This window comes from Cynocephalus volans, chromosome 8, assembly GCF_027409185.1.
Source record: "Cynocephalus volans isolate mCynVol1 chromosome 8, mCynVol1.pri, whole genome shotgun sequence".
Taxonomy (NCBI): domain Eukaryota; kingdom Metazoa; phylum Chordata; class Mammalia; order Dermoptera; family Cynocephalidae; genus Cynocephalus; species Cynocephalus volans.
The window spans coordinates 117,823,919-117,896,007 of NC_084467.1; the positions used below are offsets into that span (position 1 = coordinate 117,823,919).

The window sequence follows — 72,089 nt, forward strand, 5'->3', positions numbered from 1 at the left end:
GCAGTAAGAGAAGGAGCAGCCAAGGAAGGGCCCCCATATCAGCAGCCCGTGCCCCAGGAGGGTGATGTGGTCAGCCCCCAAGGCTGTGAAAGAGACAGCTGTTAGGAGGCCCCTTGAGGCAGTGACTAATTGCTGGTCCTGGGGAGAGGGAAATAATTGCCACCCTAACTAGCAGCCCTATAACTTCCTCCATCCTCGTTAAGCCCCTCCCTGTCCATCATGGAAGAAGTTCTTCTCTTTTAGAGACTGACTGTCAAGATGGTTTACCCACTGACTCACGTACCCGTCCACCACACTCAGCTCAAATCTCACTTTTTAAGTTAAGCCTTTCAAGACTTCCTACCCTCTCTCTTCCCAGACCCCATACGTACCACTTGCCCTGAACTCTTAGAACACTCCCTAGCCTGTCATTTGGCTCTCAGCGTACTCTGCTGTAGCTATGTCTTGGTAGTTCCTATGTCACTGTGGTCATTTATTTGATCTTATAAACATCTTTACCTCTCCAGACAGATTTCACCTTTTGTTTCCTCTATGTGTCCACTGTTGCTGGTCCCCATGCTAGATACGTGTTGGTACTCAACTGATATTTTAGAATGGATGAATGAATGAAGTTATCTTTATAACTTAAAAATAGTTATGTTCCCACTTGAGAGATTATTCACAGGAAGAAAATTTGGATCCTCTTTTAAAAAGCAGTTCAGTTTAGACCAGAGAGTTGACCTAGGTTGTTAATACTATGGAAAGACTTTAAATTGTTTCATGAGAATATGATGCTGATCAAAGCTATAGGAAATCAGATTCAGGAAGAGACTGCAGAGGATCAGGGTAAGAAAAAACTTTCTGATAGTTACAACCATTGAGGATGCAATGGGTTGCCTTGGGAAGTAGTTTCTGTTGCTGGTATTCAAGCTAGAACCACACAGTCACCTGCTTGGATTTTCAACAACAACATCTTTAGTGTCAGATACATCCTCAGACTGGATAATACTCAGGTTCCCTCTAGTACTCGATTCTATGAGTCTGCGCTGTGATGAGGAAAAGCAAGAGGGGCCATCCAAGGCGCGACAGAGGCAGGTATACTCAGTTCTGGTCCTGTGCCAACATTTTATATCTTTAGGTTAGCAAATTCGGTACTCAATCAGATGTTTACTGAGCAGCTTCTATGGCCCATACACTGTCCTAAGTGCTGGGGAGTTAGCAGTGACCAAGAATTTTAGATCGTGACTTCATGGAGCTCATTGGCTAACAACCAGCATTGGACAAGTAACTACAAGTTTGATGAATCTTTTCAAAAGAAAAGTTGGGGAAACCTATAACAAGGGCATTTAGCAAAGTTGGGGCCAGGAGGGTTGGGGAAAAGCTCCCAGGGAGAAATGATTTTTAAGCTGAGACTTCGAGGATGAACAGGATCTGCTAAGTGAGGAAGATCCTAATGAAGTGAATAGTTTTAAAAGTTCAATTTATGATTATCAGGCCTCAGGGATTGGATTTTTTTTTTTTAATTGTAGATCAGGTTTCAGTCCTAGTATGAAAATGTTTAATGTAGTCTTCCCATTTACTTAAAAATTAAGCTTAGATCGAGCAATCCCATACTGAGTACACAAATTGTCCTAGACTCATGATGGCTCGATTTATGATTTTTTGACTTTATGATGGTACAAAGGCAATACTCATTTAGTAGAAACTGTACTTAGAGTACCCCTACAGCCATTCTGTTTTCCACTTCCAGTACAGTACTCAGTAAATTACATGAGATATTCAACACTGTATTATAAAATAGGCTTTGTGTTAGATGATTTTGCCCAACTGTAGGCTAATGAAAGTGTTCTGAGCACATTTAAGGAAGGCTAAACTAAACTATGATGTTCAGTGGGTTAGGTGTATTAAATGCATTTCAACTTACAATATTTTCAACTAACAATGAGTTTATTGGGACATAACCCTATTGTAAGTCAAGGAGCATCTGTACATCCAAAGTAAATGAAATCAGTACCTGCACTCTCATGTTCATTGTAGCATTATCCATTATAGCCAAATTATGAAATCAACCTAAGTGTCCATTAATGAATGGATAAAGAAAATGTGGTATGTGTATATACAATATAACACTACTCAGCCTTTAAAAAGAACAACATGAGTAAACCTGGAGGACATTATGTTAAGTGGAATGAACCAGGCACAGAAAGACAAATGCTGCATGATCTCACTTATATGTATAATCTAAAAAAATTGAACTCATACAAATAGAGAGTAGATTTCCAGGGGGTTGGCAGTGGTGGGGAGTGGGGTGGCAGAGGGACTGGAAAGATGTTGGTCAAAGGATACAAAATTTCAGATAGGAGGAATAAGTTCAAGAGATCTATTGAACAACATGATAACTATGGTTAATAACAATGAATTGTACTCTTTAAAATTGCTAAAGTAATTTTAAGTGTTCTCACCACAAAAAACAAGCATGCGAGGGAGTGCATATGTCAATTAGCTCGATTAAGCCACAATGCATACATATTTCAAAACGACATGTTGTACATGATAAATATGTACTTCTTTGTTAATTAAAAAATAAAAAAATTAAATTAAATTAAAGCAAAGAAAAAAGAAAACAAGGGAATGTGCATGATGTTTAGAGTTTAAAGGGGGAGTATATCAGTTAGGTTCTCTGAGAAGCAGATGCTGGAATTAGGAGTAAAAGAGGTTTAATGGGGAGTAATCCCTGTAAAAGATAAAGGGGGAAGGAAGCAGGGTGGAGCAAGGAGAGTCTCAGACCATGATGCAGATCTCTCTGAGTCAGCTAACAGCAGGGAGCTTTGGCACAAAGACTGTCCATTAGAGGAGGCCTGTGTTGGGCAGGAAGGTTCGGGCACTAGTACCCTCACCGTACAAGAATGTCCAGGTGCCAGCATCCGCACTGTGTGCAGTCATTGGCTGGGGCTGCCCAGGAAGAACGTGGATTCTCCCCTTACTCCTCCAAATGCCTCTATTTGACTGCACCCAGGACAACCAAGCAGACTGTGCCTCATGGGTGGCCCTCAGCTGCCCACCGTAAACATTCCTTGCCCTGACAGACTCCGGAAACTATGAAATGGCACCACTCTCCTGGCTCCCTAGTTGGAGTCAGCTTAGTCCACAGTTGATTTTAACTCTTCCACACCTGTCTTAGGCTCCTGTCCACTCTCACTTTCATTCACAAGGCACACCTTCCAAAGCTCCCCTAGTCCTCTCCTGGAAGTCCTCCTCACTTGGCTGGCGGTCAGAGGCAACATCGCCTATCCCTTGGGGGAGAGATTGAGAGTCACGGTAAAGTAACAGTTACTTCCAAGTCTCCCTCCTTCAACCCTCCATCCCTGGATAATGGTGTTCTGAGAGCAGTGACACAGGTCCTCCTAATTCCTATGGCAAATTCCACAAGGGGAGATCTCTCTCACACCACCTTTGAACTCCTGACACCTGTGACATTGTCACTTCAATGTAACCAAGGCAGGAAGAGATCCATCTAACATCTTGCTTGAAGCAGACACTTAGGGTTCCCTGCAGCACAGCCCGTCCACGTACCTGATTTCTACACTTCTGTGGTGGACAGCTTCATGACTGAGTCCCGCCTGAAGTTTGCACCCTGGGCAGTCTCTGCTTTTCTGCTTCAGTGCTTTCTCTGAAGCAATGAGAAGCCACTCAGCCCAAACACAGGAGCAGCCAGGAAGGGTGAGGGGGTGTACTCCAGCACATGGAGTGCCAAGTGGGTGGCCAAGTGTAGATAAATGTCCCACCCTCCCTGCCCTTTCATGGGACAATCCTGAAGCATGTTCTCTATGGTTGCTCAGAGGGATCAAGCCCCTATTGTCCACAGCAGTAATCCGCTACCAGCACAAACTTTATAGGCTTTTCTCCTTTCCTCATCTTATTTTCCTCATTCTTTCTTCTTGGATCACCTCCCAAAAAGACTTCCTCTACCCAAGCTTTTGTCTAAGGGTGCCCCCTGGGGCGAAACCACACTAAGACATCATTACATATGATAAAGCAGTTGCACTAGTAAAATTTAGATCTCCTCTCTTTTGCCTGGGTCTTTAAGAGCAAATAAGCAAACGAGAAATAAGCCCCCCTCCACTACCACCACCACAATTTGGATATAACAGCCTTGGAAAACAGGGAGCTGTGAAAAGCTGGCCCTGCTTTGTTGAAAAGGATGGGGTGGGGGTGGGAGATAATAAAGGGTCAAATCTTTGCTCAAATTTTCTCCTCAGCTTTTCTTTGGATCTGGAAAGATGGGGACCCCACAGCAGAGCCAGGGTCCTGGAGGAGCCATTAACAAGTAAGTTCCAAATAAATCCCCTTACTCTCGAGGCAAAGCTTATTAAGACGTGCATGTGTTTTCTAACCTGGGCTGGCCTGTGCAATTGATATATGGTTTCCCTTTTTCTTTTCTTTCTTAAGTGTCATTGTTAAAAGGGTGATTATCCAATAGAACCATGAAGGTATTTGGAGAGAACCAAAACAGTCTACAGATTGTTGAAGTGCACCCAGAGGAGTCATTATGAAACAGGAGAAAAAAGTGTTCCTCACAGAGGGCTCAGCTTGTGCAAGATCCTTGAGGTGGGACAGAACAGAGCACACAGAGGCACAGACAGAATCCTGAAAAGGTGGGGCCAAGAGAGGGAGGTGGGGGAGAGAACTGGGATGAGGCCAGAAAGATGTACTGAAGATGGCTCATCAGGGCTTACAGAACCGTTGAAGAGTTTATGAGTTATTTTTCCTCAAGAAGTTTATTTTTGATGGGGAGGGGAAATATAGTACAGGCGGTAAAAGAAACGTAACGTAGAGGCAAGTGCTATGGTTTGAATGTCCCTCCAAACTCATGTTGGAACTTAATCCCCAATATGGTATTTGTTTTGGGGGGTTTTTTGGGTTTCTGTTTTTTTTTTTAATGTTCTCAGTGATGATGATGATGCTGGCTTCTAGAAAGATTTTGTTTTGGTTTGATTTGGTTTCGGTTTTTTTTAAATTTGTTTTTTTAGTAGCATATTCATTGTTACAAATCATACTTATTCTTTATGCCCCTTATCCAATCTCTCCCCCTCCCCCTCCCCCTCCCCCCTGACCCTCCCCCTTCCCCTCCCTCTTTCCCCACTAATAACCATAGATTGGTTCTCTCCATCTGAGAGATTAACTGTGCCTCTGTTGGTTTGTTGCCTAGATGGTCTGTCCAGTGCTGAGACAGGTGTGATCAAGTCCTCCCTATTATCATAAATCAGATTCTTCTTCTGTTACTGTGAAGTGTGCTTTGTGGAGAGAGAGGACTTCTTTTTGTTTTCTTTTTTTTTTTTTTTTTGGTCTCTGCTGGTGACTCTCTTTGTGTCAATGCAGTTGAGAGTCTGGTGTGCCATCTGCATGGTGGCTGCAACTGCTGCTATAGAGACAAGCCACTTTTGTGGCAGCCGTGGCAATTGCAGTGACTATGCTGGGCTGCCCACATGAAAATGGTGTTTTGGGTGTGCTCTTTACCTGGTTGTGGCTGGGTTCAGCATTCCCCAGCTCTGCACTTCAGGACCCTAGCAAGGCCCTGGGGCAGTGGTGGCAGCTTGCCTAGTTGTGACTGGGTTTGGCTTCCCCCAGCTCCCTGCCGCAGGGCCCTGGCATGATCGAGGCCTGTGGGCCCCTCTCATTCTGGAAGGGGAGACTAGAGGGCTTCCAGCAGCAGCTGGGTCATCACTGGGCTGGCTGCAGATGTCAGGGGGGTGTGGCCAAAGCCCTCGGCCCCTTCACAGCCCTGATTTGGGAGCCCAGGGGGCTTCCAGTCCTTCTGTGTTTTATAGGTGTTCTTTGGTGAGGTGAGAACTTTATTAGTTAATATCAAACTTTGTCTCTGGTCTGTGAGTGTTTTGTTTTTTCTTTCAGTTCTGTGTTGGATTATTCACTGTTCCCACTACTTAAACTAATTTGTTATTTTTTGCTTGCTTCTAAAATGGAGGAACTTCCTGTGGGGACCAGCACTTGAGCCCTACAGTTGAGCTAAGCTAAATTGATGCTTTGCTGCTGATTCCCTGGCAAACGCTTTTTGTGCCGCTCAGGTTTTAATGGCTGACCTTGTAAGTACTTCCAGGTCTTGTGAGGTCTGGTACACCTGGGTTGTGTGGAAACTCTGATCTGGGCCTGAGTCTTTTCAGCAAACTGTACCCTCTTCAGTTCTATATTCCTGGCCAATCTCCACGGAGTGGTCCTTTGCTGATTGGAGGGCAGATCAGCTGTCCATGCTGTGCCCCAATACTTCCCCTGTGGGCCCATCTCCCTCACTGCCTGTACTCCAAACACTTCCCATAAGACAGGCCATGTGCCAGTCCCATGCACTGACTCACTGGCCTCCGAGTGGTTCCTTTTTTCTGTTGTCTATAGCTACTTGTTCTTATGTGGGTCCACGGAATCCCTGTTAGTGATCTTGCTGGCCTGGGAGCCAGCAAGGGCCTCTTCTCCCCAGCAGCCTCCAAGCAATTTCATACAAAAGGCACAGCTGAGGCTTTTGCCAGCTCTTGCTCCATGTGCTCACAAGGGCCAGCCATGAAGCCACCAGAGCTCAAAATGGTGGGAGTGATCCTTTCTTTCTCTCATTGTGGCTTCTCCTGCCTTCATGAACTCTGTACATCACTCTTCCTCTTACCCTGAGCTCTAGCAGCCCCACCTTGGCTGTTGTTGCTTTTTAATAGTTGTAAATGGGTTGATTTGTAGGAGAGAGTGATGCCAGGGACCGTCTATTCTGCCATCTTGATCAGAAGTTCCCAATATGGTATTTGAAAGACGAGGCCTTTGAGAGGTGATTGGGTCGTGAGGACTCTGTCCTCATAAATGGATTAATCCATTGATGGATTAATAGGTTAAAGGTTTAATGGATTATCAAGTAGACTGGTGGCTTTATAAAAAGAACAAGTGAGCACATGAAAGTGTTCTTTCCATTCTCACCATGTGATTGTCTGCGTCACCACAGGACTCTGCAGAGACTTCTCACCCAGAAGAAGGCCCCTACCAGATTTGTTCCTTGGACCTTGGATTTCCCCACCTCTGAAACTGTAAGAAATAAATTTAATTTTCTTTATAAATTACCCAGTTTCAGATATTCTGTTATCAGTAACAGAAAACTGACTAATACAGAAAGTTCTGTTGCTGATAATTTTCTTTTCTTTAAGATGGGAGACATTTAAACATACTTAAATGCTGAAGAGAGGAGCCAGTAAGGAGATGGGTTGAAGATACAGGGAAAAGGTGGTGATCAATGGAACAAGGCCTCTCTCCTAACCCCCCAGGGGATGGGAGAGAGCTCAGATTCACAGCCCAGGAAGAGGAACTGGCCTTACATTACAAGGCTGTCCTCCACTATAATAAGAAAAAAATGGGCAGAGATGCAGGTAGGTTTGTAAATAGCAAGAACTTAAGGGGAGTCTTGCCTGGAGGTTTCGATTTTCTCTGTAAAGTACAGGCAAAGTTGTCTGCTAAAACTGAAGGTTTAAGTGAAAGGCAGCATTTCAGGAGAATGGGTACAGTCTCAAACAGATGAGGTGACTGTGTGTCAAAGCTTCTTGGGACAGTCCCAGTTTAAGCCTGTCGTCCTGGCCTAATTATTCATGGTGCCCCGCTTTGCTCCCAGAAAGTGTCCTGGTTAGGAGGACAAATTATGTGGTTACCTTAGAACAAGAGCAAAATCTTATTAAAGAAATCAAGATGAAATAGCTAAACAGTAAGAGTTCAAGGTCACCCTTAGCTTTTTTGGTCAACAAATTGCCCTGAAGATCTGGAAGGAGGCATCAGGCGACAGTGGATAAGAACATGCATCTGGAACCATACTTCTTGGGTTCCTTTATCTGCAGTATGGCATACTCACAATGTTCATTTTATATGTTGGCTGTGGAAATCAAATGAGATAATGCCTGTAAAAGGCTCAGCACAGAGCTCGGCACATGGTGAATGTGAGTTGTGATCATTACTGAAGGTTGGTTAAGCATGAAGATCATGGACTTTGGCACTGTGAAGGCCTGGGACCCATTGGTAATTGGCCAGGGTCCGTGGTTATTGAAGAAAATATGCAGGAAATTGGTTTATTCAAGAATGATAGCTGGCAGCACCAGTCAGAATGAGTCTGAGGAGACCAAGGGCATTGCTGCGGGATATACAGCCCAGCTCAGTGTTTTCTATGCCACCAGCCTGTTCACCAGGTCCACTGCCATGTTTGCAGAGATGCAACATGTGAGGCTGGTCCCCTTTAGCCACACTGCCTGAACAACTCATTCCTTGTCTCTCAGGCATCACATTTCCCAAAGTGGTTCGTACACATACACACATACTGTTCCCTCAACTTACCTCTCAAGTAAGGTTTGTCTGTCCTTCTTTCCTAAAATGGACCATGTCTCCTCCGATTCCTTTATGCTTACTGTTCTCAAAATGTAGGTTTTGTACCACCTGCATCATAATCATGCAGACGGCTAGTTAAAATGCTGCTTCCTTTAGCTCCACTCCAGACCCACTGAGTCAGGATGGAAGGGGAAGTGTGTGTGTTCTGCTCATCCCAGATCCCAGGTGATTCCACTATAAGCTAAAGTTTGAGAATTGCTGCACTTTACCTGCTCTCCCTGCTCTGCTGGAGCAGAAAGGAAGTTTCTCAAACGGTGATGTCTTTTGTCTCCAATCACAAAAGGTTTATTTCCCTCTGAGCAAAGCCATGAAATGACACCCTCTGCTCCATTCTTGTACTGGGCTTTGGAGAACATGAGAGGAGCTCCAGGGATTTTACTCTGTTCTCCTGAGCTTTCTGAAGAGCTGTCTCATGGGCTGCCACAAGGAAGCAGGTGCAAGGCCAGCTTCAACCTGAGACATTCTGCTTGTATCTTTTTACATATGGGGGTTCTGAAGCAGAACTTGTTTGAAAATAGGGTGTTGTTGCTAAAAGAAAAAAGTTTAGAATCTACTGATTTTGTCCAACCCCTTGTTGCACAAATTAAAAACCAAAATACCAAAAGCAAAAAGCAAAAAACCAGTGGTCCACGTGGTAGAAGGACCTCTTCAAGGCCACACAATTTAATGGCAAAGCTGGGGCCAAAACTCCGGTCTCCTGGTGTGTTGCTGGCAGAATTTTACTTGATTAAAAGAATTTGAGATGCAAAAGAAACTGTATCCAGTGATGTCCTGGTACATAGAAAGCCCTCAGTAAATATTATTATTCTTGTTGGTGTTATTATTAATTTGTATTTGTATTCATTTGTTATTATCAATTTGTATTTGAGACTGGAGGCACACAAAGAAAGCATGAAGGAACCCAAGAGGAGTGGCCTGAGGAGAGCCAGCTGGCTCCCAGGCAGGTCTATGCATGATGGTATTTTTCTTAGTTAATTCAGCAGTGTTCAGGGTCCAACTCTCCACAGTACCCTGAATGAGGCAGCATCCCAGAATTTGATCAACTCTTGGACATTGATGAGCTCAAACTCTAACTCATCAATGTCCAAGAATTGATCAAATTCTGGGATGCTGCCTCATTTTATCAGGGCTGTCATCAACTGACATATAAAATTAGCCATTCGTCCTACAAGTACTTACTAAGCTTCAATGAAATGCCAAGAGCTGTTTGAGGTGTGGGATACAGCAGTGAACAAGAATACATGGAGCTTGCATCATCACTGGGGAAGAGGTAGGGGGAAGATAAGCAATATGCAACAACAAACATACAGTATAGTAACAAAGTGCTGTGGGGAGAAACAAAGCAGGATGGAGGAGTAAAAAGGGATGGGGACAGGAGATCTCCTTTGGCTAGGGTGTTCAGATCAACTATGCCAGTCACAGCTACATCGCCCTGACTTTTCCTCCTGTACAGTCAGTATGGGGAGTTATCAGCAGAAGGCTGCCTGGGGAGCAGGGTGATAAAGAAAAGGAGATTATCTAAGATTCAGCAATTTGATGACAACCTATTGTATCCATCTCTAGTGCGGTTCCTTCTGTGAGGCTGCCTGGATACTGTGGTCTGGCTAACAAAGTACCTGGACAGAACTTGGATGGGCAATGTCAGGGTGTGTACTTCTAAGATTCTCCTTTTGCAATATGTCCATACCACCTTGTCTCATTTTTCTAATCAGGTACGTACTCTCATTTGATCATTTTTTTAGAAGTAAATTGTATATCTCATCTCTGATCCATTAAGTACTGTATTGACTTAATACTTTGGGATTCAAAAGGTAATCTTATTTTCTCCTTTTCTAAGGCTACCCACTCGCCTTCTTCCCATTAAATATTTTTTCTTTTTAAAAAGTTTATATTATTTCAAGTTGACAAATCATCATTTGTCAAATGACAAATGTCAAAATGACATTTATGGAGTACAATGTGATGTTTAATATGTGTATACAATGTGGGCTGATTAAATCAAGCTAATTAACATATCCATCACCTCACTTACTTGACATTTTTGTGGTGATACATTTGAAATTTACTCTTAGTTATTTTGAAATATACAAGACATTAATTATAGTCATTCTGATGTTCAGTGGATCTCAAAACTTCTTCCTCCTGTCTTGCTGAACCTTTGTAGCCTTTGACAGGTAACTTCTTACTCCTCTGGTATTCCTTCTCCCCCCAGCCTCTTGTAAACATCATTCTCCTCTCTATTTTTATTAATTCACCTTTTTTTTAAAGATTCCTCATATAAGTGAGATTATGTGGTATTTGTCTTTCTGTGCCTGGCTTATTTCATGTAGCATAAATGTCCTCTAGATTCATCCATGTTGTCCCAAATGACAGAATTTAGTTCTTTTTAAAGGCTGAATAGTATTCCATGATGTATATATACCACATTTGCTTTATCCATTCATTTTTTGATGAACACAAATTGATTCCATATCTTAGTTATTGTAAATATTGCTGCAATCAACATAGGAGTGCAGATATCCCTTCAACATATTGATTCAGTTCCTTTGGGTATATTTCCAGAAGTGGGATTGCTGAATCATATGGTAGTTCTATGGTGAATGGGTTTTTTTTGTTGTTGTTTTGGGTTTTTTATTTTGTTTTGTTGGTTTTTGTTTTGGGGTTTTTTTGGTGGCTGGCCAGTACAAGGATCGGAACCCTTTGACCCTGGTGTTATAATACCATGCTCTAACCAATTGAGCCAACCAGCCAGCCTCATATGATAGCTCTATTTTCAGTTTTTTGAGGACCCTCCATACCATTAATCACAATGGCTGAACTAATTCACATTCCCACCAACAATGTACAAGGTTCTTTTTTTTCCCCACATCTTCATCAACACATGTTATCTTTCATCTTTTTGATAAAAGCCATGCTAACAGGAGTGAAGAGATACCTCATTGTGGTTTAGTGATGATGAGCATTTTTCTTTCTTTTTCTTTTCTTTCTTTTTGGCAGCTGGCTGATATGGGTTTTTTCACGTGTTTATTGGCCATTTGTGTATCTTCTTTTGAGAAGTATCTGTTCAGGACCTCTGCCCATTTTTTAATTCAGTTATTTGTTTTCTTGCTTTTGAGTTGTTTGAGTTCCTTTTATATTTCGGTTATTAAGCCCTTACCAGATGTATGGTTTACAAATACTCTGTAGGTCATCTCTTCATTTTTTAAAATTATTTCTCTTGATGTGCAGAAGCTTCTTATTCTGATGCAATTCCATTTGCCTATTTTTGCTTTTGTTGCCTGAGCTTTCAGGTTATATCCAAAATATACTTGCCCAGACCAATGCTGTGAAGCTTTCCCCCGATGTTTTCTTCTAGTAGTTTTACAGTTTCAGGTCTTACATTTAAGTCTTTAATCCATTTTGGGTTGACTTTTGTGCATGATAGAAGATAACGGTTTAATTTCATTCTTCTGCATGTAGATAAACAGTTTTCCCAGCACCATTGATTCAATAAACTGTCTTTTCCCCATTGGGAGTTCTTCACACCTTTTTCAAAAATCAACCGACCGTAAATACGTGGGTTTATTTCTGGGCTTTCTATCCTGTTCTGTTGGTTGATGAGTCTGTGTTTATTTATGCCAATACCATGTCATTTTAATTATAATTACTTTATAATATATTTTAAAGTTAGGTTGTGTGATGCCTCCAGCTTTGTTATTTTTGTTCAAGATGGTTTTGACTGTTCATGGTCTTTTGTGCTGCCATATGAATTTAAGGACTGTTTTTCTATTTCTGTGAAAAATGACATTGGAATTTTGATAGGGATCACATTGAATCTGTAGGTCACTTTGGGTAACATAAACATTTTAACAATATTAATTCCTCCAATCAATGAACATAGGATATCTTTCTGTTTATTTGTGTTTTCTTCAATTTCTTTCATCAGTGTTTTATAGTTTGCAGTTTATAAGTCTTCCACCTCCTTAGTTAAATTTACACCTAAATATTTTTGTTGTTGTTGTTGCTACTGTAAATAAGATTGCTTTCTTAATTCCTTTTTGGATAGGTCATTATTAGTGTATAGAAATGCTACTGATTTTTTTCCCCAGTTTTCTCTCCTTTTAATCACTAGTAAGAAACGGTACTGATTTTTTGGATGTTGATTTTGTATACTGCAACTTTACTGAATTCTTTGATCGATTCCAGCAGTTTTTTGGTGGAGTCTAGTATTTTCTATACATAAGATCATGTTGTCAACAAAGACAATTTTATTTCTTCCTTTCCTATTAGGATGCCTTTTATTTCTTTCTCTTGCCTAATTGCTCTGGCTAGAACTTCCAGAACTGTGTTGAAAAGAAGAGGTGAAAGTGGGCATCCTTGTCTTGTTCCTGATCTTAGAGGAAAAGCTTTCAACTTTTCTCCATTGAGTATGATATTAGCTGTGGACTTGTCACACATGGCTTTTATTGAATTGAGGGACATTCCCTCTATACCTATTCTGTTGAGTTTTTCACATCACCTTATCTCATTTTTCTAATAAGGTACATACATTCATTTGGTTGTTTGTTTCTTTAGCAATAGTTTGCATATCTCATTGTATTAGTCCATTTCTTTTGCTTATAATGAAATACTTGGAACTGGTCATTTGTAAGAAAACAAAATTTATTGCTTATAGTTTTGGAGGCTAGGAAGTCAAAGTCAAGGGAACACTTATGGTGAGGGCCTTCTTTGGTGGTGGGTTTACAGCAACACAGGGGTCTCACATGGTAGAAAATGGCAGAGCAGAGAGGTACTCTCATGTGTTCTCCTTTTAAAGAACCACAGCCCTCAGAACCATGCCCCTGATCACGATTATTAATCCACTCACTACAGCATGGTCCTACAATTTAATCACCTCTTGAAGGTCCCACCTTTCAATTACCATAATAGGTAATACCACCCTCAACAATTACAATTGGGGCCAAGAGTCCAATACCTGGAACTTTGGGGGACACCCTTTAAGCTTCAGTGAGTTTGGGGGGGACATTCAATCCACAGCGCTCATCTTTGATCCAGTAATTATTAACTTAATACTTTGGGACTTGGAAGGCAATCTCACTTTCTTCTTTTCCAGGGCTACCCACTTTTCCCCTCCATTAAATATTTTTCTTAATAAAGGCTGCAGCTCTTCCACTGTCACATACAAAATGCTCTCTCTTCCCTGTCAAGTTCCCTAAAGAGCTTGTCACTTACAAAAATTTCATGACATCCTGTGGCACTTTGCTCTCTGGATCAAATTATTCTTTCTGGGGGTGAGAGGTGCTGTCTGAGATCCTGACCTCGGAGCCTTGAAGGTGGCCTGGAGTTTAGGCCATTTGATTGTGAGACAGAATCTCCTGTATTTGAGAGGATCCCCCTCTCTGAGGGGATCCAGCAATGAAGACATTTTCTCCTAATGTATGGAAATGGTTGCAAAGTGGGGAAGGCCTTGGGGGTTTCCCCCCTCCCCCCACCAAACTACTAGAAAAGAAAATGGAGAGACAGAAGGAGAAGGAGAGGTTTTAGGGGCAGCCACTACAACCACTCTGTGCGTGGGGAAAGAGACAGAAAGGAGGATTTTCCTAGGATCAGCAATTCCTGGCACTAGGGAGAGCCAGCTTGGCTGACTGTGAATAGTTGTATTGGGAAATGGAGGATGGGCAAGGGGTATAGTTCCTAACTTTACTTTTCAAAAGCTCACCTGACGAGGTATTACCTAAAGGCTTTACAGTCCAGTCCTTCCTCTACAACAGGGGTTGCTGAACTTTTAAAAGATATTCATGCAATTTTCCTCAAAGGAAATATTACAAGAAACCTAATACAATGAAAATTGGACTGTTCTGGTAGAAGCTGGAGGGTGTAGCCCATCTCAGTACTTTGCTTAAACCCCAAGGGAACTCTGTGGAGCCCTAGGAGTTCTGTGGAGCCTCTCTGCTCAGGGGTTACAGATGGGTAAAGAAATGAGGCAGCATTAGCAGGTGGAATTCCCTAATTTTCAACTCCAGTTCAACTAGAATGGCTGGAATTTCAGCCATTTATACATTGGGCATAGGAAAAGATTTCCCGTGGGAAAAAGACTTCCCTTAAACAAAATTCCCCCACTCCACTCAAAATCCTTTAAAATAGTGTTTATCACCTTTCTATAGCCTTCAAACCATGAAATAAAAAATGCCATATGCTCCCACACGTAATCATGTCTCTCTCTGGCAGAGGTCCTCAAAGTTTCAGGGGGTGCCCCACTGAGAATCATTAATCCCAGTTAAACTGGATTATCAGAAAGGTGAAACCCAAGCCACATACTACAGGGACCATGCAGACTTGCCCCACTGAAATGCTTTGCAGCTATGCCCATAGCCTGTGTGGAAGGGTATAAAGTAGGAATATTCAATGGGGCTACAGAAAAGATGTGGCTAGAGATGCTGTTCATAATCATCACCCAGTGTCCTCTTGAGAAGAAATACCTCCTAGTGGCAGGAACAGCAGGGCCACTTCCCTGAGCAGTCCTGTGATTTCATAGTAGCCTTCATTGCCCTTTTAGCGTTGCTGCTGGAAAGCAGAGGGCTGTGTTTGTAGTCCTCCGATAGCCCCGGATAGAACACTAAAGTGTGCCATTTGGATACTGACCTTGTTCCTCGCTCCAATTTTCCTACTCTACTTTCTTCTAATTTCATTTTTTCTGACTGCTTGGTATTTTATCTTGCCACATTGTGTACATTTTGTAAGACATGTGGGAGAGTTTAGTGTACACTTAGAGAGAACAGAGTCCTCACATGACTGCCCTCACTTCTGATACCAATTGCAAGTTTGAGGGGCTCCTAAACCCAGTTTCAATAATTAGCTAGAAAGACTCACAGAACACACTGAAAAATGTTATATTCATGGTTATAGTTAATTATAGGGAAAGGATACAAATTAAAGTCAGCCTGGGAAGAAGCACATAGGAGTCTGGAGAAGTACAGTACCGAGTATGGCCTTTCCCATGGGGTTAAGACCTGTACTCTCCTGGCATCAATGAGTGACAATATACACAGAGTATTTCCAACCAGGAGCATCTATCCAGGCCTCAGAGTTTTTACTGAGGCCAGATCAACACTATCCATGTGGCCGACCTTTAGTCTCTAGCCCTTCCAAAGGCTGGACTGTCACATGTAGTCTCCAGTCCCTCTGGAGGTAGAGATGATACTGCTTGGCCCAAAGCCCTGATCATAAATCACACTGTTGGACTTCCTCATGGCCAAGGCCCCTAGGCAAACACAGACACTCCTATCAGACAGGACATTCCAAGGGCCTAGAGCTCACCTCCCAGAAGCTGAGGGCAAAGGCCAACCTCTCTTTGGGAAGGTTAGTTCTTTACTATACAACACATAAAATTCATATTTAGAAAAAGGTGAGAAGGATGAAGGAACCAACCAACCAATAAAATCACAAGTGCAGGTACCAGCAGACTCCTGACTGCAGCCCTTCACTGACAGTAACGCTGCTGGGAAACAAGGCCTCTGGGGCAAAAACCAAGGGTGAGGGCTCTAACAGGGTTTCTATGTGCCCTTGGCCAGTGAGCCCTTTTGTGAGCTGGCTGTGCTGCTCATGGTACCCTGGGCTGCAGGAGGGGGCTGGGGTGCGCTCGGCTCTCAGTGAGGAGGGAAAGACATCTCACAGTCCCGCTGAGCCAGAGAAAGACACGGGGGAGCTGGCAGACTAGGCCGACTCAGACTCATGCTACCTTTTCCCCTTATTGGATAAGAGATCCCCAGGGATGGAAAGTAGCAGTCCGGCAGCTTTGCTGGACTGTTTGGCAAGAACACTGTGTCAAAGTCATAGTCAACACCAGGTTCTGAAGCCTCAAAGCTACTCTCATGACTCTTCGGGCAGCACCTGGGCAGAACAGCTGCTGTTTCCCCCTCTCTGGCTCTCTGAGGAGTCCTGGGCAAGAGGAGGCCTGTGGCTCCCAAATCTTCCCGTCTGTGAAGCTGTGGAGCCCCCTCTGCAGAGGGGCATTCTGACCCCTGTCAATGGCCCACTCCAGCAACATAGGGAGCAGGAAACATAGCGAGCTCTGAGGAGAAGGCATCCAGAGGCCTCGAGAGCTATGAAGGCCAAACTGAGGATGCGTGGCCCCTGCAGGTCTTCCCAGCCCAGCAGGACACAGGACCTTGCTCCATCTGCCTCCATCTATTCATGTCCTGTGTGTGTCTCAGTATGCCACCCCACCTCCTCCCACCCCACACACATACCCAGCTGCCAAACTGCAGGAAAGAAGCAGCCCATGTCTCAGGCCAAGATCTAGATGGATCAGAGTTAGTGAGATCTCAGGAAACTAGTTCTCTAGAAGGAGCCACACTTCTGTGGTTGTAAGAAAGGGGCCCATCTCACTGCTTAGGCCCTGCTGCCCTCAAATCATATTTGCATGAGACTTGAGATTCCTCTCCCTGAACATGTCTGCCTCTTCCAAGCTCCCCACACTCTGCCAGGCTGGTGTAGGTACCAAGACGACGACCTGTTGTCCCAGCCCCCAGGGCTCAGACTTGGGTGGGGATAAGGGCACATGCAGGGAGAGCTTCTGGGGCTTACTCTTCTATCTGGAGACACTGTTCTCTGTTGCTCAGAGTCCTGCTCTGACTTCACTGGGAAGAGGAAGGAGGAGGCTCTGCCATGGGGAGTGAGCCGTTCCCCAGGATCTCCTCATCAAGGTAGAAAAAGTACAGGATCAGAGGGGAGCCCCCCTGGGCCTCACAGAGAAGCTCCACCACGTCCGCCACAGCACAGCCAGTGGGCAAGTGTTGCCAGGTGAGCAGAGGACAGGACACAGGAGTTGAAATGGCACATGCAGAGGGACGATCAGCTACGCTACCTTGGCTCCCTCTTCCCTTAGGGACCTGATGCCCAGACCTCTGGGGAGTGTCTCCCCTCCCTTTGCCACTTACCCTGCACTGTGATACCCACACGGGGCTCTGTCTGGAACCAGCCACCCTCAGGGGCTACCTTGCACCAGTAAAGGCCAGAATCTCTCTCCTTGACTCCCAGGATGCTGGGTTTGGATGGAGCCCCCCATCCTGCAGGGTGTGTCCTTCCTTGCGGAAGAACAGGAGCCTCAAGGCCAACCTCTCAGATGCAGCTTTATCTGACATCTCAGGGTCACCAGGCTCCCCTTATGGGGCTCAGGAGAGAGGACAGTGCTCAGCACAGGAGGTGGGAATGGCTCTGGGGAGATGCAGGGCCAGGGCTCAGGAAGCGAGTCCTGGACAATGAAGCCCTAGGAGGCTGAGGACTGAGCTTCAGAACATCCTAAGCCACAATCTCATGACCAAAACAGAAGAGTTTCATCCCCCGGACCTGTCCTCTTGTCCTCACCCATGAGCTCTGAAATGACTCCCAAACAGCCAAGCCCTTCTGGAATCCTGGAAGTCAGAACCAGAAGGGGCCTTAGAGGTCATCTGGTCCACAGAGAAGGGTGAGTGGCTGGGCTTGTCCAGGGCTCTTCCAAACAGACCCCGCTCCCAGGGCATCTAGCCCCCTTCTTCTGCTGGGGGTGGTGGGGTATTTGGACAGCATCATGGGACACCTCAGGGCCCCATGAATTGGCCCAGCATGAGGGGCAGCCAGAGAAAAGGGTCCTTCCCAGAGACCTACTCATCTCTAGATACTGGACTCCTGAGTAGCCCCCTAGTGCCCCATCAATGCCCCATGCTGGTGACTCACCTTCGACTTGAGCCATTCAGTCTCTGAGGTTTGTTTGCACACGTGTGGGATGAGCGTCAGCTGCCTAGTGCAACTGTACTGGCCACTACTTTTCACCATTGTGGTCTCCATGGATGGACGCTGGTTGTCCTTAGAGAAACTAAAGAGTTCTCCATCTTTGTGGAACTTCACCTGGGACAGTGCTGTGTGCTTCCTTCCCTGGCACCACAGAGCCAGGGCATCTCCTCCAAACATGGGATTTGGCCAGACTGCAAGACACAGGGTCAGCCCTGGAGCTGCAGATCCTGTCAGTCCACTTTTCTCTGTCCCCCAGCCCAAGGCCTCCCACTAGTGCAGAGGCTCCTGGACAGCACCTTCGCAGCTGTCACTGTCTGCATTCCTTCATGCCAGACCAGAACAGGGCTTCCCTTTACCCCTCGCTCCTTCTTTTCCTTCTTCCTTCCTTTCTCTTCCCTTCTTTCTCCTCTACCCTTTCCCTTTTCTTCTCCCTTCTTCTCCCTCCCATCCCATATATTGGGTTCTCCTCATCACAGACATGTTGGTTCCAGCTGGAATTACTCCAGCCACTTAGCTGTCTTATTCCTCCTGAAAAGATTCCCATTTTTTCACACTTCACATCCTGCCCCAGTCCAGGCTGACTCAATAGCTCCCTCCTCCAGTGTCAGCTCAGATGTAGATCTCATGAGAACCCAGGGAGACTCCCTCCTACCCCTGTTCAGAGGCTCTCCCAAGCCTGGTCTGCATCAATGCCTCACACCAATACCTGTCCCCTGCAGAGGCTTCACTTCTACCCTAGCCATACAGACACCCTGTCCTGTCCTCGTCCTGAGCCTGAGTTCTCTGTCCTAACGGGGCAGGACAAGGGTCTCTCCCAAGCATTGAATCTCCCACAAATCAGACCCCGCAGGTGTTAGGTAGCCTCAAGAGGCAAAACCATGGCTGGAAGCCAGGCCTGAGGATAACAACAAAGAAATGTAGAAATAGGATTCATAGTAGGGTCCCCATCCCATCACCATTAAAAGCCAGAAGAACACAGGTGTAACCAGCCTCTTTGTGGATCATAGGTTCCTTTCCATCATTCCTTGAGCTTAGGGGTCACCAAGCATAGGCCGAGGTTCTCAAATCTGGTCCCTCTATCAGCACTAACCACAAAGCACTTGGGTTTCTAAGTGTTGGCTTAAACTCCCTCCCCAAGCAGTAACATAGATAACTACCTGGGAATCTAGATACTCATATGTATGCCAGAGTTTTCTCCACTTTGACAAAGGAACTTGCTCTATGAAAGGCAGAGAAACAGGATTTATTTAATTTTCATTCATTTACTCATTCGTTCATCAAACATGCATTGAGCACCTTCTACATGCTGGCCACGCACAGGTATATGCTGGTTCACAACCTAATAGACAAGGAAAATGACAAAGCATTACAACTGTCACAGAGGAGACACAGAGAGGAATTGGCCAGTGCTACCTGGGGAGGAGATCCGCATAGGGGAGTTCATCTTGACCTCATCCTGAAAAATAAGTAAGTATTCAGTATGAGGGGTGTGTTAGTCCATTAGGTGTTGCTATAACAGAACACTTGAGACTGGGTAATTTATAAAGAACAGAGGTTTATTTGGCTTACAATTCCAGAACAGCTGCATCTGGCAGGGGCCTCAGGCTGTTTATACTCATGGCAGAAAGCAGCAGCTGGAAGCAGGTACAAGCACATCACATGGTGAGAGGAAGAGAGAGAGAGAGAGAGGAGGTGCCAGGGTCTTTTAAACAACCAGCTCTCACGGGAACTAATAGAGAAAGAACTCACTCAGGCCCCCTTCCCCAGGGAGAGCATTAATCCATTCATGAGGGATCCACCCCCATGACTCAATCAGTTTCCAACACTACCACATTGGGGATCAGATTTCCACATGAGTTTTGGTGGGGACAACACATCCAAACTCTGTCAAGGGGGAGGTAGGGAGATGCCATTTTAAGATAGAGCCACATGAGAAAGGCACATCCAAGAGTCTTGTGGGAACTGGTGGTACTCTGCAGAATGGCTGGAGAAGCAGTAATCAGAGGAATTCAAATTACACCAGAGCAATGGAAAAGAATAGGACGGATTTGAGACTGGGAGTAATACAATCAAATTTGCATTCAAGATCCTGAGGCTGCAGTGTGAAGAAGGATCAGAGGGGATGAGAAAAAGTCAGACCATTGCAATTGCCTGGGCCAAGGAGGAGGGTATTGGCTAAGCAAATGTAGTAAGGTGGAAAGGAGGGAGTGGAGATGCTTGACGCTGAGGAGCGGAATCTGTAAGACTTTTTTTTTTTTTTTTTATTTTGTCAATATACATTGTAGCTGATTATTGCTCCCCATCACCAAAACCTCCCTCCCTTCTCCCTCCCCCCCTCCCCCCCAACAATGTCCTTTCTGTTTGCTTGTCGTATCAACTTCAAATAATTGTGGTTGTTATATCTTCTTCCCCCCCCCCCGGTTTGTGTGTGTGTGTGTGTGTGTGTGTGAATTTATATATTAATTTTTAGCTCCCACCAATAAGTGAGAACATGTGGTATTTCTCTTTCTGTGCCTGACTTGTTTCACTTAATATAATTCTCTCAAGGTCCATCCATGTTGTTGCAAATGGTAGTATTTCATTCGTTTTTATAGCTGAGTAGTATTCCATTGTGTAGATGTACCACATTTTCCGTATCCACTCATCTGATGATGGGCATTTGGGCTGGTTCCAACTCTTGGCTATTGTAAAGAGTGCTGCGATGAACATTGGGGAACAGGTATACCTTCGACTTGATGATTTCCATTCCTCAGGGTATATTCCCAACAGTGGGATAGCTGGGTAATATGGTAGATCTATCTGCAATTGTTTGAGGAACCTCCATACCATTTTCCATAGAGGCTGCACCATTTTGCAGTCCCACCAACAATGTATGAGAGTTCCTTTTTCTCCGCAACCTCGCCAGCATTTATCGTTCATAGGCTTTTGGATTTTAGCCATCCTAACTGGGGTTAGATGGTATCTCAATGTGGTTTTGATTTGCATTTCCCGGATGCTGAGTGAAGTTGAGCATTTTTTCATATGTCTGTTGGCCATTTGTATATCTTCCTTAGAGAAATGCCTACTTAGCTCTTTTGCCCATTTTTTAATTGGGTTGCTTGTTTTCTTCTTGTAAAGTTGTTTGAGTTCCTTATATATTCTGGATATTAATCCTTTGTCAGATGTATATTTTGCAAATATTTTCTCCCACTCTGTTGGTTGTCTTTTAACTCTTTTAATTGTTTCTTTTGCTGTGCAGAAGCTTTTTAGTTTGATATAATCCCATTTGTTTATTTTTCCTTTGGTTGCCCGTGCTTTTGGGGTTGTATTCATGAAGTCTGTGCCCAGTCCTATTTCCTGAAGTGTTTCCCCTATGTTTTCTTTAAGAAGTTTTATTGTTTCAGGGTGTATATTTAAATCCTTAATCCATTTTGAGTTGATTTTAGTATACGGTGAGAGGTATGGATCTAGTTTCATTCTCCTGCATATGGATATCCAGTTATCCCAGCACCATTTGCTGAAGAGGCAGTCCCTTCGCCAGTGAATAGGCTTGGTGCCTTTGTCAAAGATCAGATGGCAGTAAGTGTGTGGATTGATTTCTGGATTCTCTATTCTATTCCATTGGTCAGTGTGTCTGTTTTTATGCCAGTACCATACTGTTTTGGTTATTATAGATTTGTAGTATAGCTTAAAGTTAGGTAGTGTTATGCATCCAGCTTTATTTTTTTTTATCTGTAAGACTTGATGATATAGACTCAAAGATTTGGTGGGGGTTGAGAGTGAAGGAGAGGGAGGAGTCGAGGATGATAGAAAATTGAGGAGGAGAAGCAGATTTGTGGGAAAATATGGTAAATTAAAATGTGCCCATCTTAAGATGAGGTGTTCTGGGCATAGCCAGGTGGAGATATCCACCAATTTAGAGTCTATATATAACTTAAGGGTCTGTTCTGGGCGGGAGATGGAGATTCAGGAGTCATTAACATTTGGTGATGTTTGACATCAGCTGTGTGAATGGAGCACTCCAGGACCCAAGGAGGGAGTGTGGAGTGTGTGTGGGGGTATGTGTGTGTAAGTTGTTTTCATTCTTTTGCTTTTTACATGTGAACAATATCTATACGATATAATATATACACTTTTATAATAGCAAAAGGGTGAAAATGAAATGCTTATCAATAAGGAATTAAATAAATTATGGTCCAGCCATGAAATGAAATATGGTGTAGCCATGAGAAAGAGGCAGATTCATAAATACCTATATGCAATGAGCTTCAAGACAAAGTGTTAGTGAAAAAAGGTAAAATTACAACATGTGAGACTATGTGCACCTCCATTTGTGCATTTAAAAAGTATACATATATATTCACGCACATTTGTATGGTTGCCTATGGGTATACAATTTTTGGAATGTAATGAGTAGACTGAGTAACTAGTGAGCTAGACTGAAGGAGAAAGAATTTTCACAATGCGTTTCTCTGTTTTGGGGGGGTTAATTTTTTTTTGGGGGGGGGGGTTGTTTGTTTTTTTTAAAGATGACCGGTAAGGGGATCTTAGCCCTTGGCTTGGTGTTGTGAGCACCATGCTCACCCAAGTGAGCTAACTGGCCACCCCTATATAGGGATCCAAACCTGTGGCCTTGGTATTATCAGCACCACATTCTCCCAAGTGAGCCACAGGCTGGCCCTAATTTTCATGTTTTTACCACAGTCACATATATTTTTCAATAAGAAGTCTAGATTAAATAAAATATTCCAATCTCCTTTATTTCCCCATATATCTTTTAATAAACCTCTCTTACATGAAGTTACCTGAGTTTGGATCCATTTCTTGCAATTACAGAGCATAAGGAACTGGGTTTCTCAGTGCACAATGACAATGGTTGGGAGGAGGTAAGGCGTAGAAGATAGAATCAGGAATCCAGGTGACTATAGCTTGAGCAGTGCAGGATGAGAAGTGAGAAGACCAACAATGTGATTATCAACTTGCATTTTTGTTGGTGGCAGAAGATGAGAGAGAGACAAAGCATGGCTGAGATGATATCTTGGAGTTACAGACCGAAGATCCAGGTGGATTGAAAGACATGTGAGGTTAGCAGACGTAGTCTTTACTCAGGGAGAAAAAGAAGAGTTTTCTGCTAGGAATTAGTTCTCTCTCTCTCTCTCTCTATCTCTCTCTCTCTCTCTCTCTCTCTCCTCCCCACCCCCCTGCCCCCAGCTACGAAAAGATTAGTCAGGTCCCTGTGTAGCTAGCTCCCGCTTGGGCCAGCCACAGCATCCTTTTAGCTCCTGCTCATAGGGCTAGGACTTCAGTTGGTGGAGGGGACTGGTGGGAGTGGGAGACAATGGCTGAGAAAGCAAAGCAGAATGCGCCCAGGCACAGGGGTTTGTCACTGAGCACTGGTGAAGGGAGGGAAGTTTAGGACCATTCACAGGAGGGAAGAGACCCTGACACTCCCTTATCTAGAATACAGCACTCAAAGAACACAGCGCTGTGCAGACAGGCACAAAAGCCCAAGCTCAGTAGGATGAAGCCAGCCTTACCAACGGATGTAGAGTCCGGGATTGTGGTGACCTCAGCCAGACAGCTGTCCCCACAGACAGACATTTCCAAACAGCCTGGGTGGTCAGAATGGCACATGAACACAGGCATACACACAGAGACATGCAGGAGCATGAAATTAAAGGCTCACCAAACTTGCCATCACAGAGACCTGCAATGGAGAAAGGGGAGGGGGATTAGAGCAGACGAGAACCTCCTGACAGAGGAGTGGTCAAACACGGGAACGGTGCATACAGGAGGATCTGTGGGCTCCCTTAAGCCCTCTTCCTACACAGATTTGGAGAGTGCCAACCCCCACAGCTCCCCCACCCACCAGTTATAGGTCCTGATACACTCTCTAGGAACATTTATTTCTGCGCAACATATGGCCATCCTAGCTTTAGGTTCTCCAGGGAGCCAGCCTGTGTCATACTTCCCTCCCTCCCTGCTTCAGAGGGAACAAGGAAAGGAGGCCAGACAGGACTTAAGTGACAACGACCTCATCCTCTAAGAAGCAGTCAGGACCAGACTCAGGGATGGGGGTGTGAGGGGTGGAGAGAACTTCATAAAGGAGAACTTGAATTTGGTGTTAATTATCAGGGAGAGGTGGATGTGTAGACAGGACTCCAGATCTGATCTGATGAGGTGGGTCTCAGGCAGGTGGGAAGATTCCCTAATCTCTCGGGGGCCTGGCTCCACCTTAAGGGAGGTAGATGGACAAGTACAGTCACCTGAGTGACATGCTAGGATGGCATCCAGACAGGCCAGGTACTAAGAAAGGAGGCAAATAAAGATGCATAAACTGTATCTTAGAAGACAGATTCCTGGTACTCTTCTTTTTAAGTTTCCCTTTTGCTTTCCCTAGTCTTTAATAAAGATGTGTCTAAAGGTTTCAGCTTATCTTGGCTATGTGTCAAAGGGGAAGCAGAGTTCCCCCAAGTCCAGCATGGTAGGCATCGGCAGTGCTAACCAAGGAGAAACGCTGAGGAAAGGTGCATCTCAAAAACAGAGAGAACCTCAGGTCTATGTGGTCCAGCTGCCCCTCCCCACCAAGAGGCCCTTGTTCCAACCCAACATCAGTGGTTCTGAGTTTTGATACTACTTAAGAAGGCAGAATTTCTTTGCAAAAATGTAGACTGAGCTCTCCTCTTGCAGAAAGAGGGGCTTCTCCCATTCCATACCATCCTTCCCCCAAGCTGACCCCAGAAATATTTAATTTGACTATGTGAGAATATAAATTGTTTCTGGTATGGGGGGATAGGGAATCCCTTTGTGCTGATTTATCATGAAGCACTACATTAGCCTTGTATATAATTAAATGCGCCTAATCAGTGCTGTCGGTTTTGTTTCACGTTAGCTTCTATTTGGTCATGTTCAGTTTTCTGAGTTTGTGACTCAGCCCAGCTATGAGTAGAAAACCTTGCAAAATTGGCATGCATAGGAGAAACTGTAATATCGGTTACAAACCAGGAGGGGTAAAGGGCTACCTCAGTGGTGTGGTTTGAGTTGTAGAAAAGCCTCTCCCAGTCACATCTCTCTAGGACACCAACCCCTGCCCCGAAATTCCACTGATTTCTTTTTGGTTACCACTACCTTCTCCCAGTTCTTCTTTTAATATGCAAATACCGCTTGGAAGATAAGAGGAAACCATATCACATCTCCATTTAGAAACTGTTCTAAGATGTTTATAAATGTTCGGAAAAAATGTAAATCTCCTTGAGTAAGCAGGCTTAGATGAAGCTATGAGCTCATTCTGGTAAATGTGCAAGCTTAAGCATTTAAAGCAAAGTGCTTTAAATCAATCTGAGCTGCAAAAGGCAGGCAAAAATATTTTCTTGACTGGAAGAGACCCTTAAGAAGAGACTCTTAACCATGAAAGACCTAGAGAAAATAACATAAGGCAATCATTTTTATTTCAATTCAACTCAACAAAGATTCCTTAAATTTTTCTGTATGTAAGACACTGTACTGGGTAAAACTGTTCTTGTTGTGTAAAACAGTTCAAATTGTGTAAAACAGTTCTTGTTCCCAGAGAGTCTAGCCATACAGTACAAAACACATATGGAGACACACAGCCAAGTGTCAGAGTAACGTGAGATTCTAAGAAGGGAAGTAGCCCACCCAGTTGGAGTTCTCAAGAATGTCATCGAGAAGAGATTCGGAGGCAGCTAAAAGTAATTTTTATAAGGTCTAATTTTGTATTGGTCTCTCCTTCTTTTAACTGATCTGGCTGACCCCCGTCTCCCTTCCTTCAATGCGTCCTCCACACTGAGTCCTCCTTCTTCTAAAATTCAAATCTGATCTTGTCACACTCTGCATTTATTCTTTCCAAGACATCTGGCCACTTACAAGATAAAATTGAAAGACTTCAGTTTCTTCAGGTTCAGCCCTTGCTCAATCGTCCACTCTCATATCCCCCAACGCCAAGTCCCCCTCCTGACAGCCATATGGCACTATCTGAACTTTTCTTTAAACTCCAGTGCTATTTCACATGAAGGCTTTTGGCCATATAATTCCTTCTTCTTGGAACATCCTTCTCCATTCCCTAGCATTCCTTACACACACACACGCACGCGCGCGCACGTGCACATGTGTGCGCTCACTTCTCCTAGAGATCTTCAAATTCTTACTAAGATCCACTTCAAATGTCCCCTTCTCTGTAAAGATTTCCTGGGCACACCCAAGCAGAGGAAATCATGCCTCTCTTTGTGCTATTTTTGTAGCCAATATTAATATCTCTCATAGCATTTATTGAACTGTCCTGCAATTCTTTGTCTCTTAGGGAAACCTTTAGGGTAGGAATAAAGTCATCTCTTTATCTTCAACATTAGCATAGTACATGGAGGATAGTAGGTGCTCAATCCTTATATAATACTAAGGATATCTATACATGTACATATGTGTATATACACACACGTGTGTGTGTAAAATATAACAACACTGAAGTAAAGTTTCTAGCTTGTATCCCAATATCTTGGTCAGTCATTAGTGCTCTGACTAGGCTCCTCTCTTATCAACTTACCCTCATGCCCAGCTTCTGCCTCCCTGGTTCCATCGGAGGTCTGTGCCTCTTCATCCCTTGGGTGGAGTGAGGCACATATGACAGATGTATATTTGAGAAGCCCTGGACTGGAGTATCACAATCACTGACAATGTGCTGGGGGTCAGAGGTGGACAGGGAAAGTTCCCCTTTCCTAGGGAAGGGGTCTTCAAGCTGCCATGAAAAGCAAGAGATCTTCCCAAGGAGAGGTTTTCGGTTTTCTGACCACCTTTTTTTTTTCCGCTTAAGTTAATTCAAGTTAATTCAAGTCATTATTTGCAACTAAGACTTTAATGAACTCACTTGAAAGATCATTGTTAGGAAGGAAATGACTTGCTTGAGAGATCAAGCTTAGGTTGAAAGTCAGTGTTAGCCATGACACTCTAAAGTGCAATTAATCCTGGTGGCAGGGCAGGGGTGGGGTGGTGGGACAGGTGACCTTTAAGGTACCTTCTAGGAGGACAAAGGTGCCTCCACTGGTCAATGTTACTGGCCAGTTTCCTCCCTCAAAAAAGAGATGCAGGAAGAAGGGCTCCTCATAAACATCCAGCTCCCTCAGGTGATTGTGCTGTACAATCTCCTGCACAATCACCCATGGCAGCAAGGGACAGAGATGCCAGAGCAGAAAGGCCACACCTCTCCCTGAAGCAGCCCGTGTTGCAGACTTGATGGAGCAAAGGAAATGGTCCCTTGTAGGAGCAGGGTTAGCTGCCTTACACAGAGAGTGCAAAGAGGGAATGGAAAAACTGTGGTCTCAGCTCAGTCTTCCTTACATGACTATGAAAATAGTCACCATCTGTGTAGGCTGAATAATGACTCCCAAGATGCTCCCATCCTAATCCTAACCTGTGAATGCTACAGTACATGGCGAAAGAGAGTTTGCAGTTGTGATTAAATTAAGGATCTTGAGATGGGGAAATTATCCTGAATTATCAGGGTGGGTCTGATATGATCAAAGAGTCCTCACATTTGTCCTTCCCAAAGAGAGGACACAGTCACATCATGACAAAAGCAGAGGGAAGCAGGGTCAGAGACAGAAGGTGCTACATCACTGGCCTCTAAAAGATGGTGCAAAGGGGCCACGAGCCAAGGAATACACTTGTATTCTTTACTAGAGAGAAGCAGCCTTGGAGTATTGCTGTGAGGATCAAATAATTTAGCACTTGTGATAGTAATTGTCTAATAAATGCTCGCTATTATAATTTTCTCGGGATCTCTTGGAGCTACACAGTCTAACATGGTAGCCACAAGCTGTATGTGCTTATAAACACTTGACATGTGGCATTTTTGTTTTGTTTTTTTGTTTTTTTTTTTCTTTTTTGGTGGCTCTCCAGTAAGGGAGTCGAACCTGAAACCTGAAATGTGTCTTTTCTGAATTGAGGTATGCTGTAAGTGTAAAACACACACTAAACTTCAAAGACTTAGTACAAAAAAAAAATGTAAAATAGCTCAGTAATTTTAATTTTGATTATATGCTGAAATAATATTTTGAGTATGTCAGATTATATAGAATATATTATTAAAATTAAATTTCACCCGTTTCCTTTTACCTTTTTAATGTGGCTACTAGAAAATGTAAAATTCTGTACGTGGCTCACATGTTACTCCTATTAGACAGTGCTCTCCGAGTCTCTGACCCTGAGCTGAACGGTGCGTATATAGCGGCAAGCTCCTGTATGTTCAGGGAAAACGGCGTCACACCCTGACTTCTTTTCAGTTGCCCTTGGCATTCATCTGTTCCCTCCTTTCTGTATTTCTACCATGCTGACTGGGGAACATTCCTGGGAACACCTTAATTCTTGACTAACAGGTACAGCTAACCCAAAGAAGTAAATTCAGTCGGCCTCAGACACAGTACAGGCCCCAGCAGCAGAAGAAAAACTCACTGCTTTCTCTTTTACACGTCCAGTGAGTCCAGAGCACCATGCTCCTGCACTGTGACTCAGTGGCACCTCACCCTCCGTGCCATAGACTGTTCTTTTAATCCTGGCTGCCCACTCCAAAATGTATACCCAGCAGTCTGCCACTGTGCTTGAAAACCCAGCATTTGGTGACTCTTTGGAATAGGAAATTTAACTCTGTCTACAAACTATGCACAGGTCTTACAACTATTGAGCCCCAGGAGCCATTGGAAACTCAGTTTGCTTTCCTTCCTTCTGTGGCCCTGCCCATCCACTCTCTCCCTGACAGTGGCCCTAGACCAGAAAAAAATCTCCCAGTTCCCTTCTCCTAATTGTCCCTAAAGAGCTCTTTGTTTCTCTTCAAAACGTATAAATCTTTCGCCTTTTACTAATTGTCCCTAAAGAAACACACAGTCCACTCCCAAATAAAAAGCCTCTCCTGCCAATCATTACAGTGATACTGATGACAAATGACAGCAAAAAGAACAAAGCGAGGCAGACTTCCAGGGCTCTGGAATCTTGCTCAGGTCTCATAGCCACCTAGTCTATGGGACTGAGATGGACTTTGGCCACTGCCTTTTATTCTTGAGGATGGAGCTCACTACCCCACGCTGAAAGGTGGAGGGTACATGAGCTCCTTTCCCCAAGAAGCCCATTCTCCACTTTGTAGTCCTGAAGAGGTGGCAGGGGCAGAAGAGCATGTGCCATCCTTAGGGTCAAGTGGGCAATTTGCACCCAGGAGGCCTCCAGGCTGGGTGGTGTGCATTTCATAGGCTCTCAGCCTCTACCTCTGGATACCCCTCACATGCCCATTAAAATCTGTTTCTAATTAAAAACAGAATTACCATATAATTCAGCAATTCTGCCACTGGATATATACCCAAAATAATTGAAAGCATGGATTCAAACAGATATTTGTACATCCATGTTCATAGCAACATTATTCAAAATAGCTTAAAGGTGGAAGCAACCCAAGTGACCATGAATGAATGGACAGATAAACAAAACGTGGCATATACATACAGTGGAATATTATTCAAAGGAAATTCTGACACATGCTACAGCATAGACGGACTTTGAGGACGTTATGCTAAGTGAAAAAAGCCAATCACAAAAGGACAATTAGTGTATGGCTTCATTTATATGTGGTACCAAGAGTAGTCAAATTCAAAGAGACAGAAAATAAATTAGAGGTTTCCAGGGGCTGGCTGAAGGGGAAATGGGGACTTTTTGCTTAGTGGGTGCAGAGATTTGGTTTTTCAAGATGAATAGAGTTCAGGAGACGAATGGTGATGGTTGCACGACTATGTGGATGTACTCAGTGTACAATGCCACTGAACTGTACATTTAAAAATGATTAAAGTGGCAAATTTTATGTTGTATACCTTTACCACAATTTTTATTTTAAAAGTACCTCCAATTTTTTTTTAAAAAATCATGTTTCTATAACATCTCTAACCAGAGCCAGGTTGTGACCAAAAATGTTTCCAAGTCTACTAGTTTGAAAAGACTCATTCCCACTCCTCACCTTCCCTAGTAGAGGAGCCTCCACCAGGGACACCCCTTAGGCCTCTCTCAGCTCCTCTGGGCACTCTTCCTTGGGAGCAGGCCTTGGGGGTGGGCTTCACTTAGATATTTCTCTCTCTCTTTGGAACCTGATGGCTGCCTGAGGATGCATCCTCATCCGGTCTCTGGGCCCAGGCTGCTCTCACCCAGAGTCCACAGGGGAGGCCTGCAGTTTGAGGAAGTACCTTTGGATCAGAGGACATTCGCAAGCACATTTGGCTGCACACCTGCCATCAGAGACTTTGTTCATAACAAAGCCGATATTTTCATCACATCTTCTAACTACTGAGACTCACACTTGGTTGTTTCAGAACTCAAGTGGGTGTTATTCATTGACCCCCTTAAGTCCCAGCATTACCAGTATTAGACCAGAAGGGCAAGCCCAGGGTTTTCTAGTGGACCTAAATTTCAGTAGCCCTGCCAAAGGAAAGTGGTTGTTAAGTGCCAGTTATTAAGCTACTGTCTCCAGGTGACAGATCTACACTTTGAAACTTGTTTTGTGATGCTGGGTCCAGGACTCTATGAAGCGTGTTTCTCCATGACCAGCTTGCTCACTGTTAGGGTCTGCCAAGAGGCATGCTAGAGAGAGTGGAAGGCAGAGGAGGGAGAAGAGCTGTTCCCACTGATTTGTTACTGCTGGCAGGTAGGCCCAGCAATGGCCCTTTATCCCAGCAGCAGATGGGCCCCAGGCCCAGTTTCTGTCACATTCCCAGAATAAGCTTTGTGATACCACCTCAGAGGTACCAGCACCAGCCAGGCAGCACCCCTTGCTTAGAGAGCTGAGCTCTGCTAGGCTCTCCTTGATAAATGGAGGTAGTCAGAGAGGGCCTTAGACTCAACCTTAACCCAGAGATTGGGACCCTTCTGAAAGGAGACTGTTCTCAAGCTCATAGATGCTGATAACCCTAACCTCATCCCCTGTGGGTGGGGGTGGAGGTGGATGGCTGTTTCCTACACTTATTTTCTTCATCTCTTCATCTTTTTTTTTTCTTCATCTTTTTTTTTCCCCCCTTGGCTTTTTAGTCATTCAATAACTCTTTAACCAATTTCCTATATCAAATATTTTCTGTTAAAACACCTAGTATGGTGGCTGTTTTCCTGGCTGGGCCCTGACGATTATGGGGGGGTTAAGGTCTGTGGCAGACAGACCCTTAGGGTGATCCTCACAATTCCTGCCTCCCTGGTGTCCATGCCTTGTATAATCCCTCCCCCTTGATTGGGGGCAGGACCTGGGACATGATTCTAACCCACAGAATGTAGCAAAAGTGAAGGGACATTACAGATGTAATTAAGGTCCCAAAGCAGTTGACTTTGAGTTAATAAAAAGAATAAAAATGGAGATGATCTTGGATGGGTCTGGTTTAGGTGAAAGCCTTCAAAGAGAAACCAGGCCCTTTCTGAGGTCAGAGAGATTATCTTTGCTGACGTAATGAAGTAGCCGCCATTTTAAGGAAGTCCATGTAGCAAAGACCTGAGAACAGCCTCCTGCTGACATTGAGCAAAAAATTGGGGCTCTCGTTTATTCCAACACAAGGAAATGAATTTGGCCAACAACCTGGATGAGTTTGGAAGCAGACTTTCCCCCAGTAGAGACTCCACATGAAAACGAAACCCAGCTGAAGCTTGACTGCTGTCTCATGAGCCCCTGAGCAGATGGTTCAGCTGAGCCATGTCCAGACTCCTGACCCACCGAAACTGTGAGTTAATAAAATGCGTGTGAGATTTTAAGCTGCTCGACGTGTGTTAATTTGTTATGTAGTAATAGAAAACTAATACATCTAAAGACTTTGTGTGAAGCAAATTAAACATGATGTTAAAATTACCCATGAAAATCCCTTAGGAAAGCTGACTCTGACAGTCCAACATGGCCAGGGTTTTTCCTCTAGATTGGAACTGATGGTACCAATTGAAGTAGGTGGCCTTCATTGACAGACCATGTGGTTTAAAATTACATGTGTTTTTAAACATTAGAACCACACTCAGCACACCAAGATATCACACAAGAAAACTGAGATTTGTGAACATAGAAGCAGATTGGTGTCTCCTTCTCACCCACATTCTGTGGTATATACAGTCCTCCCTCAGTATCCGCACGGGATTGGTTCCAGGACCTCCCGCGGATACCAAAATCCCCAGATGCTCAAGTCCCTTATATAAAATGGTATAACATTTGTGCGTAACCTATGCACATCCTCCCATACACTTTAAATCATCTCTAGTTTACTTATGATACCTAATACAATGTAAATACTATATAAATAGTTGTTATACAGTATCAATTTTAAAAATTGTATTATTTTTTATCGTTGTATTGTTATTTTTATTGGTTTTTTTCCTAGATATTTTTAACCTGTGGTTGGTTGAATCCAGGGGTGCAGAACTTGTGGGCATGAAGGGCCAACTCAACTCTAATAGCAGGTAGAAATTCCCTTACTATTTAAAGTGTTCTCAGTACATAGTTGGGTTGCTCAGTATATAATTGGGTTTACTTAAACAAGTATATAATGTAGTTCTTTATTTGAGTTTTTGTGTTTGCATTTTTTAATAAGACATTTGTGATAAATTTTGGAGAAGTTTCTTCTATACTTTAAGACATCTAGTTTAGTCGAGACTGTATGGAGCCTGTAAATAGTACATTGATAAGAGAAATGAAAATACTTTCTCAGGAAATAGCTGCAACAGAACATCAGTACTTCTTTTGGTCCTCTGTGTAAAGGATGCCAACAAAACGACAGGGGACAGACCCTCTACCTCCATCCAGTCCAGAAAGAATAATTTGTAATAACTGAAAAACAGCATTAAGTTTATCACGAAAATGACCTGGAACTTGGAACTAGGCAAAAGAGATTTCTAAGTGTTGTTTCAGTGCAGTGCTGGGCTTGATTTCTATGGACTAGGTTATTTTACAATAATGTAGGTACAGAAGTTAATTTGTAGCTTTTTGCCCAATAAGGATGTAAATAATTTCTGCCTAGTGGAACAGATAACCTCAAAGATTACAGCTTATTGACTGTAATACTTTAACCAGTTTTGTGTCTAATCTTGTAATCTTAAATTAACATTTCTTTATTAAATTGCATATCTATATCTACATATTTTCAGTTTCTCAAATGGTCTTTGTATCAGTTTTAACATCTTACTGGTTCCCAAACTCATTAATTAATGAGTTACTTGAATAAAATTTTTGACATGGTTCATTTTATATTTACATGAGAGTCATTTTGAAAATTATACTTTAGTGTCCAAAGATGAATACTTACCACATGCCAGAAACCTCAATGCATTTATACTAGATGAAGTTCAGATGGGACTAGAATGAAAAAAGATTTCATCTCTTCCATCTCTCTTCTTTGCAGAAGCATGACTTCCCATCTCCCCTAGGTCTGCAACAACAGCAATACAAAGAGAATACCTGACACATTCCCAGTTTGGGAGGCAAGGGCTGGACACAAGGGCAGGCCATGGGACAGTCTGGAAAGGGTTCAGAGAGAATTCTTTGGGGCACTGCAGCATAATAGGCTTCTTGAGAAGCCAGGCAGAAGGGCCCAGGATATGAGCAGCCACTGCAAACAAAAAGCAGCAGCAGCAATAAAGGGCCTTGTTCCAAAGCAACGTGAATCATCTCTAATTTCTATGTGGCAGCACCATCAATGAGGCTAGGTTGGAACTGGTCTGGTCCAATTTCTACATTCTAAATAGCAAATATATTTTTAAAATATTAGCATACATATACCCTGAAAGCAGATTTCCTTCTCTGCCCAGTGGGAGGTTTTTTCCCGCACAACAAATTCTCCAATTCTCCTACACGAACTGGGTATCCTATATTCAATTCAATTTTGACACTAACTACTGGGAGTTCGTCGCAGATAGTATAAGGGCTCAGTCCCATAAGACAGCCCTCACTTCAGATGCCAGTCACTAGTATCAGGTCTCCAAGTTACCCACACACTTCTCTCTGACTTGACTACAAAGTCAGGCTTCCCACACACACTCCACCCCCTCATCCCCCAAGTTTGTTGATATTCTAGAATGACTCACAGAACTCAGGAAGTCACTTTACTTACATTTACTGGTTTATTATAAAGGATACAAATGAACAGCCAAATGAAGAGGTACATAGGGTAAGGTCCAGAAGAGGCCTGAACATAGGAGCTTCTGTCCCCTTGGAGCTGGGGGGCTCTACCCTCCTGGCATGTGAATGTGTTAGCCAACTCAAAAGCTTAGAACCCCATCAAGGAGTTTTTTTGGAGCTTTTATTACGTAGGCATGAGGGATGGAATCATTGGCCATTGGTGAATGGACTCAGTCTCCAGCCCTTCCTTTCCCTCCCCTCCCCCGCACCCAGGTTGGGGGTGGGGCTCAAAGTTCCAAGCTTCTAATCAAGGCTAGTCTTTCTGGCAACCAGCCCCATCTCGAAGTGATCTAGGGACTCTTGCCAAGAGTTGGCACATTAGCATAAACTCAGATATGGTTGAAAGGGGTTCATTATGATGCTCCTATCACCCAGGAAATCCCAAGGAAAGACCAAAATTTTTTTTCTTATTATACTACTCCAGTGGATCCAGACAAATTCATCAGAAAGTCGAACATAATAGCTGCTACATTATATCTAAATAAGTTATATTTCCCTATTAAATGACAAAGATTCTCATATTCGATCCAACCATAAAAAGATGGAAAAAGATATATTAAGCAAAAGAGAATTAAAGTCCTAAACTAATAAACAAAACAAAGGATAGTTAACTAAAATCAAGATCTGCAATGAAAATGTTTGTTATGAACCTTTAGTTTCTCAATAAATAGAGGGAAATGACCAAAACACAATTGCTATGGAGATTTTATCAGTTCTTAACAGATAAAGTAAGCAGAGATAAACATGTAGAATGTCTGAAAAAAAGTGATTGCTGTCATGCAGTTAACAAACAAAAAGAACACACCGTCTTTTTCAGTGTCCACAGAACAGACTTAAAAGCTGACAACACATTAAACCACCAAAAATCTTAAATAAATTCCAAACCCAGAGATTTCACATAACTACATTCTATACTATAATACAGTAAAACTAGAAATTGAAAATATATGTAAACAAAAAAATGTCCAACTACTTGGTTTGAAGACACTCTTCAGAATAATACGTGGATTAAAAAGAAAACCAAAACTGCAATTTCCAGAACTCTTGGAATACAATGATAATGAAAATATCACATAGCAACATCAAGAAGAGACAGCCACATCTGTAATCAGGAGCGACTTTAAAGTGTTCAGTCAAAACAGTAATTAACATTTGTTGAGCACTTACTACGTGCCAGACATCGCGCTAAGCACTTTTACAAGTTGGTTCTCAATTTTCCTCATAACCAACGTTAATTGCTTTTATTATCAAGTAAGAAAGAATAGAAACATATGAAGCAAGTATATAACTCAATATGTTTAAAAAAGGGACATTAAATTAAACTTTAAAAGCAAAATAAATTAATTAATAAAGCTAAAAGATGAAACCAATTAGAAACCTATGAAAAATCAGAATGGATAAATAATCCCCAGAGGGCACACGCAGCAGAAGCGGTCGTGCCCCTCCCATGTGCCTAGCGCACCATCATTTTAATGTCTTCAAAAGAATTCCATGTCAGTGTCTGCATTCCTTTGCCCAACAGCTTTTTCTGAGGCTGCCTGTGCCCAAGACAGGCCATAAGTGCAGGATATTAACCCCCAGACACCTCCCACCCCACCCCACCTCCACATAGTAACTCTCAACCAGTGACTGTCAGGAGCTGTGTATGATTAACCCCACTCGACCACCTCTCGGGTGGGACCCCTCTGAGGTGTGTTTCACTCCCCAGGATCACATCCCAGTCCCCACAGTGGGAGATGGCTGAACGATTCATCCTTTTCCTGCTGCCTTCCTGCCCCCTGTGTCACCTCCCCACTCTCCTCCAGTGTTTTCCTGCACCAGCCAAATAAGCTAGTTGAACTCAATTCCTTCTCTCAGGGGAAACTTAAACTGTATATTGAATAAATATCAAAAAGAGAAAAGAAAACAGTCTATACTTATAGTGGGGTTGGGGGGGAGAGGGGGAAGAAAACAAAAAAGCACCAAATTAGAAACGATACATTAAAGCCACAGATTAAAAACCAAGATTATAACCACACATACTCAAATAGACATTAAATTTTTAAAATATTTCTATGTAAAACTTTATGTCAACTTATTTGAAAATCTTAATAAAATGGTAAATTTATGACAAAATATAAATGAAAATTGACTCAAGAGAATGTAGAAGGTCTGAAAAGACTAACAAACATGGGTTAAAGTAGAAAACATTGCCAAAGAATTGCATCCTCCAAAGATGATAGGTCTAGATATATAGTCCCTTAACATGACAAAAAAATATATATTTCAAACCTACAGCCAGTGGTTCATGCCAACCAAAAAAAGTAGACTCTACAATATTAATAGTAGACGAAATAGATTTCAAGTCAGAAACCTGACTAAAATAGCACCAGAAAGAGAAAATTACAGACCAACCTGACTTATGAATATAGATGCAAAAAATCTGAATAAAATATTAGCCAATTAAATGCAGCAGTATGATAAAAGAATAATGCACTGTGATCAAGTAGGTTTATTTTTATAAGAATACAAGTAAGGACCAAAATTAGAATATCTATTAATATGATATTACCCATAAGAAGAAAAAGATTAACTCAATAGACACTAAAAACATAATTTTCTGATATTAAAAACGAAAAACCTAAATAATAGGAGAAAGAATATCCATCTCATATTTAATAGGAGAAGGAATATCCATCTCAAACTAATAGGCAATATTGTATTGAAAGGAAAAACTATAGACACATTCCCAATAAAGTAAGAAGTAAGATAAAAAGATGGTTGCTACTGCTACTATTATATGACATTGTTGTGGTCATTTCAACTCTCTGCAATAAGATAGAAATGTGCAGCTATCAGAAATATAAACCAACAGCTCTCAGAACCAGAAGTATGATAAATGTACAGCTACCAGAAAGGAAGAAAATTCTAATTGCAGTTGACATAATTGCCTGTCTTTAAAACCCAAGAATATTGTAGAAATAAACAAAGACCACCCAAATGAAAACCAGAGGCTGTTTATTCCGAGCCTGTTATTAGCAAGGGAGTCAGCCACCTGACGTGCATCTGGCAGACTCAGAGGCAGGAGGGGAGTAGGGAAGCTTTACGGTGGGGGGAAGGGAGGGAGGATTTGAGGTATGCTCTGTGCAATGTACTAAATATTTGTGTTCTCCCTCCACCCCAAAATTTACATGTTGAAACACTACTATGAATGTGATGGTATTCACACACGTTGAATTCGTGATAATGAAGCTCCCATGAATAGGAGCAGTGCCATTATAAGAGGCCAGAGACCTCCCTCACCCTCTTTCTGCCCTGTGAGGATAAAACAAGAAGTCAGCAGTCTGCAGCCGGGAAGAGGGTCCTTACCAGAACCAACCAGCTGGCACCCTGATCTCAGACTTCCTCCCTACAGAACAGTAATAAATAAATTTCTGTCATTTACAAGCCACCCAGACTTGTACCCTGTTACAGTAGCCTGTACTAACACACTGGTAGATTGTTGGTGTGGGGAAGCTGGGGGAGGGCTAACTAGAAGCATCCTGTGTGATCGGTTTGGGAGCACATTTGGCTTTCTCTAGTTGGTCCTGAGGTGGAAGCACAAGCAAAAAGTTGGGGGAGCTGGCCATCATTAACTAAGTTTTGACTTTTCTGGGCTGATTGCTGCAGAGATTCTGGTTTGACTTTCTGGGTAGGTTGCTGCAAAGGTGGTGGGCCAGACTTCTGTTGTTGTATATGGTCTGGCCATTGTTTGTTTGTATATTCAGTCTCTTTAGACCAAAAAATAAAACAAATAACAAAATAAGGTAATGAAGTATAGTTGTAACCTAGATTTCTGCTGCCAGAGTATCTTCAGGTCATTCAGCCTTCTTGGATTACCTTTCTCTTTCATTCAGACAGAAGGCTTATCCTCTATCCCAGCATCCTTCCAGTTGAATAGGTTTCTCAGGTGACTTTACATTTCTCCTAGTTACCTCTTGCTGTAACTTCTGGATTTCCCTGGATTCTTAGTCATTCCTCTTCTCTTGTCTCTCATAATTTTATTCTTCCTACATCTCTTAGGCCCATGCTGAACACTGCCCCTATTTCTTCATTCACCAAAGCACCATTAATCAGAGTCTGTTATATACAGCAAACTTTTCCCCAGAAGGAACTGGGAAAATAAAGAGATATATTTACTTCAGAACAGTGTAGACAACAACATTGAATATACGGCATCCCTATCCTAAAATGCATTTTCCATTCCTCAGCATAGAGACTTTCTCACTACCCATGTCCCTCGTTAGATGCCAGTCTACACTAGCATCTCGGCCTCTTTCTCTCTGCTCCTCCTATTCCCTCTCTACACATTCCCCACTCTCTTCTCCCCTTCCTGTTCATGGTCCCTCACCCCCTCCCAGCCTGCCTGCAGATACTTAAAGTACTTCTCACTTTATGATAGTCATTCGGGCCTCTTTGGGTCTTGCCAGAGCAAACACCAGGCTGTGACTTTCTCAACCAGAAGGGCCCATTGAGGCATTTTCTTAAGACATAGAACCATAAACTCCAGAGATAAATTATGACATTTCTCTAGGAGGCAGAAGTAGCTGAGTTATTTTTTAAACTCTAATTTTTCTGCCCTCTACACAATATAAATTTGCAAAAATCAGCTATATCTTAGAGTAATAATTTATGGAAATAAATTCTATTTGCAATATAAACAATAAAAAATAAGAAGCCCAATAATAAGTATAAAAAGTATATAAAACCAATATAAAAAAATTATTAACCTATTTGAGCAATATAAAAAAGATTTGAGAGAGACATGCCATATTCCTAGATGGCAAGACTCAATACTGTAAAAATGTCAGTGCTTTTATATTAATTCATAAATTTAATGCACCATAAAACAAGAGTGAGTTTTGTTATGCAGATTTAAGGTGGTGCCTTCTCTGCTGGTTAAGAGTCTAGCGATTTAGTCATCCTTTTCTTCTTGGTGCAGAGGGAGACACCCTTACAAATGGAGGTTTCTTTCACAGATGTAAATTCCTCTATAAAAGGATAACTTTTCAGAGCTATTCCTATGTCTGCAGGTACTCAAAACAATCAATATGCCAAAGAGGCATTTTTGTGGTGGCATATTCTGGTCTCATAGTCATTTTGGGGGGTGGTGTGTCCTGTGCTCCATCAAGTTTATTTTTCTGTCATTTATTAGAAGTCTAAAGATAAGCAACCCACAGGTTATCAAGGACTCTTTGGAGACCAAGACTACTATTTTGCAATAATACTCAACAAGTAACTTCTACCTCATGGTCCAAAATAGTTGCCACAGTTCTTGTCAACAAATTTACATTAGAGTTGTCAGAAAGGAAGAAGGAGAATATGGCTGCTCTCATGCAGGACCTGTCCTGAAAGGTACATGCAACATTCCCCCTTCTACTTCAATGGCCAGAACACAGCCACATGGCCACACCTAGCAGCAAAGAAGGCCAGGAAACATAGTTTTGACTTAAAAGAATCATGTGCCCAGATAAATTTGAAAGTTCATCACTAAAGATAAAAGGGAGAAGGAATATATGTGTATCTCTTCCAGAACAGCACAGACCAAAGTGTACATGAGTGTGTAGTATAATCTACTGTAATATAGAGGTGCATTTAAAAATAGTGGAAAAGGATGTGTTATTCAATAAGGGGTACTAAGATCATTGGCTAACCTTTAGCAGAAAAGTTAAGCTAAAGTTCCACCTAATTCTTTATACAAAAATAAATTCCAAATGGATTAAAGAGCTAAGTGTAATAAAAGAAAATAATGAAATCACAAAAGAATTAGACAAAAACATAATTTGGGGTTTGGAAAAGTCTTTTAAAATATAACACCAAATATAGAATCCATAAAGGAAAAGATAGACAAATTTGTGTGAAAATTAAAACCATCTCTGGGTCCCTAAACAACACAACTGAAATTAAAACCAAGTGACAAATTAGGAAAAATTGTCTGCAATATGTTATTGTTGTTGTTGTTTTGGCAGCTGGCTGGTACAGGGAATCAAACCCTTGACCTTGGTGCTACAAGGCCACACTCTACCCAACTGAGTTAACCGGTCAGCATGTAATCTATTAACCAACGAAGAGCTAATACTCTCATATGAGGAGATCATAAAAATCAGTAAGAAGAAGATGAACACCCTAATGGGAAAATTAGGCAAAGAACATGGACAATTCATGAAAGAAAAATGTAGATGGGCAGAAAAGTGTTCAACCTCACAAGTAGTGATCAAGAAATGAAAATGGAAATGGTCATGTGCTATTTTTTAAACTGCGAACTGCAAAAAACTATGAAATAATTAAAATATCCAGTCTTGGAAAAGATATTTGGCTGTTAATATTTAAGGGTGGGGGAAGGGGTTCAGGTCCACACTGTGAGCAGCAATCCCCTCTCTGCCCCCAGGTTCTCTACCTGGACTCTAGGGGAAGGAAACTTAGACATGATTTTATTGCACTCGCAAATGTACCATAATTATTGCTGATTTATTTAATGTTGTCTTGAGTCTTTTAATCCTTTCACCTGTGCCACTAACACCTCTCATATTTGAGAGTGCTGTAAACATAAGCCTGAGTAACATGGTGAAGTAGAATATCGAATGATATGAGGACATGCTGTTGATATTTTTTTGCTAAATGAAAAAAGTTGACTACAAAATTATATGTCCGTGGTATATTCTGCTTCTCCTCTAATGTCTGCTCTCAGCCTCTGCTCCCAGCTCCTTTGTTCACTCTTCACTTTATTTCATGTTTCCTTTCATCCAAAGCAACACTAACCCAAGGGTGTCGTTAATAGCAAACTCTCGCTGAAGGGCTGAGTCGTGGAGTATAATTACAGCACAGGGCAGGAAACCACTTCACATTTAACATCAGCCCTTCCCTACCACAGGGAAGTCCTCGCTGGCTGTGTGCCTCCAGGGACTCCACCTTTCTCTGTGTGGCCCAGAACCTCTCCCAGCCCCCTTCTCACATCTCACCTGCTTGCTACTTCCTGGCCCCTTATCTCCCCCAGTCTCTTGAGCTGCTGCTAGCAAGTAACTTACAGCTTCCTCCTACTTTTGTGGGGAGTAATTTACTACTCTTTCAGTTTCACCTTCTTTTTCCATGCCCTGGAAAAGAGCAGGGGTGAGAGGCATCTACCTCTCACATTTTATGAGGACCATTAAGAATGTTTCTCAATTTAAAAAAAATCTTCCTTGCGATGAATCGCACCATCCTCTGAAAGTCAGAAGCAGCTACAATGCTGTGAGTGTGTGTGTATAAATATAGATTCTTTCTTTATACTTCAAATTTACATATGCATATGGTTAGAAAAAGAGACTGAAAAAGCATATTCCAAAATATTAAGTGTTTAATTCTGATTGTTGAAATTGCAAGAGACTTTTTTTCTCTTTGCATTGATTTGTTTTTTTCAAATCTTCTGCAATGAGTATATATTAATTTTATATTTACGAAAAATTGTGTTTTTGCAGTAATCAGATGCAACAACAAAAAAATCATTCTTTTGTTACAAAATTTTACTTTTCAAATGTAAATACCTTTCACTTCATCTTAGCTTCCTTTTCCCCCATTTCTCACTGATAAACTTAGAAGAAAAAACAGATTTATAAACATCTATAATTAAAATCTAAAATATGTATTTCAAAGATGTCAACAGGCAAAGATGCAATAAAAAGCTACTACTGGGCCGGCCCGTGGCTCACTTGGGAGAGTGTGGTGCTGATAACACCAAGGCCATGGGTTCGGATCCCATATAGGGATGGCCGGTTAGCTCACTGGGTGAGGGTGGTGCTGACAACACCAAATCAAGGGTTAAGATCCCCTTACCAGTCATCTTTAAAAAAAAAAAAAAGCTACTACTAACTAAAGTGCAGTGCTGATCCTTAGGTGCAAAATGTGGATGAAGACTATCCTGGATTTATACAATGTATTTTCTGGATTTACACCACGGATCTCATTTCAACAGTATTCAATCAAGCTGGTAGACATTTGGCCAGATTCATAGCCCATGAATTTTTACCAGAGATAAAACTTGATAAAATCTATCAATCTTGATGTTTAGTTTCCCAAAAATATTTATGTCAGCCATTTGTCTACATCAATTATGTAAGAGACAATAGACTCTCAGGTTGAGAACTACTATGCAGGTGATGTACATACTCTGGTGGGACAGTGTAATAGGTTAAAGAGGGTTCTTACCAAAATTCATGTCAACCCAGAATCTCAGAATGTGTCTATGTTTGGGAATAGGGTCTTCGCAGACGTAATGAGTTAAGTCCTCAATTTATTGTGAATTTAGAAGAGAATCAGTCCGAGATAAAAGAGGAAGTGTGGTTAATTGGCCAGAGAGACTACACTAAGAATCCACAGGTGGCACCAGGTTCCCGTCAGGATGCTCCTCATCATTAAGCAGGGATGGGAAGAGAGTGTTGGGGGTCAGAAAGGGAGAAGGGTAAGTTACATTGATGCTAATGTCATTGTGTAGAAGGAATTATCACTTAGGCCTCAGAGCCATTTAGCTCCAATTGTGTGCCCCTCCCTTGAGGAAGAGCAAGATTACAGCTGCACAGCCTCGTAGCCCTGGCTGGCTGCATGAAGAGGTGGAGGCCTCAGGGATCAGGACTGATGGGTGACTAGGGAGGAAGGCAACCCAAAGGCAGAAAATAGTCTGGAAGACGTGTCAGGGATGGGAGAGGGTGCGGATATTTGCATGGGGTAAGAATTGAACTCACCAGCTTCAGGGTCCTGCTGTGACATCAGCATGGTGTGTGCCAACTTGAGATGCATCCAAGGGCTCATGAATCTGACCCATCTGTTTCACCACCAGCCTTGCCTGTCTTTGAAAGAAGGTGGCAAATAACTCAGAACCAGAAGCTGTTTTCATATTTAATAAATTCTGCATGGAAAGTAGTCAGTTCCTAAATGACGATAATGACAAACCTTCCCACCTTCAAGGAGGCAGAAGCCAGTAGCCGCAGAACTAGGCAGACGACGTAACTAACTTTGTGGATAAAGCTCTCGGCCCTGGAAGTTTACACCAGGTTTACCAGTTCAGTGAAGGCACCCTAAGATGACTTAAGATGATTCCAATCTGTTCTCACTTAATTCCAGTTGATAATGCAGATTACTCCCTTTGTGGATTATTAATAATTGTCTATTTGTTTGTTTGTTTTGTTTTCATTTTAGGCAGACTTGTCCCTGTTATCTGGGCAGAGAATTTGTGAAATAATGCCTGAGTTCAAGGAACCCAAAGTAATTTAATCAATAGCTAAAGAAAAACATAATCCAAGAGGCTAAAAAATTTGCTAGGAAAAAATATCTACCAGCAGAACAGAAAAAAATGGAAATAGAGTGTAATAGTTAGTAATGCTGACAGTAACACTTTGCTTTTACTATAGAATTTGATAGTGTCATTCTACTTTCAAAGCATGTTCATATCATGGTTTTTGTCTTCATCTGGTCTGTATGAAAGAGATGAGGCAGGAGCATACTGTGTTCATTCTTTACTGACTTTGAAGGTAGTCATTCCCTTTGCATGAAGCAACACTGCAGACTAATCCACCTTCCCAAGGCCCTCCAGTCTTTCCTGAGAACTTCTAGTTGATAAGGAAAGGTGCACGGCTCCCTATCTGGCACATTGACCACAGTTTTCCTGGCTCTGGGACTCTCTGGACCAGAGCTGGGACTATGGTGAGGTGAGGGAGGCATCATTTCAGGTACAAAATTTAGGAAAGAACCAAAAAACTCAGTAATCAAGATAAATAATATTTTAATGTAACATTTTTAAAAATTTAAATTAATGCCCAAAAAATCCTTTGTGAACAAAATATCCAAATTTTAAATAAAATAAAGACAGGATCAGTATTATTGACTTTCCCCTTGGCCTCCAGGTTCCAATGTGGTTCTGCACAACACTCTTCTAGGAGTCAGGAGCTGGACCCCAAAAGAAGCCTTCCCACTCTGCCCCCAATCAATTTTAGGGAGTATTTCCTGAGGCCTGATCCCCCATAATATTTGGGGTATCCAGTTCTACACAGTAAACACCAGCTGATCCTGGCCTGAAGGGGCCCTGTGTGTATGTGCCGTGGCTGTGCTTTCTGGTGCCGGTCAGGCACATGTAATTTCTTTAGACCTCTCTTCTTAATTACAGTCATAAAGAAGCTCATGGGAGAGGATATTTGAATTTAGAGATGTCTTGGAAAATCCAGCTGTATGTTTTTACTCGGCAGCAGAAATTGGGCCTGAAGTTTGGCTCTATAACCACCTTCCCTGGCCCCTCACCTTTGGGAGGCAGGAAGATAGAGGTAGTGTGAAGTTTCCTTACACGAGAGGAGCAGAGAGCTAGGGTCTCCCTGGCGTAGTTGTGGCCTCATCCTGTCCTCCAGGTTCTGTGATGCCACAGCACCCAAATGCCAAGGACTCAGGTGGTCACACATGCTTCCATCCCAACGCTCAGAGCAAATAGCTCCCAGACAGGCCTTTCCCACCATTTCATCCCCAGCCAATCCCTCCAGCTCTGTGCCCACTTGAGCTTGGACACTTTGGGAATAATAGATGCCTGAGTGTTGCTCCTTGAGGAAATTTGGGATGGCCACTGATGATGCCAGAGATATCCATGCTGGTCAAATGAACCAGCTCTCCTATGCTTTCTATGCTCCAGTCTTGGAGGAGGGTGGGGGTGTCTAGGGACCTAAAAAGTTGTCCTGGGTCTAAGTGGCCAGTGGTAACCCATACCTTCCAGCAAAGCCAAGTGCTGAGGTAGAAGTTTAGTAGTAGACCTCCAACTAGGACTTCCACCCCACCGACCACCCAGTTCTCTTTTACCATGTTCTCCTTAGAACTACTAGACTTTGGATAGCTTCTCCAAACCAGAAGAAAAGTTTGGGGCCAGAGTCTGGGTCTCACTGCTGAACGCACTGGTGGTGCAGGTGGGAGAGGGAAGCTGGGCTCTTCTGACAGGTGCAGAGCCTGGCCCACATGACATTCTCCCTCTGTGAGTGGTGAATGAAGGCTCAGTCCTTGCAACCTTAATCTGCACTACATCTGGCCTGAAAACAGCGAGGGGTGCCAGGAGAGGAGGAGTCAAGACCCCAATGAAGACTAAATGCAGCCTGACAGATGTCTCCCAACTCAGTGGAGGAAACAGGCCTCCAACCTCCCCTTCCTGTCCATGGAGATAACCACAGTACATAGAGGCACATTAACACTTTTGTTCTTCACCATCACCTGGGAGGTAGCAGCGGCAGGAAACTAAAGGGGAAGAGAAGCACGAGCTGATATTAACTGAGCACCTGCTATGTGCCAAACGTCGGGGCTGACACTGGGAGCACATAACGGGAAACCCAGCCTTGACCCCAGGTGGCTTTAGGCCCCTCCCCACCTCACCCCTGTACCTGGTCTATCAGCACGTCTTGTCATATTTGCCTTCTAACTACTGCTCAGGTCCACCTGCTTCTCAGAGTTATCACTGCCACCTTGTTCAGCCAGCATCAACTCTTGCCAAGACAATGGAAAGAGCCCTTAACCAGAGTGACAGTAATTTTATGGGGCAACTTGACGGTGCTAAGAGATGCCCAGACAGCTGTTCTACACCATTTCTGGGTGTGTCTGTGAAGGTAATTCCAGAACAGACTGGCATTTGAATCAGTAGACTGAGGAAAGCAGGTCCACCCTCATCACTGTAGGAGGGTGTCAACCAGTCCATGGATGCTAAACTGAGCAAGGGGAGGGCAGGCACAGGGGTGCCTCGCTGCCTGCATGGCTCCGCCCCTCCTGCCACATCCCTCCCATGAGCAGGGTCTCCCTTCACTTCCTAGGGGCACTCACATGCCTGAGTTCTGTCGCTTTGCAGTCTACTGTCTTCTTCTGTTCTCCTCTGTGGAAGGGGCTGACGTCACAGGCTCCAGCTGTCCCTACGCCCCTTGGTCCGTCCAGCACTGGGATGATACAGGAGGCTGAAGGGTAGCTTCCCGACTGTCAACCACATGACTCCACTTCACCTTCCCAACCCCATCTGGGAGTCGGCTATCTGCATTTTATTGGGGGGAAAACAGAAGCAATTTGAAGACCAGATAGGGTCCAAGAACTTGAGCGCCAGACCCCAATAGTTACGGGTGTTGAGAATCAGGAGAGAAGAATGTGTGTGTGCAGGTGGGCTCAGGGGTCTCTTGCTAGAGGAAGCTGTCCTGAGGAGGGGCTGCTGGGATGGGAGGGGGGAAGGGGCTCAAGGGATAACTCAGTCAAAGACCTTAGCTGTTCTGAATTGTGAGTCCCACTCAGTAACAATACCTCAAAAGCCCCCAGGCTCATTGGTCCCTCTTACCTACAAATTCTCTAGTTTGTTTGCAAGATTAAGAAACTGGGCCTCTTTTTTACAAATGGAGACTGGGAAGGGGGACAGAGAGTCTAATAGGAATGTTTCTTAACCCTAAATGCCTTTAAAAGGGAGATAGAACAGGTTCTATAAAGTTTATTAAATGAATGATGCTATGGTGTGGCTCACACCTCCTCATTTATATCTTAGGATTTAGTTTCCCCTCCCCATCATAATCAACTTCCTGTGGGCCCTTCCTCTCCTGTGAACCCTCAGGAGGTTTTATCTGTCCTGGAGAAGAGGTACAGTATAAGATTAAGGAAAGGGCCTCAGTTCAAGGCAGCCTAAAAGTGCTTGTACTTAATGTAGTTTAATTTAAATGGCTTTCTGCATCCCAACTGGTGGGCCTGACCCTCTATATTAAGCCAAGAATCTTCCTAACCGGTCCTGGCTGAGAAACAGACAATGGTGCTAGAGGTGAACCCAGGACGTCTGCAAGGGGACGCCATGTCCGTGGGTCTGGAGCTAACCCACCCACCTTCACAGGGAGATGGCTTCTCAGTCTCTCTGAACAGCTCTTGGTCCAGTGTGGTCTGAGGGACAATTGAATCAGATCTCCAGGAGTACTTGTTGAAAATGCAAATTCCTAACCCTACTGAGTCAGAATGGCTGTAAGTGGAAGCTGGGAATCACTATTTAAAGAGCACTGGTAGATGATTCTAATGTCCACTTTGTCAGTGTTTGAGCAGCTGTCAGGCATTGATTGACACCACTGCCACCTGCAAGGACAACTTCCTCATATCCCATGCTCCTGACAAACAGACTGATGGGGCTTCTGGGATTTCTTCAGTCCATGCAGTAAGGAGAACCCATGCAAAGTTCTTGCAGAAGTGAAGAAGACAGATCCTTGAAGGGAGAGAGTCCTATGGTGACCATCTCTGTGGGGTGCCCAGAGCCACAGGGAAAGAGCAGGATCTGGAGCAGCCAGGCCTCTAGCCCTGTACTCACCATGGGCTTGGAGAACGTTGCCCTGGGTGATGCTGGAGGCTCCCATGCAAATCAGAGCTGTGTAGACCAGCTCTGCATGGAGAAACTCTGTTGCCTCCTAAAGCCTGGGTTGGCCCCGTACAAGCCTGCTTCTCCTGATTGCACAGCAGCAAAAGTTGGGGTGGGGGAGGACTAATCCAGGTTAATTAATTCAGAGCTTGAATCAACTAGATAAACTAATTCAGAGCTTACTGACCCAAACAGCATTTCCACAGAAAGTGACTGGTTTTCTCTCTCCCCACAGAGCTGGGTCACCCTGTAGAGTATGCATAAAGCAAATGTACTTCACAGGGCCTGGTTTTCCAAAGCCTTGCAGTCTCAAATATTGACCTTACGAAAAACAGGAAATCTTCCCCAGGCCATATAGTCACTGTTGTAAGATAAAGAGTTGTAACACAGCAAGGCTGCTGGTTCAAAGACAGACAAGTTAACGATTGATATGTAAAGATACTGGGAAGCTGTGGGGGGGGAAGGAATATTTGCTAAGATAAACTTTTGTTGGTGGATCACTTAATTGCCTTATGGAATGTCATCTGGCTTGTTTCACTGAAAGTTACCAGCTTATACTGTTAAAACTATAACCCCACCTATGTCTCTTGCTGTAACTTCCTGGGATGGAGAATAAATGCAGGAAGGTACCCCCAATTCGGGGTTAATTTCCCAAATGGAAGGAATGCCTCTCTCTTGAGGGTTCTGGGAGATTAACCACTTCAGGGTTCAGAAGAGATGGGCTTTGAGTAATCCTTTGCAGCTCTGTCACCCAGGGGAAAAGTGGTCACAAATCTGTGGGGGGCAAAGCAACATCACCCTACAGCTGGGTCCCTCCATTTAGTGTCCCTTCCATTGGTTTGTATTAAGACCACAGGAAGAGCTTTATGTTGCTTCCAAAGCTATATCAGCTCTGCCCTCCAATTCTGTTCTTCACATTCTCTAGAAGGTCCCTGAGCTGGGGGAGCACTGGGGCCAACTCCTTCCTATTGCCCTAAATTGCCTTAACACATTCCCACTTCTTAGTCACCCGAGTTTATCAGCCCCATTTTAGGCCTTCTGGACCCTCTGTTCCACCGCTATCAAATGGTCTCAACCAGAGCCCAGCAGGGGCACCATCCTCCAGCAAGACCTGGCCTAGCTCACTCACCTCCTGGAGCTCCAGGAGCAAGATGGGAAGAAGTGGGGAAGCCCCTCCAATCCTTGAGCTCTGCCCTGACTCGCTCAGCGGGAGCTGCAAGCCCAGCCTAAAGGAAGACATCTGCTATCTCAGGTTCTTATCATTTCCTACTCCTAGTCACCTTCTAACAGGCCTCCTTGGCTCCAGCTCCCATCTCCTCACTTCTTCCAGACTCAGTCTTTGTATAATTCAAATTGTGACTCTCCCTTGAGGAAATCTTGCAATAACTCTCCAGTCCTTTAGTGGGGAAGCCTGGCTCTTGGGCATAACCTAGAGCCCTGCCTCTCTCCATGCTTATTTCTCTCCATTCTTCATGTGTCCCCTTAGCTCCCACCATGTGAAACATCGGCCCTGAGCACTCTGTGTTTATGGCACCAGGGCTTTGCAGGTCCCTCCCCGACGTCTCACTGGGCTGACTCCCACTCACCGCCTTCAAGACCCACTTTCCCTGCATGGCCTGCCCTGCCCCTGCACACCAGTCACAGCTGCTGCCACCTCCTGGGCGGACCTCTAGCCCAGCATCTGTTGCTGGGTGCCAACAGTCTGTTTGCTTTTTGTCTCTCCCACCAGACTTTGAGCTCCTCGAAGGCAGGGACCATATATTACTCATCTTTTTGTCCCCAGGTCTGGCTCCATAAAGGCCGAAAGATGAAACCATAAATGAATGTAGAAATGATGCAGTAATATCCCCCCGCCACCCACCAGAGTCCGCCTAGTGAAGAGACCAACCCAGAAGCTAGAGGGTAAGAGCAGCTGTGGTGTGAGGCACCCCAGCAGTTTAATAACCAAAACCAGCACCTAATGCTGGGAACTTAATGTGATGGATGGAGCCTGTCTTCCAAGAGGTGGGTGGGAGTGGTGTTGCCCCCAGAAATGAGCAGGCCAGTCTGCACACATGTGTCCTCATTAGTCCCTCAGTCAGCAGACACACCTACCACCTACCTCCTCTCTCCTCCACAGGTGAGGTCCCCCTAGCCCCAGGCTCCCTGTTGCCCCAGCTGTGAGAGGTGACCCTTAGACTTCTGCCCCCTCCTCCTGCTGCTGCTCTGCTGCCCCTCTCCCTGGGGCCAGGTGGGAAAGGGCAGATCCTCCTCAACCCCACCTCCCACCCCACCCAGAGTCTCACAGGTGTTTCACTGGGTGGAAGGGGCTGCTGGTTGATTGCCCAGTGCTACCTGGTGGCTGCCCTGCTCCCCTCTCCCCTCCTGGAGGGAAGCCCTCCAAGACCCCAGCTGTAAATCTGCAGCCCATACAGGCCACCCCCAGGCAGCCAGGCAATAGGGTTTGGGGGTATCAGATCACAGGGTCACTGTCCAGAGATAGAAGCCACAGACTGGAAACCTCCTCTTCTTGCCTGCCCAAAGAGTGTCCTCTGAGTTAATCAGCAAGGCCCACTAGTCACCCAGGAGGTGATCTCTTTTATCCCCTCATGTCCTGGCAAACATATCTGCTTGGAAATCTCAGAGCCCCTCCAATGGTAACTTCCAAAGAGGCAAAAAGTTGACTCAAGCTACTAGTTAGCCTGAAGCATAGATCCCTCAGGCCCTGATGGGGGAAAACAGACAGCAGGCCTAGCCGGTGTCTTCCAGTCCAGACCTATGATGTTCTGTAGACTGCAAGACCTTTCAGAGACTGCAAGCAAGGGGAGTAAAATGGTCCGTTTGAAGATTTGGGAAGCAGGTGAAAGGCTAGGAGCTCACAGCTATGAGATCAGAAAGGTCCTTATAACACAGTTTTATAATTTAAAATAACTCATGCACTCCCAGACCACCTCCTTTAACAGGCAGAGCCCAGATGAGCTAAGATTGCCTCACCCAACTCCACCTCAGGCCCCAGGACAGTGTTTGCCTTCAGAGAAAGGATCCTCTTCCTCCAACTTTGTCCCTCTTCTCCCTCTCCCTCTACAGTGAATTTAGGACTCCAAATCTGGAAGTATAACTCAGGGTTACATTGTTGGAGTGAGCAGAACTGAAGCCATGTTGGGAGCTAAAACTATAGGCAAATTTTTATCTATCTATCTATTTATTTATTTATTTTCAAAGATGACTGGTAAGGGGATCTTAACCCGTGACTTGGTGTTGTCAGCACCACGCTCTCCCAAGTGAGCCCCAGGCTAGCCCTCAAATTTTTAAAAGACACAATTTTTTTCTTGGCATGCATTTCTCTGAGTTCCCTCTTTTTCCATGATTATTTGATATTTTGAACCTTGGTTATAGGGCAAGATGACATTATTTACATGAATGTAAAGTTGTTTTCTAGCCAGCCTGGAGCTGCAGACTTGCTTGTACTATCCAAGGGAAACCAAGGAAGACATCAATAAGGCCGTGCTGGTTCCGCCCCTCCAGCAGCACCCTGAGATAACAAGGACAGGAGCAGAAACTGGACGAGTCCTGGCGAGACTGCACCTGCCCCTTGCACATCCCTCTCCCTCCTGCTTCTCATTTCCACGTTCCATTCCCTCGTCCCCCTCTTTGAAAACCCCTCAGTAAACCTGCGTCTTTGAGGTGGCTTAAGTCTGGTCATCTGTTTACTGGCAAGGTGGGTTAGCCTGACATCTCTCCTCAGGTCACCAGCATTCTTGAATAAAAGTTGACTTCCACTTTCACCAACATTTGACTTTTGCGTGATTTGCTTTCGTCTGGAGTCAGGCAGCAGCACCTGTGAGTTCAGTACCAATTTTGGAAGCCTCAGCCAGGTGTTAAGTGGTCCCTGTAACAACATGATGGTTTTCATGCGCCTTAGGCATTTATACCTTCATGAGTCCCTTCCTTCAAAAATAAAATTTTTTTTTAACTTATGTTTTACAGGTTAGTATAAAGACAAATGTAGTCTAGGCTAGATTCATTATTAAATACTCATTATTACTATATTCTTTTGTATTTCAAAAGAACATAAAACAGTCTCATGGGTCCTAGAAAGTATCCCGGTCCCTAGTCACTGTGCTTCCTGCACCTTATGGGTCTGTCGGCCCAGGTATAACTACCATGCCCCAGGCCACGCACAGGAGGTGCACAAACCTGCCTTTTCATATCGGCTCGAACACCTGCGCCCTCTGTCGGCAGCAGCGATAACAGAGACCACCCCCCCCCACCCCACCCCCACCTCCCTTAAACCCCAGGAAAAGCCAAGTCACTTTAAAGAGACCAGTGGTGCGAGACTCTCGTGGCCTCTCTGCTTTGCCCTAACTACCATGGACGATCCTTAAAATAGCCAGAACATCCTGGGTCTAATCAAATCAGTCCTTGAATTGTTGGTTCCAGGATCCAGAGGTCTCTCCAACCCTGGAGATTAGAGCACTTGGAGTTGCTGGAGGATTCTATCACAATAAAATTGCATTTCCTTAAAAACAACTATTTGGGAATCTTAGAAATTCAGGGAAACAGAAGTTACGTTTTACTGTACGGGTGGATTTCAATAGAAAGGTAAAACTAAGTTTAAATTACAAATGAGGATAGACCCACAACACTTTTAATTATTCTTTCAGCTAATAATTTCTCAAAGCACCCAGTAAGGCCACATATTCATGAATTCTCATTTCATTAAAACTTTCACTTGATAGCCTACACAGCTATTCAGCAAATGTGATCATTCCCAACCAAAATATCTGCCTGATCAATGAATCAATTAAATCAAAGCATTCACTCTGTGGCTGAAAAGTTATGAAAACACCTATATTTACTTATTAAATTACTAACTGCATCAATAGAATCATCACTTAAACACATCATTTGTTGAAATTTTACAAACTTGCTCTAGATTACTTTTGTTAAAAGAACAAATAAAGATAAAATTTAAATTTGAGAATTAACTGAATTCTTTGGCATGTAAAATTATAAGGTGAAGGATTTCTTGTATGTCATCAGTTTTATAAATTCAAATAAGGACATATCAAGTTTCTCCGAGTGGGGAGGGATACACCTGTAAAAAATTAGAGCAGACATGTCTTGTTTTACATAAATAATTGTGTTATGAAATTGTGAAAGTTAATCAGAGAACCAAATCAATTGGCCTCTTTAGTTCAAGTTCTCACATTTTTTAAATGGAAGCCTGACTAGCCAGTAGTTTTCAAATGTTTTAGCTGTAAAAATACTTTTACCAAGTGAAATAATCATAGTTAATAATGATAGCTAATCTTTGTGTTTTCACATATCATCTTATTTCATCTTCATAACAGCATATGGATCAGTGTCATTATGTTACAGTTGAGGAAAATGAGGCTAAGTAACATAGTCAATATCACACAGCTAACAAATAGGCCAGAATTCAAACCCAGATGTATTGGACTTCAAATTTCATGCTCTTCAATCCTTCAAAGTCCTCTCTGCGAAGCAGAGAGCGGGGCTTTGCTGGTTGAAAAGAAGGTGGGGGTCTCCCAAAGCCCCACTAGCTCCACTTCTCATCCAGGGAGTTCAGTTTGAAAAACACTTTTGAAAAAATAAATTATTAAAAATGAATTTCAACTAAGAGTTTTACCTTTATTACTGATCAAATAACTCTTTCAAAAATATTTCATCATGATTAAAACTCAGTTTTGAAAATTCTCAGTTCTCTCAGATCTCCCAAGAAAGATCTAGGGATTCCCAGGAGTCTGCAGGCTGGGAATTAAGAAATTCAAGCAAAATTCAGGCAGGAGAACATATACACGATAATATGGTGTATATTGACATCTACTGGTAAATTTTGATATTGCATTCAACTTCATTTAACAGGAAATAAACGCAGCCGGTTGATGCTAAATTCTACTAGTCTGCGGCATAAATCAAAACAAGAGAAATGCCATTCATGCAGGTAAAATGGAAGGGAGATCTTGGAATCTCCCAGTACAGTTAAAGGCCTGAGTCCTGATGCTATCTCTGCCATAATTAGCTGTATAGACTTGGTTAAGTCACTTGCTCTCAGGAGCCTAGTTTTGAATCATGCAGGATCTCGCCATCTCAGAGGCTTTACCATAGTGCCCCTTAAAGCACGAAGGCCACCAGCAGGGCCTTGTAAGAAAGGCAAGGCCAGGTGGGTGTGGCTCCTCTCTTCACTCCCACTTCTAGGTACATCTCTATTCCTATTTTCATTTGCAAGGTTTCTAAACAATATTGTTTTCAAAAAAGAATTCCGCAGTCTTTTTAAATGTTTCAAAAATATTCTGTTTTAACTATACAGACCTAGCCAACTCATGTTAACATTTACTGCACCTATCACATTTTAAAGTCTTGTACTAAATTTTTCTGAGCTAAAATAATAGTAGTCCCAACCCCCTTCCCTTTAAGGACTTACAATTTGGTTTTGGAATAAAACAAGCACATAATCTACTCATTCCTTAACTAAGCATTTTTGTCAAATCGATTGGGAGATTATTTTTCCATGAGATCATAACTGTGATTTTATAATACAAGTCAATGAGAGAGAGAATTCTTTTTATAGTCAATCTTGCTGAAGGCATCTTTGCTATAAAACGAATGTTTCAGGAGTCTCTTGGGAAGAACTCGTGATGGAGTTGAGCTCACTGTCATCACTGTGTAACAGTGTTCCTTCTCATGGGAAGCAGATGAGATTAAGAGATTGTGTGAGTATTATCTATTGTGCTTAAACAAAGTATATAAGGCTCTGGGTGTCTCAACCAAGAAAATAGGCTATATATCTGCAACAAGGGGAGACATGAAAGATATCTGAAAAATTCCCATTAAAAGTTCATCTTCTCTTAGAAATCAAGTTGTTTGATTTTTAAACATTTCTATTACATAATAAGAAGGAATTTACTCTTCAATGACCCAAATAAGATAATATTATGAATAATCAGCATTGATTAAACATTTACTCTGGCCCTGAGACTGTTCTAACAGCTTTAGCTCATTTAATTCTCACAACATCTCTAAAAAGCTTATTCTATTTTTATGACTGTTTTACAAAGGAGGAAACTGAGACACAGAGTATTAAATAACTAAGGAAGTTATATGTTTTTGCTATCTCTGCTGATCCAGACTTTCTGCCCTGTGGGAAATTGTAAAAGGGGGTCAGACTAGCCCCCGCTCCTCAAAGTCCACTGGTTACCCTCAGGGACTTTGCAGTGGGCATGCCCTGGGCCCAGCTGTGGGGCTCAGGGACTATTTGGACAATTGAGGAAGCTCCCCTTTTGCATAAGGCTACGTGGCACTGTATGCAATGAGGAAAAGAAAATAAAAAGAGAGTCAAGTTTTTGTGGCCTGTCTCTTAGCATCCTGCAGTCTGTTTTACTGTGATCAAAAGGTTCAATGTATACTATTTTAGAACCTTATCAAATCAGAGATGTCTTCCTTTTCAGGTTGGGCACACTTAGATGGTGTCAGAGGCAAAGTGATGAGAGTTTCAAGACTCCAACAGGCATAAAAGAATCAAAGAGTCATTTTACTATCAACTTTTTTCTCTATCCATGAAATACTTGATTGTAATGTGTACAGTTTCAGGACCTTGGCTGAAAATAAAGTTTTCTTTAAAATGTCTGAGAAATCTAAGACCACCCTCCCTACCCTACCCTATCCTAGTTCCCAGCAAGGAAGAAGACACCTAGACCACAGCCATGCCCTGTGGGCACAACTGAATAACTCACAAAGGGGAAGTGTTCTTTTGACCTTTCAATTATTTTCCCAGTAATAGGGATGATAAGCTTGAGGCTCCCACTCATAATCCACTGACATCTTAGACCCACTGAATGGACAGGTCTGCTATGATAGACACATTATGCAGCAAGCAAAGAACAAAGAGCTTTTCCCAGAGGAATTTCATAATGACTATGTCTTTTATTCCTCCTTGTAATATGTGTAACTTATCTTCTATTGGAAAGGTGCATATGAATTTTAATGCAACTTACTTAAGAACAATAAAAAAAAGTCACAATTTGCTAATCCCATTTGTTTCCCAGGAGAAAGGCAAAAATCTTAACTTCATGCTGAGTATTAAAGAGACTTCAGGCTCATAAAGGGGAATTTAACTAGTGATCTCCCAAAAGGGAAGGCATCCCTGATTTGTCAGGTCTTTAAGACAATGAAAAATATCTATGTGATCATAAGACAGTTCCATCCTTCAAACTGACTAAAAAGCCTCAGGTGACATTAAACAAGTAGGCACATGGCTCAGGACTCCAAGATTAGAGAGATGAACTCCCCTTAACACCAAAAGAAAACACTAGTCACAGAATTTCTGGAAAGGAAGAATATTAAGAACATTGTCCAGATTTCCATCCAATGTATTTTTTCCTTCTGAAATACGCTTGGCAAATGGTTAGCCTCCCTTTCTGTTCTCCTGAGGCTAAGAGGAAAAGACTGTCTTATTCAACATTAGAAACAAATGCTTATTCTCTAGGTGACTATAAATCCCAGGTAGCATTCAGGAAGTTTCCCTTGTAACCTGCTGAATAGGCTGGGATTTTCTCAAGATACAGATTGGAAAACAGAAGCTGCCTATCCATCTCTATCCATCTCTATCCATCTCTGCCCTCCTCGCCTGGCTCTGGGAGACACTGCAAATGCACAAAAGGCCCACTTTTCAACTTGAGAGTCAATACAAGTGAAGCAGGTAGTGTTCCCAGTCCAAAACAACAGTCTGAGTCAATGAATTTAACACTTTACCTTCATGATTCCCTGCTGAAATGACCTACGAAATGGAAGAGGGCAAACGCTCCAGGCCTCCGTGTGGCAGGGACCAGAGATGAGTGAGGATTGTAAGACTGTCATTTTGTGGAGAGTGGTGCCAAATTCACACCCCACCACTGCATTGAGAAGGGGACAGGTGCTGGAGTTCCCGAGGAGGGCCAGGTGGCCTCAGGCGTGCTCGAGACTTGTTCTCAGCATAGAAAGCACGGAGAATGGAGCGGAGGTGCTGATGAGGTTTGCTCTTGGAGGGCCGCCACGTTGGCTAGAGGGGTACTGCTGCCCCGGTGGGCTTCAGCTGCCACAACATCACAAAAACACTTCAGCCAGAGGTGAGGCTGCCGACCACGGTCACCTCTCTTCTTCCCTTCCCGCACCATGAGATCTCTAAGGTGGTTAAGACCACAAAAATATAAACTTGTTTCCTGTGCCAAGACTGAAAGACTTGCATAGCAACACATGATCTGCAAAAGCACACCTATCCCTTCCCATGCTTCACAAGCATAGACTTTCCATCGTAAGGATGAAAACAAGGAGAAAAATGACCAGACAGAGAGAGAAAAGGACCAATATGAGGAGTGCCAGACAAACAATAAAATAAGATTCATCTGGATTTATTCTCGCAAACATTGAATGCCAAAGATAAAGAAAAAAGGCCTAAAACCATCTAGCAAGAAAAAAAAACAGGCCATTTACACTATGAAATAGCAGATTTCTCCTCTGAAACCTTGAACACAAAAATGTCATTCAGTAGCAGAACAGATAATAAATTCGTGTGTTGCACTCTCTTTGTCCTCACACGGATTTGCCACCTCTCTCCCCTGGGTGACGGAGACATAAAGGATTACTCAAAGCCCATTTCCTCTGAGCAGTGAGACACCCCGAAGGGGCTAACTTCCCAGAACCCTCAAGAAAGAGGCATTCCTCTTTTGGGAAATTAACACTGAGCTGGGGTTCTGTCTCAGTATTTATTCTCCAGGCCAAAAAGTTACAGAAAAATAACATAGGTGGAGTTATGGTTAAGTATAGTTTAACAATAGAAGCTAGTAACAGTGAAATAACAAAGTGACATTCCATAAAGCAATTTGCAAAAGGTTAAGTCCATCCACCAACAAAAGCCTGTTCTTAGCAAACATTTTCTTTCCTTACAGCAATTTCCTTAGTATGTTTACATCACAATCAAGTAACCTGTCTGTCCTCAAGCCAGCAACTTTGCTGTGTTACAATTCTATACCCACAACAGAGACTTCAACCTGGGGAAAGTTTCCTGTCTTTTGCAAGCTTAACATTTCTATATGTAACTTTAAAAGGTTAGGTTATACCTGAAACTACAGGGCTTTGGAAACTAGGCCCTGTGAAATACATTTGCTGTATAAATGTTAGTATACTCCACATTCATGTAACAGAAAATGATACAGCAGTGAAAATGAGCATGCTTCAGCCACTTATGTCAGCACAGATGAATCACATGCACATAATATTGGGCAAAAGGAGTATCATAAAATATATACACTGTGTGAGTCTATATATGTAAATATCAAAAAAAGACCAAACTAAACAACATATTATTAAAGGATACATATCTAAGAGGTGAAATTATAAACCAAGGGGCCGGCCCATGGCTCACTTGGGAGAGTGCGGTGTTGAGAACACCAAGGCCCCAGGTTCGGATCCCATATAGGGATGGCCGGTTAGCTTGCTGGCTGAGCGTGGTGCTGACAACACCAAGTCAAGGGTTAAGATCCCCTTACCGGTCATCTTTTTAAAAAAAAAAAAAGAAAAAAAAAGAAATTATAAACCAAAAAAGGAGTATATTAACTCAAAACTCAGGATAGTAGTTTCCTTTGGGGAAAAAAGAGAAGGATGCAATTGGAAAGCAACTTCTATGCCTTAAACTGGGTGGTAACCACACAGCTGTTTGTTTTGTTATTATCCTTTAAACTGCAGAACGTATGTTATACACTATTCTATATGTATAACACATTTCACATTAAAATTGTAAAAACATTCAAATAAAAAATATGTATTATTTAGGGTTCTACAGAGACACAGAACCAATAGGATATGGATATATAGCAAGAGACTTATTATGAGGGAATGAGGAGGTTGAAATGTTCCACAATCTGCCCTCTGCAAGCTGGAGGCCCAGGAAAGCTGGTTGTAGTTCCAGCCCAAGTCCAAAGCCCTTAGAACCAGGAAAGCCAATGGTATAAGTCCCAGTCTGAGTCCAAATGCCAGAGAACCAGGAGAGATGATATCTGAAGGTAGGAGAAGATGGACATTCCAGCTCAAGAAGAGAAAGCAAATTCACCCTCCTTTCACCTTTTTGTTCTATTCAGACCCTCAACAAATGGGATGATGCCCACCCACATTGGTGTGGCAATCTTCTTTACACAGTATACAGATTTGAATGCTAATCTCTTCTGGAAACACCATCACAGACATACTCAGCAATAATGCTTACCAGCTATCTGTGCATCCTTTAATCCAGGCAAGTTGACACCTAAAATTAACAATCACAACATATAAAAAAAATTAACTTTTTAAAGAATTAAAAATGTACCAGTTAATGCAATAAAATATTAAGCATGGATAAAAGTAGCAATGTTGAATAAAGTATATTTCAAAAAAAAAGCTGACAAAGTACCAAAAAGAAAGAGGAAGATTATAATAGGTAAATATTATTTATGAAAATAGATGCAAATTTCCTAACTTTTTTAAAAAATGAATTAGATTAAGAAGTATGTTGTTACACTTATTAGTATTAAATAAATTTACAGGAGGCTATTGGTCTGAATGAGCTCTGCACTAGGCCCAACAGATTAAAACAAAATGGAGACACTCATGCTAAAGTTTCAGGTCACCAAGCCAAAGCTAAAATGTTTATCTGAGCTTCTGAGAAATCATGAAAATGAGAGATAATAGCCAGAACCAGTTTTAGCTGCCATGAGAAGGAAGTTTTTTCTGCTTTAACTTTTACAAGGAAAGTAACTTTGAAATGACCAATCTGCTTTTTCTTTTCTGTTTCTGCTTTCCTCAGCCCTTTTCTCTCTATAAAACCAACCTCTTCTGCTCAGCTCATCTGAACACTCATTCTATTTTACGAAATGAGGTGTTGTTCGATTCTAGAATCACAAATAAAAGCTAGTTAAGATTTTTAAACTAAATTAGTTGTAATTTTGTTTTTTGACATGAGGTAGTGTTAGATAATTTTAGGATTTATAATAAAAATACACACAAAGTTCAACATTAGAAAATCTCTTATTATACTATATTAAATTTAGAGAAGATAATATCAATAAGATAGTATCAATAGACGTTAAAAAGTCATTTGGTTTGAACAAATTCAATGCACACTACTGATATTAAAAAATCAAAATATCAGTGAACTATAAAAAGTATACTTCATTGACACAATGAAAAATGCTTACTTCATACTCAAAAAGCAAACTTGAGGGGCATTCCCATTAAAATCAGGTACAATATCAAGATGTCTGCCATCAAGACCACTACTCAAAATGATTAGGAATTTTTAGTCAAGTGTTATAATGCAAGAAAAAATCATTAGGAAGTATACATATTGGAAAAAAGGAAACAAAATTATCACTTTTTGCATGATCGTACAACTACTTGAAACCCTAAGAAAATTAACTACAAAAATGGTTAGTACTAATTAGAGAAATCTTGTAACGTGTCCAATTGCAAAACAAATATATAAAACTTAATAGCAGTGACTGCAACATCAAATGCCTCCAGACATCAGGTAGACAACAGAAATGAATGAAGCACACTGGTGGGGACCTTCCTTGACTGTTCGATGCAACTGCTTTCCAGCTCCTGTACATTTTTATCAAGAGGCACCATGAGTCCAGAACTGCCAGATATTCTGGTTTTTCAAAATAATTTGTAAAAACAGATTTTTGTATAAAATTTCCCAATTTTTATATGTGGGTAACCAACTCAAAAATTATCTGAACTAAATATATCCATAGTCTAGATACAGCCATGGGCTGCCAACATGCAAATTTGATCAGCACTTTCCTAACTAATTTGCAAATACATTGGGGGGTGGGGAATGTAAAATGAGGCAAAAATTGATTAACTTTTGAATAGTGAAGAATTTCAAATAAATAAAATTAAATTTCTATTTCTTGTATCACACCAACACCAAATAAAGTATACAGGATAAAGATTTTAATGTAAACAACAAAACTAAACAAGCAGTTTTCAAAAATAGTATAGGTAAAATATACAGGTAAGTATTTATATAATCTTAGGTTGGGGAATGCTTTCTATAAAAAAAACTGATACAGAAATCATAAAAGGAAAAACTGACTTCAATTACATATACTGTTTAAGCACTTCGGTTCAAAAAATAAAAGGCTAATGACAGATTAAGAAAAATATTTAAAACACATAGGCTCAATATACTTTATATTGAGAGACTGGTCTTACAAATCAATAAAAAGTATCTCCAGAGAATCTTGAGCACAGGATGTGGAAAAGCAAGTCATAAAAAAGGAAATGCCCACAGCCAGTGAGTGTATGGCAAACATTCAACCCCACTAGCAATCAAAGAATACAAATTAAACCAGTGATGAGATGCCATCTTTCCCTATTGACTTGACGAAGATTATTTTTTAATCGTTTTTGAAATCCACTGTTAACAAAAGCATTTATTGTTGGTAGAAGTATACATTAAAATAACCTGTAGAACAACTTGGCAGTATCTGTCAGAACCCTTTGACCCAGCAAGTCTAGTTTTTAAAGTTTAGTCAAATGACATAAGAATATATACAAGGATTTAGTTGAGAGATGTCACTGATACCCTAGCAGAACACAAAAACAAAGACAGAAAACAGAAGCAATGCAAACACTTGATAGATAAATAACTAAATTGGTACACTCATACTATGAAATTTGGGGCAGTCATTTAAAGTCTGAAGAAAGTCTTGAAGAATATTTATTACTACTGAAAGATATTCACAATACATTGCTAAGTTTTTTAAAAGTTTATTTAAATTAAATACTATGATGTGAAACTACATAATATATGTACAATAATATGTAAGAATATACACTAAGATATTAACAGTGGTTATCTCTGGATTGTTAAATTAAGATCATTGTGTCCCAAATTTCCTTTCTAAAAATTTTGTTTCTGTTTTTCTAAAATGAACATACTGTTTTGATCAAGAGGAAAATTGTTATTTTTACTTTAAAAATAAAGAAAGCTGGGGTCCTCCGTTGGACTAATTGGTTATTGTAATTACTTAGCTTTATTAGAAGGGACTAGATATAGTTCATATGGTTTAGTTTGCTCTGCATATGTGTGTTTATACATACTATGGTATTTCAAAAATTTTGTGGAAAAATAGACTGAAATGATAATAAAATCTTTCCATGAACTTTGTGAAGGCCCCTCAAATATATGTACCATATATAATCAGCAAGCTTAGCTTGCTATTTATGTTTAGCTTGGATTGCTTTTAAAATAAATTCATATGCTTAATACTGATAAAGAGAGGCACCCCAGAAATACACAAAATGCCAGAAGAGAACTTAGGAAGGCTTTAATTTAACACTACTCAAGATTAAATTCTTACTGCAAATAATCTACAAAGTGGATTCTCCACATGTGGTTTATGAGAGTTGCCTATAAGTACCTGGTTTATCCATGGCCACTTAACACAGTCAAAAGACCTTATACAAATATTTACAGAACCAGAGAGATTTATTGGCAGACTTGGACTTCCTTCCAGGCCTGTTGACAGTGAATTCCTGCCAGCCCCTCAAAAACACAGAAAGAGAAGCCAGAAATATTTTACCAATGGTTTAAAAAAGTGTGCAAAGGGTGTGACATTTACTAGGTGAATCTGAGAGTATATTCATAAACAGGAATGCAAGTGTCCAAAATAAACTAAGTATTATATATAAAAATCACAAATGTCTGTCTATTAACAGCTACAAATTAAGAGCCCACACTTTAAAAATCATATGGCACTTCTCTGACCTAACTGACCACTCCCCAAGCTTCTTTGTCCATTGCTGCCCAGCTAGACTTCCTACAATCGGAGTGCCCAGACCTCAGTCTTAGGTATCCTCCCAGCAGTCTCATCCAGGCCCTCGTTTTTAAGTAACATCTGTAATTTGGTGACTCACAGATGTATATCCAACTTCCCCTCTGACTTCCTCCCTAAGATAGCTGATATCTCAAACTCGACACAATCAATTCCAAGCTCCATCTTGCTCTCTAAATGTACTCCTTCTATTTGTCTTAGCAGTTCAGTAAAGGACATTACTATCCATCTAGTTGCCCGAGCCAAAAGCCTAGGATTCATTTTGGATTTTCCATTTCTTCTCCCTGACACCAAATTCATCAGCAAGTCTTGTCAATGCTCTCTCTAAAATACAGAAATGCATGCTAAATCCACACACTTCTTACCGTCTCTAGTACTATCACTCTGATTCAAGCCACCATTGGTGTCTCTAATCTGGATTATTGCAATAACCTCTTAATTGGTTTTTTTAGAATCCATTCTCCACTGAGTAGCCAGAGTAAGGTTTTTTTGTTTGTTTATTTTTCATTGTGTTTGGAGGCTGGCTGGTACAGGAATCAAACCCTGGACCTTGGTGTTACCAGTACCACATTCTAGCCAACTGAGCTAACCAGCCAGCCCAAAGTGGTTTTTAAAAAAATTTAATTTATACCTGCTTAAATCTCTCCATTGGCTTTCTCTCCTGAACTTCTCACCACGTTCTACAGGCCTGTGTGATGTGATCAAGCCTCTGAATGCCCTTTGACCACTGCCCACTCCTTGCCAATTATTCTCTAGCCACAAGGGCCTTCCTTATATTTCTGGGATGCCAAGATTATCCTACTCAAGGACCACTGCACTGATTGTTTGATTCTTTTCTTTGCCTGGAAGGACCCCCTCTCTACTCCCACACCAAACCTGTTAATTCATTTTTAAAATATTAAGAAATTGAGAGTATGTCTTGAGAGCATGCAGGGTGTGACTGGTAATCAGAAGACCTGGGTACTAGTCTCCCACTATTTTCAAGATAGGACACCTGCTCTAAGCCAATAGTGATAATGACTGTGGTCAACAGCAACTGCGGTGATTCCCTGACTCATGATTTCCTCTTCTCAGGGACCACTCCCAACAGTTAACTTCTTTCTTGGAAATTTAAAACCTAAACATAGAGATCCAGAGATTGGAGGTCACTGGAGCTGGTCATGCTGTGGAAGTCCCCAGAGTGTCCAATTTCTTGCTTCCCCAGACTTCCTTGTTCAGCTCTTTCCTTGGACTTTATGAGCTACCCAGTATTTTTTAAGTAAGTCCTTTAGCTAAACTTGGTTTCTGCAACTTACAATTGAAAATAACTTAAAAAGGACCCTTTCTTAATTGCCTGGTGGGCTTTCTAGAACTCAGCCTCCCAGAACCTGTCTCTTACTGTTGGCTGCTCCAGGGCATCTGTGATATCTGAACTCAGCATTGATATTGGCACACATAAGACAGTTTAATATTCATCCCCCCACTCATAGGCATGTGTGCACGCATACACACACATTCCTGCTTTCTTTCCAAGTTCTCTCATCACCCTTTGTACTTTTCTCCAGCATCCTTCATCCTGGATTTCTGTTCTGCCTTGATGTTTGCTCATAGTTCATCTTTCCACCGCATACTGGGCTACAAATTTTTGTGAGAAAATTGGGAATGCTATTCATGTATGTGAACGGGGACTTGTGCACAAACATTTAATAAATCTGAGCTCTGAAAAGAAATCCCCTCTCCTAGAAGGTACCCATTTGACTTGCCTTTTCTGGATTATTGTATTTCTGTGTCATTGTCCCCAGTAACTGTGTTCCAGTCACCAGGTCGGGGACCCCTTTGATGAATGCTACAGACATGAAAAATGCATACATACACACATACACAGACACACAATTTTGTATGCAACCAGCATTCTCAGGCTCCTAATTAAGAATCACTTCACCAGGGATAGTACTTCTGTGACCATCCGCCACCCCAAATACACACACCACCATTAATTCCCACCCTTCCCTGGCAATTACTCATCCATACCTCTGCTGCTGGAGACACCAATAAAATAACCTGGTTATTCCCTCCTAGAGCTAATTATGCTGAGAGAAAGAAAAACAAAAACACAAAGATTCCCCAACAATTACAGGCAGTTACACCTAGGAGTCATTAAAAGCTTCCTCCCATTAGAACACTTCCCCAGGACAAGCACTTTATAATTTCCTAGATTACAGTTTATCGCACACACTTGTTACATTTTAAATGCTTTCCTTTATGAGAAGGCATTCTTGGACCCTGGCTGAGATTCAGAAATAGCCAAGTCTTATCAGCAGCACACGTACCAAGAATTTCTTAGGTTTGTTATTTCCTGGGAAGATTATCACAGTGATTAATCTCATCTATTTTTTGTTGTCAGTTTCAGAGGGTGACATTTTTGGCCTTGTTCCTGGATTCTAGAGCTGTTGTCAGTTTGAGATCTGCAGCTTCTTATACACTGATTCTACTTTTTAATTAGAACAGTTTTGGCAATGTTGGAGCTGTCTGGGTTGTCTTCTCTAAGCTAAATTAGAATCTGTCAAGGAACAGAAAAGCTGGAAAAGAGAAGAAAGATGGAAAAAAGAAAGACCGGATGGATGCAGTAGAGAAAGAACCATGAAATTGGAGGCACATCAGGGACTGGACTCCTTTTATTTCTACCAATGCCAATGGCTCCTGACTGGCCCCAGACCCCTAAGACTTCTCTTCAGCCCAGTCTGATTCCCCATAGAGTCATGGATGCATTCATTTTGTTTGATTTCTTGCTTTTCATTATAGTCAACATGGTATAGAGCAGGTTTTCTCAATGCAATAGACTGAATGTTTGTGACCTCCGAAAATTCACATGTTGAAACCTAACTCCCAAGGTATGGTATTAGGAGGTGGGAACTTTGGTAGATGATTAGGTCATGAGGGTGGAACCCGCATGAGTGGGGTCAGTGCCCTTATAAAAGAGACTCCAGAGAGCTCCCTTGCCCCTTCCACCAGGTAAGGATGCAGTGAGAAAAGAGCTGTCTATGAACCAGGAAGCTGGCCCTCACCAGACACTAAATCTTTTGGCACCTTGATCTTGGACTTCTCAGGCTTCAGAACAGTAAGAAATAAATTTCTGTTGTTTATAAACTATCCAGTCTATGGTATTTTGTTGTAGCTACCCAAACAGATTAAGACGCTCAACCTCGGCACTATTCACCGGATAATTCTTTGCAGTGAGGATTTTCTGTGCATTGTAGGATGCTTAGCAACATACCTGACCTGTATCCACTAGAAGCCAGTAACACCACCTAGTCGTAACAACCAAAAATGTCTCCAGACATTGCCAAATATCCCCAGAGATGTGGGCAAAAATGCCCCTGAGAATCACTCAAGAGAGGAAAAGTTTGGCATCAGACAGACCTAAGTTCCAACTCTAGCTCCATCCCTAACAAGTCTCTAACCTTGGAGAGGAAAAGCATCCCTTCTGAGCCTGACTTATTGTCAGCAAATATCTCAAAAAATTGTTTTGAGGATTGAATTAAATGAGATGATATGTGAAAAGCATGTAAGTTTACAACAGGTGCTCCATGAACATTTGTTCCCTACCCATTTCCACTTCACATATTTATCAAGCATTCATTGAGCACTTACACTGTATGCTAAGGATATAAACACAAAACACAATTTCTTGTCTCCCAGGAGCTAACCAACTCTTAGAGAAAGAGACAAATGCACAAATGACTATAATAAAATATAGCAAGTGCATTAATAGAGATTATTTACCAAATCTTACATAACTGGTCCTATCTTTCTTTTTCCTTAATAGTTAACATTCTCTCTCCATAAGTCACCTCTTTACAGAGGAAGAAGACTGTGAGTTGGGTCTTGAAAAATGAGTGGCAGTTCACCTGAAGGCCGGCAGAGAAGTAAGCACGCTAGGCAGAGAAACAGCAGGAGCAGAGGCTTGACAGTGTGGTAATTTCAGGAAATTGTGCATTATCCAGAGGTCTAGAGTGGGGCTGAGTAGGAAAATTGGTGCAGGATGGAGGATGCTAAGGAATTTGGCTTCTTCTTGCAGGTCACGGAGTCCCCTAGGATGCTTTTATCAGGACGGCGATATGATCAGATCTGCTTTGGGAAGCACAGCCCGCCAGCAGTGGGGAGGATAAATGAGAGGTGGAATGAAGGGCACGAGAGAGGGGAAGTTAGACGACCAGTCAGAAGCTATCGATTCCAGATGAGAGATAATGAGAGCCTGAACTGTAGAACTGGCAATGACAGTGGCAAGATGCCAGCAGGCTCCAGGGACATTAAAAGGTAGAACTGACAGGATTTAGTGACTGATTAGATGGGGGCGGATAGCAAGTGAAGGAGAAGAAGAAATAGGAGGTGATTATAAGATTCTAACTTAGAAAATTAGGAGGATACTGGTGGCATTTAGAAATGACGGGCACTGAGAAACTCCTTTCTTTTCTTTTTCACAGCTGCCACCATTGACACTGTCCCCAACTCCCACTTGACAGATAGCTGTACAACTCAATTCAACAAGCCTGGGAGAGTATGTGGTGTACCCAGCAGCTCAATGATATTGGTTATTCCTGTCTGTCTTTGTTTGGATCTGGGAAAGACCTGGGAAAATAATATCAATGAATAAGAAATAATCTCTATCCCTAGAGAGCTCAGTCTAGATGGCAGTCATACACATGGGAAATTACAGTACAATGTGATCTGTACTATATAATAGAAGTACTGTATCAGAGAACGTTTCACAAAGGTCATTTTTGAACTGAACAGGAGCTGGTGAGGGAGAAAGGGGAGGAAGACTTTTCAGCCAAAGGAACAGCAGATGCAAAGGCATGAAGAGGTGGTGAAGCATGAAAATATGACTAGAGGGTGGGGTGAGGTGGAGATGGAGCTGGAGATGTAGGCAAGAGCTAGTTCATAAAAGGTCTTATGAGCAAAGCTAAGGATTATCAAAGTTATGATTAATCATTGACTGATCTTAAACAGGGAAGTTTCAAAGGAAGTCTCCATTACTAACCCAGTAAGTATTAAAGGAAAACCAGTAAGATAACAATCATCTCAGTACCCAGTATGTACCAGGTTCTGTGCTAGCTTTGTCCAATTGATGGACTAATGAACTGTGTATTTTACCCTACCCATGGATTTATAACTGAATTATAATCACCTTTCCATTTGTCTCCTTTATTAGACACTGTGAGCTCCTTAAAGGCAGGACTGTCATCTTTCCCATCCTTATACACCCAGCCTAGCTGAGTGCCTGACACAAAGTAGGCTCCTAGTAAGTATTTACTAGATGAATGATCTGTTGGATATTTTCCTGAATTCTCTGCCTAGAGACCAGTGGGTCATTTTCTGTTCACACAGCCAGATGGTAAGGCAGTACAGAGAAAGGAGTAGTAAATTTGCTTCCATAAGATTTGGGTTCTGGTCCTGCCTCATTTACTAGCTCTGGCCTTGGGCAAAGTGCATATATTCAGAGCTTTAGGATTCTCATCTGTGAAAATGGAATTTTTAAAAATCACATTACAAAATAATGTGTGAAAATATTTTGTAGCTCTGCTCAAATATAAGCTGTATGCATATATCTCTCATGTTCTTTACAAATTAACATGTGCTCAGATGTCAGGAAAAAGATAGGTTAAGCCCAAAGTTATTGTATTGTAAGCCAGTAAAAATACTAAGTTAATTGTACTTTTCAACTAGTATTCATGCTGTTGTGCTGGATAATGTGAATTAAAATCTGGTTGTTCCTTGCTCACTCTAATACTCACCTCCTTACTGTTCTTTAAATATGCCAAGCGCATTCCTATCTCAGGACTGTACACTGCTTTTCACCTAGCAAGTTGTGCTCTTCCCCAGTCTTCACTTCCCAAGGCTCTGCTCAAGTGCCACCTTGAGATGCTTTCCCTAACCACTTTATCTAACGTAACACCCACTCCCCTCCCCTCACTGCCATCACTTTCTTTTTTTTTTTTTTTTTTTTAAAAGATGACCAGTAAGGGGATCTTAACCCTTGACTTGGTGTTGTCAGCACCATGCTCACCCAATGAGCTAACCGGCCATCCCTATATGGGATCCGAACCCGGGGCCTTGGTGTTATCAGCACCGCACTCTCCCGAGTGAGCCACGGGCTGGCCCTGCCATCACTTTCTACTTCCTTAACCTGCCTTATTTTTCTTTATGACTACCATCACAACACTGTATTTGCTTATTCTTTGCTTCTGCATGAAAATGTAAGGTACATGAAGATAGGGTCTTTGCCTCACTCTCAACTACACCTACAATGCCTAAAACAATGCCTGGCACATACTTACTAGGAGCACATAAAAGATACTGAGGGCCTTTTGCTAAGTAGTTTGCTAAATAAATGATATTTGCCAAATTAATAGTTTTCTACTGTAATCACCTATCATATAGCATTAAGAAGAACTTGTGAAATAAAGTAGAATTAGAATCAGACAACCTGGAGTCCAGCTCTGGTCCTGCCACTAACCAGCTGTTTTGACCTTGAAAAGCTACTTGTTTCTGAGCTCAATTTTCTGATCTGTAATACAGAAATAGTAATATCCTATACCCTCCCTCACTCCCACTCCGTTTTATGAATCACAGCATTGTCATACAACTTAATAGGGTCTTATATAACATTTTATTAGTGGAGTATATTTCTGTTTTTAATGTTAACTCTTCAAGAGCATGAACTTTATCTTACTCATCTGTTACAGGACCTGACATAGGACCTGGATCTATAAAAACTGCCAAAAGAATGAAGAGCAAAGTTTAAAAATTTTCCTTTGTGAAATTAACTGAGATTCAAATATTCATGCTTCAATGAACTGAGCTTCAAATATTCATGCTTCAAATTATTTTTAAATAGTCACTATAAGTGTCATTTCATTTTATACAGCAGACATAGCAATTAGCAGAGGGTCTGAGCAGCTAGAAATGTTCCCATTTAGTCTGGTTTTTGTTCAGGATAATGAATATGAATGCTTGTTTTGACTAGTCTCCTAGATCAGCGCTGAATAACTGCTTGTGCTATTGTGATGCTTCCGACCCAGGCAGAAGACATGTGCTTCCATCTACAGAACACCAACCCTTCAATGACCCCTCGATACAATGGAGAAAAGAAGTGCTGTGTAATTTACGGACATAAAACAAACCTCCACTGCTTAGAGTCACCTAATGTATGACAGAAATACACAAATGCAAAACTGTCAAGCCTGAACCAGACATCTGAAGAATCTGTCCATATACTTGCACATATAAGTACTTACTATTTTTTCAAAGAATGAGATCAAGATTCAAATAAAGCTTATAGTAACAGGTAGTTAAAACAATTATTTTGTATAAATCCAGGTTCCTTGCCAATATCTGCTAGATTGTTGGGGGAAAGGTTTAAAGTCTAGAGTCCCAAAGGAGCTTTTTCTTTACAGGTTTGTAAACAGCAGCTTGTTCTGTGCCAGCATATGCACTTTGGGCATTTTAACTCAATTCTTAAAAACAATTCTATGAAGATCATATTATCACTTTCATTTCACAGATGGAAAACTAATGTATTTACATATGATAATCTTGCTCAAAGTCATGCACTGGGATTTGAACTTAAGCTATCTGAGTCTATGTTCTCTTAAGCTATACTATCAGTCTAGGATAATTTTTAACTATAGGAATGCACATTACAGAATGTACACTGCAGAACAAGAGAAACTTAACAATGATCATTTATCTTTTAGAAATTATGGTCACATATTTCCATAGCTTGATAAAACAGCTGGGCTAAGATGTGGTTCAGAAAATCAGTTTCTTAGACCAGGCTGTGAAGGGAAGGGGCATGATAAAGCCACCAGTAACAAAGAAAGTATACAATTTGATGAGAGAGTTTGGATGTGGGAGGGGGTTATTAAATATCTGAAATCATTAAAGAGAAAAGTTTGAGGATGACAAAAACTTGGTACAACTGAAAGAGAACTGCCCTTCAAGCAAATACCTAAAAGATTAGGAAGGACAAGTTCACTGGCAAGACATTTGTCAGAATTAACGTTGAGTTCCATTTAATTTTGTGGTAGTCTTCATCTGCTGGGTCTGGGTACTCTGGAAAAATCTAAAACATAATATAGTGGAAAAGCACAGGCAAAACTCACTTCAAATTCCAGCTCTGCTAGTTATTAGTAAATCATTTAATCTTCCAGCTCTTTGTTCATCCATAAAATTAGAGAACAAATACCAACTTTGGAAAATTAAATAAAACCATACACGGTAGAAAAGTTACCTAAAATCAGTGAATCATGAAAAACTTACCATCATCAAGATCTAAAATAAATTAATCAGCTGTTGTTGCTGGAGCAGGGGTGAGGCTGGATATTAAGATTCCGAATATTTATAATCTTTTATCTGGAAAATTTACCAGATAAAACGTAGGGATTACCACCGTATGTTTTCTTAGGAGGTAGACAGAAAGAATTGTGCGCGAGAGAATTATTCAATTGTTCAACTCTGATGGAAGGTAAATCCCTTTAATTCTCACATTGTTTTAAAGCTAGGAAAAGATCCAAACTTCTTAAGTATGGATTATCAAGCATGTTCTTTCTTTCAAGGAATCACTGAGATCCAAGAATTTCTGTTCTTTAATATTAAATACAAAATAGCTGGAGAAATGTGAAAATGAACAGGATGTTCAATTAGATTAAATAATGGTATTATAGTTTTGTAAGAAAAGACCTTATTTTTAGGAGATGCATGCTGATGTATTTAGTGGTAAAGTTCAGTGATGCTTGCAACTTCTCATGGTTCAGAAAAAATTATATATATAAATAAAAATGATACATATAAATAAAGCAAATATGACAAAATGTTAATCATTAAACTTAGATGATGACTATATGGGTAATGTTTAAAATAGTTCAAAATAAAGCACTGGGGGAAAAACCCAAGAGGGTGCATTATAGGTAAAATTTTCCATCTTTTCCTTCTCCACTCATAGTACAGATAACTAGGGGGTGGTAATGCAGAAAACAGCTGATGTTAGAGAAATAACAATGCATTTAGTCAGTCAACTAACTAAAGGACAAGTTCTACACATGTTATGTCACTTACAAGAGTCCAGGTGGTGAGAAGTCAGTAACTAAATTCCATGGTTTTAAGAAAGAATTTTTTTGCTTGGGGTTGGGGGGTGGTGGTGGAGGGATGCAGGGTCAAGATGGAGGAATGCACTAGCTGGAGTATGAGCCTTTCTAATGGACCTAATCCAGGGAATTTATCTAGGGAGTTCAGGGATCACACTGTGAAGATGTTAAAAAGTCAGTTACAGAAGAAAATAAAGTATGTAGTCCTCTGTTTAGAACACAGACTATGTGGAGAAAAATTCCTCTTAATCCAATAATTAATGCTTACCTATAAATTGATATATTGTATAAGAACAAAAAGAATTACGTAAGAAATAAGCCAAAGTGCTATACAATTTTAAAGTGTTATTAGAAGACTAATAAACCAAAAAAATTGCAAGTAAAAAGAAGCCAAAAAGAGATTTTATAAAACCATAAAGCAAAAATAAATGAAAAAATTAAAATCCCCC

At 42.0% G+C, this 72,089-nt stretch overlaps 1 protein-coding gene across 1 annotated transcript; it reads right to left on the reverse strand.

The window, feature by feature from the left end:
* Positions 1 to 16,774: 16,774 nt before the first annotated feature.
* Positions 16,775 to 19,582, reverse strand: FCRL6 (Fc receptor like 6). The gene is given in 9 exon segments (XM_063105883.1): positions 16,775 to 16,986; positions 16,989 to 17,036; positions 17,039 to 17,224; positions 17,328 to 17,414; positions 17,417 to 17,491; positions 17,494 to 17,583; positions 18,082 to 18,099; positions 18,102 to 18,329; positions 19,552 to 19,582. Coding segments are annotated over 9 exon segments (975 nt in total).
* Between the last annotated feature and the right edge of the window lie 52,507 nt (positions 19,583 to 72,089).